The sequence below is a fragment of the Camellia sinensis genome, chromosome 4 (genome assembly GCF_055761805.1).
Source record: "Camellia sinensis isolate YWXY chromosome 4, ASM5576180v1, whole genome shotgun sequence".
NCBI lineage: Eukaryota > Viridiplantae > Streptophyta > Magnoliopsida > Ericales > Theaceae > Camellia > Camellia sinensis.
Window position 1 is genome coordinate 11,993,469 of NC_138964.1, and position 72,089 is coordinate 12,065,557.

The following is a 72,089-nucleotide window of genomic DNA, read 5'->3' on the forward strand; positions in this document are numbered from 1 at the left end:
AAATAAAAAATGTCAATTTTAAAAAAAAATGAATCTTGAATTATGAAATCAAACAAGCTGATTATTATTATTATTATTATTTATTTTGTCTTTAATAGACTTGCTTTCAAAATTTTTTTTTTTTTTTTAACTTTTCTAATCTATCTAGTTGAATAGAATTTAAAAATGTAAAATTTTTTGAAACGTTTTTTTCAAAAAATCACTAAGATGAAAAAAGTCAACAAAAAAACACTAAAAAAAATCAATCCCGCCGATAAACTCTTTAAAAGAAGTAGGTTGACTATTAGAACCAATTTCATTCTATTTTATTTCTTCCAACAGGTTAATTACTACATTAGCTTTTTAACAAAAAATTTTCAAACTGACTATATTTAGAGAGCTCGTTATGGGAATGTAATTATTTTTGAAAAGTACACATAATTTGTTATTTTCCCTTTTTTTGTTATTGATGTTAAAAATGATGCAAGTGAAATGGACTGAACCATTGAAATTGTTTATTTTATTTTTGAGATGTTGGGTTAATATGAAAAATGCATTTCGAAAATAACATAAAAAAATAAGGCCTTGTTTGGTATATACTAAAAAAGTCAAAATGACACTATCCTATTTAAGTCACATTATCTTATTTAAGTCGCATCACCTCTCTACCACATCACTTCAAACCCAACCCATACATAATCCATATTTTATAAAAAGTCAAAAAGTACACTTATTTAGAACATCCCAAACCACCCCTTCGCTAGAGCATATGCTTTAAATGTGGAGTTAGATTTGCCTTCATATTAGACACCACAAAGCAGATGGACCTAGCTAGGATGTGATTTTGATCTTGATATTGCACTATGCAAAGCACACACCATTAACCAAAGGAACAGTTACACGTTGGGATTTAAATTTAAACTACACATTCAATCCGTAAATAAATTCAATGAATCTTGAAAATTATTAATCATAAAAAATAATCAAGACATAACACATAAATTAACGAGCGACATAACACATAAATTAACGAGGTTCAGCAACGTACGGGCCTACGTTTTCGGGAGCCACACACTACTAAAAAATACTTTTACGATTGTTACAAACCGTCGCAAATAATAAAAAAACAGTCACAAAAAACCTTTTACGACGACCCATGTAATAGCAAATAGGAGTCGTGAATGTGGGGGTGACAAATACTTTTTGCGACCGCAAAACAGTAGTCGCAAACTATTTGTGACCGCCTAATCTACTTATGGCGACTAATGTTTTGCCATCGCAAAAAAATTTAAAAAAATGCCTATAATGTATTAGCTACCATCTTGTTACCGTCGCAAAAAACTTATAAAAAAAAATACCTACAATGTTTTAGCAACCTATATTCTCATATATATATATATATATTCAAATATTATATACAATAAATGTAAAGTGACATTTGCAAAAATTCTAATACTCATGTATTATTTTCCATCACTTTCCTGAACAAAATTATCTTTCTTCAAAAAAAAAAAAAAAAGTGTGCATACAAAATATAAACTTCTATACATGGAAAACAAATATCCATCAACCATCCTTAAAAGTATTTATACGAAATACTAATAGATACAAGTACTCAAATAAATAAACAAATAAATAAATCTCAGTTTAGCTCTCAATATCACCAACTCAATCATATCAACTACTCCCTCAAAACTATTTACAAAAATATACATCAATATATTAGTTGACTAACTTAGATGCCAAAACAAAAATGGATACAAAGAACACATTAATTGACTAACTTGGATGCCAAAAATTTTTTTTCCATAAGAATAGAAGATTAGTGGATATTAATTTTGATACTATATAGAAATTTCAAACTACTACACAAAGAATATAGGGATTTGTCTGGAATTGCAGCACAGGTTTTTATTAGCTCACTGTTGTTGAGTTCAAGGTCAAGCACAAACATTCCTTAAGAAAACAACATTCTAACTATAATAGACATTTGACGGACACTGAATTATACAAAAAAAGTAATTTTATTTTCACAATGATGGCACTTCAAAAACTCACATGATTTTGTAGACAAAAAAGATGTGAATCCATTGAACTTGCATAAAAGGAAATTACCAAGATTTCTGATCATTACCTGCAAAACCATGTTGGAGAAGAAAAAAAAATCATTTAATTATTTTATTATTTTAATCAAGCAGCTAAACTCATTTAGCATAACCTATCACTATAAGACAGGTGAATTGCACCAAATGACCTATTACCGCCAAGGACCCAACTCAACATTAAAGGCATTACAAGGTTGATAAAAAATCTCCATCCAACTCTTCCTGGATGTGGTACCCTAAACTTTGTCAAAAACTGTAAAACATAATACAAGCTGTTATGAAATGCATGCAGAACTCCACGGAAAACTCGAGTTTATTTTAATTAGACAACAAGATGTCTCCATCTAACCTACGCCTACCACCTTCATTGGTAAATTTGGAGCTTGTCCCCACCTCTGTAGAATCACCCTCGCATGTGCCTTCAACCTCTGACACTACCTTCATCATATCTGTTTCAGCCACCACAGAGAGATCCCTCAACCTATCATCCCCCTCCTTGCGATTGTCACTGCCTGTGTCTATACACTGATTCTTATCAACCCCCTCTGAAGGATAATTGTCACCAGTCTTCCTGTTCTTTGATTTGCAGTCACACTGCTCCTTCACAACATTTGACACGATGATTTGCTCTTTACATACCCTAACAAGGTAAGTTATACCTTTGCACTCTAGCTAGATGGTTTGATTAATGGACTCCATACAAGTTGTTGCTTGGGAGGAAGTTTACTTGGTGTAACTCTCAAGATAGGGCGAAATGGAGTAGACTGGACAGGTTTCTACTCAACCATGAGTGGGTTCAAAATTTTAATTTCAAACTTTGGGGTCTCCCTAGAATATTATCTGATCATAGCCCTATCATATTAATGGAGGATGATAGGGATTGGGGCCTAAGCCCTTTAAGTTCCTAAATGCTTGGTTACTCCACAAGAATTTCCTACCTTTTGTGAAGCAAAGTTGGTCTGGGTTTGTAGTGGAGGGTTGGGCAGGATATAAATGTCTCATGAAATTTCACTACAAGAAATAACACATTTGCCGACCAAAAAATTGGTCGCTAAAAGTCCATTTTTGGTCGGCAAAAGTTATCCGCGACCAATTTTTTTGGTCGCTACTTTGGTCGCCAATTGAGGGTCGGCAAAAGTAATTCGCGACCAAAATTTTGGTTGGTCGGGAAAAATTAGATTTGCCGACTAAATTTTTGGTCGCTAAATATATCATTACCGCGACGAATTCATTTAGTCGCTAAAACACTTTGGTCGCGAATTGTGATATTTTCCCGACCAAATATCTTAGTCGCCAATTGACACATTTTGCGACCAAAAAGTTTGGTCGCCAATTATCACATTCAACGACCAAAAAGTTTGGTCGCCAATTGTGACATTCCACGACCAAAAAATTTTGGTCGCCAATTGTGACATTCCGCGACCAAAAAATTTTGGTTGCCAATCGTGACATTCCACGACCAAAAAGTTTGGTCGCCAAAAGTAAAGGAATCGCCGACTAACAATTTAGTCGCCAAAAGGTAAGGAATTGCCGACCAATGATTTTAGTCGCAAAAGTGTAGAATTTGCCGACCAATTTTTTAGTCGCCAAATCTCTCTATTTTTTTTTCCAGAACATTCAATTTTTGTTTTTAAACATTCAATCCAATATCGAACAAAATTCATTCAACCCAACCACAATTAAAGAATTGCTAACAGTTTCAGTACCACAATTAAGAAACAAAATTCATTCAACACAGCCAAAGAATTTAACTAAGAAGAAAACTTGAGAATTTAACATGTATACAAGAGCAATAGTATGTACAATCTGTGATTTGGCAAAAACAATCACTAAAAATTCAATCTCAAACTACACTTTGCTCTCACCAAAAATTAAAAGAACAAAAAAATCAAAGAAAATAACAAGGTATGAGGCTATTACAATCTGCAACATACATTCCAAGGGGGCAACAGTCGAGCCAGACCAGCTTCCAACTTCCAACAGAGCAGACAGATCATTCCAATGGAGCAACACTGGAGCCAGATTACCTTCACAGACAGAACAGACTAGCTGCCTACCTCAGCGAGACTACCAATCTGCAAAGCCCAGCTTCCACCTTCCAAATATTGGTGACAGATTTACCTGCATCTCAGTCCTAATGCCAAGAATAGCCTAAACATATCTGAGCAATTATTACAACACAGCAGAAACCAAGACTGTATTTGAACATATCAGCAATCAGCAGCATAGCAACTCTGTTCAATAGGCAGCAAAGCAGACCTATGCAAACCATGGCTTCAGGGCACCAGATCAACCCAGAATCAACCTCCCTTTTCAGCTCAGATCAATCAGCATAGCAGATTTGCTCAACAGCCTCAGCATACCAACAGAGACCTCAGGGCACCAGTTCAGCCCAGAAACAGCCCAAAATCTGGTCTAATAATCACAAGAACTTCTACAATAAAGCATAATTTGCAAGACACCTATGCAATGTTCATAACTAGTTAATAGTCACATTTATGGAAAGTCCCCAACACATCATTTCATACATTACTTTAATAATCTTGCCAGCAACCCTTAGCAACGAAAAAATAAAAATCAAATAGCATAATAAAGCACATCACAAAAATACCTAGTATGGATCACAATTGTCCAAATCTGAGCCTATAAAACCAACAAATGACTAATTATCGGCATCCCTAAGGAAAATGTAGATTCCAAAAGAAATGACCACCAATTCAATTTTTAAATAACTCCATTACAGATCCAGGCAAGACAGAAGAGCCAAGACACTTCAAACAAGGAGCAATAATAGGCTCCACATCTCCCTTGCCACTGTACAGTGAAAAAGAAAATGATCCACCGCATCGCCACTTCCTTGCACAGACAAACACTAATGAGGGAGGAATTTTCATTTTTTAATGGTAAAAATCTTCACATGAACTACCAACCACCTAAAGTAACCTACCTTGAACGGGCTTCAGTGTTCATAACGTGTTTCCAAGGGAAATTCCCCAATTCCCTATCAACTTCTTAGTATCTTTTCTTTTCCTTCTTTTAACTTGTCAAAAAAAATCTTTCTCTCTCACCTTTTTGGGGGAGTTGTACAACATCGTAGACATATGGCAGATTATAGTAGAAGTATAGTTTTTGTTTTTGTTTGTTGTTTGTTGTTTTGTTTGGTTTTGTTTTGTATGCGCCATGTGTACTGGAGTGTGCCACCACTTTTGGGGGTATTTAATAAAATTATTTTACAAATAAAAAAAAAAAATTTGTTCCCACCATAAACACTATATAGACACAAGACATGGTTCCCACCACAACTGATCCTACTTGTCATTGATTACTCAAAAGAGGAACCCACTTATTGAGAGTCTCTGATCTTCAGTTTGCAATTCACATAGATAAAACTACAGAAAGTAAAATGCTTACATTGTTAGACCTTCAACTTAAAAAGCCAAGTCTGTAAGCATGTAACAATGACATGCAAAGAGGTCGACACACTGCCACTAAGTTTTTAGGTATTATTGCATTGATTACCATCAGAATTTACCAACACACACACCCAAAAAAAAACCAGTTATTTACACTGGCTTTCCTGGAAAGTAATGTCAACACAACTTTGAAAAGAGTTTAGAGACCCAAAAAAAAATACTAAAACTGCTCACTTTTTTCATTTTTTCCATGTTTTGTGGAATAAGTCCATGTTTTCTTCAGTACTTGCGCATTCTTATAAAGGTCAATGATGCTAAGCAGTGGGGACTTACTTATTGAGTGGGAACAACAAAATGTGAGTACAATTCCTGGTAATTGGTAAGATACTAGATGAAAATACTATCTAACAAAAAGAAAGGATCACAAAAAAGAATCAGTCATCCTTTAAAACCAAGAGAAAAGAAGCCTAAAAAATATTTGTTTACCTTGTCAAAAGTTCCACTGCAGTTGAACCATATCCAAGCTGAAATTTAAAAAAAAAAAAAAAAAAAAATCACAAAAGAAATAAAGTTCAGAAGTCTTGATGAAAAATCTTGGTTAACTAGTCAACTAATATGGATAATCTGCCCTTCAAGGCAGACCTGTAAATTTGATGGCAGAAAATATAGTTCAGGTACTATACAGATAATTACTTTGACTATTAACTAAGATACAAGTAGAATGCATTACACCTATGCTTGTATTCTAATTCCAGATAAATAGGTACACAACAGAGAAAAATTAAGTTCTAACAAATTAAGTTTTCCTTTCTTCTAAAGTTAGTTGAGTCTGGGATGAATAAGGGAGAGAGATTGAGACAGAGGAAGAGAAACATAAAGAAACAAAGATGCAGGCACATGTTCAAACAGTAGAATCACAGAATACCAATTTAATGCAAATAGGTAGCAAGTGTAGGTACCCCCGCTCATAGGAATGGCAATTTTCCCCACCCCTCCCCCATTCTACCCCACTCCAACTATTATTATATTTATTAAACATATTTATATGTATATAATATATATTATATAATTTTAAATTTTAAATATAATAAGACTAAAACACTAAAATATTACACTTACCATTCATTTTAATTTCTTTATTTCTTATTTTACATCTTTAACTCTCATCTCATCATTTATAAAACATTATCCATAATATACCGTATCATCTCTCATATATATTAATACCATGACTAGAAAGTTCATAGAAGGTGGTATGTTTGGATGCATACAAGTATAACCACCTTTGTGTATACATAAATTTGCAAAAAGCATGGACAAATGCCATGCTTTGATTGCAGGATGATTCATAATTGAATAGTGCTGTATAACCTCGTCAAAATTTAACACTCATTCATATGTCCACATTATTCTTTTGGATATTTAACATCTGTTGTCCATAATTCAAAATTAAGAAGAAAAAAATTGATAGAGAAAATATTCATTAAAATCGCCAAAAGGTGCAAAACTTCTGTTGTCCACAATTGATAATTAAGAAAGTAAAATTACATTACATCATCACAAAAAGCATTCTGTTGTATCCAGTAATAAAGATTCAGAAGTGTAAGACTTACAGGCATGCTAGAAATTCCATATTGAATCGAGGGTATCGATCCAGGGTGACCAATTGACAGCGGAGGCATTGCAGGTAAAGCTCCAAAAGGACTCACATTAGGTGCTGGCTGCAATGCCACACTGCTCTGAGTGGCAGACCTGAGATACATGTAATTTGACATAAAATCAGTGGAAAGAAGATAGAAGAATCTTTCTTTATGTCTCAAAGTATGGCATAGATGATAGAAGAATCTCTTGCATTCTTAGTTTTAAACATGGAAATTAGTACGTCTAGCACCAATGTAATCACTCCATTAACTTAACAAGGAAGTTGGTCAATCATATTTTTGGTGGTACATAAATAAGTCTGTTTTCTTTGCTTGATAATTTTACAATGAGGAAACTTCCAATTTATATGTAACCTTTTTAAGATTTTGCATTCGGTGATTATGGTGGCATCCAAGTTAGACAAACCACACTGATTATTCAAATGTTGTGTAAAACATGAAGAAGAGACCCATTTTTGATGATATATCCATGCATCACCAGTTAAGCACACAGTCACACTAGCCATAGACATGATGTGCTTATCAAATTTTAATTGCAGGTAAAATATACCTCTTTGTACTTATCAAATAGTTGTATCCTCAACACTCCATGATATCTACAAAGTTCAATATGAGGACACATAGGAATGTATAAGGTTTATTGAAACGGTAGCAATTAATAGAAACACAACCTTGATTGAGCTTTGTGCCCCCAAGGACAAATATTTTAATAAACTTCATTATCCAGGGACAAAGATATGAAAACTAGAATTATGTCTTCAATGCACATTATATCAGAGACCAGATAAACTCCAGACTAATTTCTAAAAACTGATGCACAGATAGAAATAATAGTGGAGAAACAACATCACTAAGATGTGAAGATCTAGCAAAAGGAAAAACTGAACGTCCTGATGAAAGCAAAAAAAAGTTATCCTCAGTAATGATTATACATACATACACACACACACACACATATATATATATTAATAGAAAGCGAAACCTGAAAAAAGGTGAAGTTCTACCTTGGACGAAATGTAGAATGTAGACAAATTTGGGCCGTAAGTGCGTAATTATTGACAAGGATTTATTTAATTAGTTTCCAGTACATGACACATAAAGAGGAACCAATCAACATGTAATACATATACACACAGAAATTTTTTCATGACTTACTAATATATTTACAACATCAGCAGTACTTTCTCTCTTCAATTTTTCCTCAATTGAGCTCTTAGATGAAAATGACAGAGTGAGATTGCTGGACTGCACCATTGGCAGCAGCTCATCCTGTCATCATAGTTTGTTCATTATCACGCGCATCTAAGTATCTGAATAATTTCATAGTGACTGATTAAGCAAAACATTATATTGAGAGAGAGAGAGAGAGAGAGAGAGAGAGAGAGAGAACTATTATATTGTACAAAACACGACAAAGAGGAGAAAAGTATAATTGCAATAAATCAACGGACTTATTACAGTGTAGAGCTAAATGGATGCAGTGTAGAGCTAAAACATGAATGCAGTTGATTCACAAAGTTTTACGGTAGCTAGCAAGTATTCAGTTATGGTGTATTGGCATAGAAATCAAGAAGCTCTAATCAGACAAATATCAGTGCAATCCTTATGTCTTCAGCTGTAACCTAGATTCAAACTTTTAAACTGTAGGAATATCTAGACTTCAGTTGATTCCGTATTCACAGTCCTAATCTAGAGAATCACTTTCTTGACAACCTTAAACCTCCCAACCTTTAGTATTTCTTAATTGTCGTCCATGAAAGTCTACACTGCGAAACCTTAAAAACTATAATGCAATTATATTCAGAGATGGTCAAATCTTTCTAGAGTTTTGACATTAATTTTTTATCATTTCCCCTGTAAAATTTTGAGCTCAAACTAAAATAAATATAATAAAGGGGATAGGAGGGGCGTGGGAGAGAAATGACATGTAAAGTAAGGAAATAGAGGAAGAGGAAGCCATTCTTAATGCATAACTAAGGGAAAGTGGAGTCACACATGATAATGAGACCCTCTTGCTTGGGTGGACAGGATCTCAGTGCATGTTAATCACAAAAAATCATGCATCAAGACATGAACTAGAAAAAATGTTCCCCATATCATTTGTAATGAGCTTAGATGTTTCCTTCTGCTCATCCAGCTTCCAATCTAAGTTTTCCAGCCTCTTTGTTAAATGCCTCTTTGTTGACTGCATAAATCAATATTAAACAAAAAAAAATCAAGAGTATTGCAAACACCATGATTAAAGAACTCCTACAAGAGAAAGCAGTAATTGCACATTGTCCAACTAATTATGCTACTTACGGCCAATGCTTCAGATACGTGTCTTATATTTTTAATTTACATTAATATATCCATAAAAGTAACTGGAAATTCAGCTCAGTTATTCTTATCCGAGAAAGATGTGAGAAAATCTTGCTAACTGTTTACTCAATTCCCCCATTGGTGAAATATCTAAAATCAAATTGCCTTCGGAAACAGAGTCCACATACCAGTATATAGAAGGTGAAAAAAAAATGTTGTCAACTTATCACAAACAAATATAAATTCTACTTGCAATTGGCAAATATATATATATATATATATATTTAAGAACAAAGATTTTTTTGCAATTTTTGAGAAACTCGTTATATGTATTTTCCCCTTCCTGAAAATCAGACTAAAATGCGACAACATATAAATCATAATGTAGATTTCAATCATATCTAGACACAACAAACAAAATGATACACGTCTACAACAAATACCATCTTCTTGGTGGTCTTTGTTATTGTTTGCTACTTAAAAACACATGCAGTCACAAAAACTCAAAAACAAAAGATGTTTAGGTTTGACTATCTGACAATTTTACATTAACAAAATTGAAGCAATATAAAACAAACTTAGTTGGACAAGCCATTTCAACAATGAAGGCTGGCAGAGATAAATGAAGCCATGTGCATAGGAAAACATACCTTTATCTCCAAACAGATAGTCCTCCCACCTCAATTCTTCATGGCTTTTGTCTTTGTTAATGGTCATGGCAGAAATGGACTCCAGTTTAGCAGCACTATTTCCATCATGTACTTCAGCAGTAGCAGTGTAAGCTGCTGCTCTACTTCCTCCATGTTGACTACAAAAAGCTGACTGTCCAAAGCCTGTAGTTCCAAATGTTGGTGTCGTGGACTGGGCTCCTGCAAAATAGATTGAGAAAATAATAATGACTCATATTGGTAGCAAAATAAATATGTAACCATATTAGACAGTAACCAGCAATAACTATTGTAAATACCCACCTAAGAAGGAATTCTGATCCCCAAAAGAAGACAGAGCAGTTCCAAAAAAGCTGCTGCTACCAGAAGCTGAAGTTGATTGCCCAAATGTTGGAGTGGTACCAAAACCAAATCCTGTGGTGCTTGATGTACCAAAGGTGGGGCTCCTTGAAGCTCCAAATGAAGAATCTTTTGATACACCAAAAACAGAGGCCTTTGATGGTTCCAATGTGTTTGGAGCGCCAGCACCAAATGCACCGCCACCCGTCCCAAATCTAAAAGCTGCAACACAATTATGTGAGCTGATAGGTGCACTGAAGGCTGGGGAGTGAGCAGAACCAGATGAATTTTGGGTTGATGCGCCAAAGGAAGTAGATGAACCAAATGGACTGCTTTGAAAAGTAGTTTGGTTTTGTGGCAACGAATTCCAAAATGAGTTAGATTGATTAGGATTCGATGCAAATCCTCCAAAAACAAGCTTCTGTCTAAATGCAGAAGATCCTACGAATATGACATAAAAGAAAAAGCTTTCAGTCTAAAGAAAATCAAGAGAAGGGCAGTCAGAAAAACAACATATTCCAATAAATAAGAATGGCACTGGAATTTTAACAAAATAAAAATAATACCATAACTTTTAAAGAGAATTGACATAATCACAAAAGCTCATAGGATAATACACTGAAGGGGGGGAAAAAACAATGGCAACGGCCAATGAGGCAATTGAAAACCAGGGATGTGTATTGGAACAAATGAGACAAGGAAGAAGAGAAAAACATCTCTTCGTCGTTTTTTTTATCATTTCTCTATCCTAAAATAGCCGTAAAGAAAAGAAGCAAAACAACCCCGCCAAGCTCATAAAGAAGAGAACATCTCTTTGTCATATTTTTTTAAATCACTTTTCTATTCTAATATAGCCACATGAAGGAAAAAAGCAAAGCAAACCACACACTGAATATCAGCTCATATCTTGTTTCTAGTCCCAAAAAAAGTAAAAAAATGCAGTACATCATCCAACCAAAAGAAGTGCTAGAAAGATCAAAGTCAGCATGCCGGCCATCAAGTTCCAATCTAGACAAGAATGTATGAATTTACTGATTGTTCAACTCTTCTTGACATTGTCTCAGCAAGTCTTCCAAGAATGGTATATTCAAAGCAAATAATATGGTAAAGTATTGCTATAACGAATTATCCTATCATCCTTTCATCACAACCAATTCAGTGAAAAAAATTTAAAACAACAACAAACAAAATTTAAAACAATTTAAAACAACAACAAACAAAATTGAAAAGATAAGGAATGAGAAACTTGAGACCTACCTGCACATCAAAATCTAACACCAGTATTACTGGTTCTCTGTTTAGACACTCTTCCTCTTCAACTTCACGGGCTGCTTCAAGTATTAGTTTTAAGGCCTTCTTGGACAGACTTTCAACTCCATCACTTGTATCAGCGTATGTTCCCCACCTCTGTTGATTACAATATCCCACTCCATCTATGAAACACCCTTTGTTCAGAATTAGCTGCAAAATGCTTTCTTCTCTTTCACATATATGCTTAGCACCTCCTATAATAACTTTAATCAGGCTCTCATGTGCGTCCACTTTACATTTAACTTTCAAATTATGCATGAGTTTCTTTTGTGACTCCTGGTGCTCACAACCAGACCACTCCCCCAAAAGCAAGAATTGTACAATTGGACCAAACCATGAGTCTTCCAAATCCCTGAGTGATGAAGGCATAAAATTGTGAAATTACCAGCTAATATATTATTTTGGAAAAAGAACCACACAACTAGTATTACATGACAGTAAAGAGGTTGTTATGATCTGGTTGCCTTCAAATTGCTGTCAATAAGACAATCTGTCACTAGCTACTGATTACCTTTGATAGATGTGACACATAGTGTACAATTTTGTGTAGATATTAAAATGGAGAACAGTAAAATAGCAGAAAAGATCAATCCAATATGCATCGTATTGAAGGAAAGACCAACCTCAAAAATTTGCCAAGGCCCTGATCAAGACTCTTTCTCTGCATCCACCACAATGACCTGTTCTTTTTTGTATCTTCTAAGGGTTGCATTGACGATGATAAGTAATTCTCCTCCAAAATCAATCTAAAGACTGGGGCTATGTAATCAACCACAGTAGAACCCCAAGGACAGTGCCAGCGTTTGACACAAATTTTATCTTCAAAAAGAATCCCAGAACCAGAATTTGTATCGTTGTCCGAAGCATCTGATCACATTATGCAATAAATTTTAGTGAATTGAACCTCCTAAACATGAATACAGGAGGAAGATTTACTACTTTTCCAAGTCAAAAATGGAAGAGAAGTTACCTTCTAAAATTGAATCCAAAACTTGGGCTTGTTGGTCTGCCCTCTCAGATTGCTTGCCCAAAAAAACTTTTAACATACCCACATTTCCATTATCAAAAAAACCGTTAGAGAAGTTATCAAACTTTTAACATACCCACATTTCCATTATCAAAAAAACATAGCAATTCACAAAAATAACAAAGTATTTGCGCTTCAATTGAGGCAAAATACAAAAAAGATAGAAAAACAAATTACAACAAAACCAAGCTCCACAACAATTCATGATTCGAAATAACCCCAAATACCCCATTTCCATACGGAAAAAATTAGCAATTTGATTTGGAAAATGCAAACGATTATGCCTAGTCAGTGACACACAATAAACACCAATGTCCGACACAAATATATGACATGATGATTACCGGAATGGACAGCTCGATTGAAGCGTCTCTGTCTGCAAGAGAGAGGAACATTGGTGGATCCAAAGAGAGAAGAGAAACCATTGTCGCCAAAGAAATCAGAAGAGCAAAGGCCTTTGGAACTGTAATACTCATCGCAGGGCTCGAAAGGCAAGTAAGAGGACATCAAACCCTGAATTCCCGATGAGATTAGGCGACCCTTGGGGATTTCAGAACAACCAGCTCTGCATTTAGATAAAACCCTCCTCTTCCGAGCCCATCTGCTAAATCGCTTCGACGAAGATTGATTCATCATCATCATCATGGGTTGTTGTTGTTGGTCTTTTTCACAAGTAACGGACATGCAAGCGGCGACGAGCCATGTACACACCACGGAAGAAGCCGCCATAGTTGCTACTACGCACAACAACACTCCGAGAACCCAAAAACCCAGTTCAGAACTACAATCAATCAAATCAATTTTTATATGAAAAACAAAAAACGAAATCAATATGAATTTGAGACCAAGAAAACCAAGAAAATTGTCTACACTATTGAGAAATGGGCATTTTGGAGATGGGTTTGTTTGAATCTGGAAGAGATGAACAGCAATCAAGAAGGGTATCGAAGTTGTGTCGTCGTCTTTTTGGATCTCTGTTTCGAAACCGTTCGAGACGCCAAGTTTTGGGCAAGCAATCTGAGAGGGCAGACCAACATAGACACAGAAGAGATTGGGGCTTCTTCTTCTTCTTCTTCTTTTTTTTTTTTTTTTTTTTTTTTTTTGGGTACAAAACGACGTCGTTTTTAAAATGGCGACCAAATTAATTTGTCGCAAAAAAATTCAATTCCCGCCTGGACAAACTTTCAAATTTGCCTCCCAAACTTTTGGCGACCAAAATACCAGATTAGTCGCAGAAAAGATACCTTCGCCGACAAACTTCTTTAGTCGCCAAATCTTAATCAACGGCGACTAAAATATTTGTTGCTAAAAATACTCATTTCGCGACTAATTTATTTTTGGTCGGCAAAATGTGACATTTTGCGACCAAATTTGTAGTTGGTCGCCAAAAGCATACCAATTTCTGCGACTAACTCATTTTTGGTAGCCAAAATGTGACCTTCTGCGACCAACTCATATTTGGTCGCCAAAAATATTGATCATTCGCGACTAATTAATATTTGGTCGGCAAATGTCATTTTTTTGCGACAAAAATTTTTTTGGTCGGCAAAAGTGGTCGGCAAATGTGTAAATTCTTGTAGTGTTTAAAGCCCTGAAACAAGCTTTAAAACAATGGAATGTGGAGGTCTTTGGGAAGGTGGAAAATCAGCTCCCAATTTATTGAGTCATATGCCTTTTCAAAATCCAATTTAAGTACCAAACCTCTCTTGTTGGATCTTTTCCACCCATCAACAATTTCATTAACTATAAGAATTCCATCCAGAATATTCCTACCACCCAAAAAAGCTGACTAGACCTCACTAACAATCCTGGGCATCACCTCCTTCATCCTATTGATATCTGGTTTGGAGGTTGAATCTATATTGCTGTACTAATGTTGAGTCTGTGTTGGTGGTTATGTCTGCATTGCTGCACTAATGAGTCTGTCTGGTGCTCTAGTTTGATGTGGATTTGTAGGTGGTTGTTCCATTTTTTTGTTTCCTTGGTTGGTTGCTCACCAACTCTGGGGGTGCTAGCAAATGATAGGATAGGCTTTTTGGTGCCAACATAGTTGGGATGATTTAGCTCATTGTGATGCTTTTGCACTTGCCTTTCTTTATTGATGTTTTTTGCTTTGTACTTTGTACTGTGCTCTACATCAATGAAGTTTCTTTTTTTTGCCAATAAAAAAAAAAAAAAACATGTGCTTATCACACTCCTACCGATAATGGGCCAAGGCCTATTCCCAAATATGCCTTGTAAGTTGAGGCCATGATCGTAGCCATTCATGCCTGTCCATGGATAACATCAACCCGTAGTCTTCTTGCATCCTCATAGCTGGGTAAATTTAAAAATTAAATAAATCAATAAATAAATAAATAAATAAGAAGAAGATAGTTATTCACCAAGATAGTATTTTGATCTATGAAGCTCCATGTCAGCCAAAGTAGTGACACAGACATTTGATATTGGTTAAAGTTATTACCATTTACAACCTTACAAAATGGAAAATTTGGAACACTCCTTGTACTGCATTAAAACTAGATATTTTACACAAGACATGTCATTCACATGGTCACACAACCTCTTATTGAAAGACTCATAAAATGGTGCAATCCCTCTCCTTACACCCATGAATGTGCTTCGGCATTTTAAGAGGAGTATACTTTTTTAAAATTTGATTTCATTTGTAAGGTTATTATTGAAGACACCCCATTTTTGACCGACCTTAAGACTCAGACGTCACCGATTGAGCGCTTGGTGATGTTGCATTATGTGCTCGTTCAGAAGTTTCAGAGTCACGGCCGTGAGCCCCGCATCCGGACTTCTGAACCTTCTTTTGTGCCTTGCCTCAGTTTGCGAACCAGACTCGGTTTTCTCTGTTTCTTTTCCTGAGGGGAGGGAGAGGCCCCGTAGACCATCTCTCAATGGCCGTGGGCTACATTTTGTGGCCGTAGGCCATTTTGCCCATTTCGGAGCCCGGTTTCCGATTTTTCGGGACCGTTGGCCGTGTGCCTCGGTTCGGGACCGCCTAACCATCTCCGTTTGCTCTAATTTTTGGCATACTTCTTATTTACTCCCTTTTGAGGGACACTGAGGTCTGAGAGACCCACTTCGTGGTCGAATGCCACTTTCGGTGTTTAATAGGCAGTTTTCGGGGCCTCGAACTGCGTGTTCTGGCCCCCGAGCATTCGTTTTGCATCGGTTTTTGTTCATTTTTAGCAGGTACCTCTGTTTCATCACCAGGAAGGCCGTAGAAGGGTGGGAGGCCAGCAATTGTTCCAGCAACCAGTTATATTCCTCCGGCGCCCTCTGACGCCCGTTTTTCTCACTTCCAAGCCAATGTTGAACAACCTTGGGCCATTTTCTTGAACTTTTAACCACATATTTGTGTTGTACACACATGGGAGGACACCAAAAGTTGGTGGCCGGCCAGTAATTCCACCTGACCCTTTTGACCCCTTCCTAAAAATGGCTTGTTGTCCCTCCTGTTTCACTGTTGCCAATTTTGAACCACAGGGTTGTGTTGAGGGCACCTGGGAGGACACCTATTTGGGGTGGCCGGCCAGAAAATCTTCTTGACCTTTTTGACCCTTGGCCGGCCGGCCATGGGAGGTGGCCGGCCGGCCACCTGCAGCTCCAAAACCTGGCCGGCCTCTCTCCTTGCAGTATGTACTTTACAGCTGTATAGCTGTTTTCCCCCAAAAATATCTGTATCCGGGGGACAGCTTTTGGGGGAAAACTTGGCTCCTTTTCCCCCACCTTTTCCCCTCCTTTTCTCCCTCTCCTTGGTCCATATAACTAGCCTCCAGCTCTGTTTTGAAGGGTTGAAAAAATTGCTTGGAACTCATACATACATATCTCCCTCCATCTCTCTCATTTTCTTAAAAATTCCTAAGTCCTACACCTCATTTCTTCATCACCATCAAGCACCACCACCACTACTCCATTTCCAGCAGTTTGGGGAGCTTTCCAGCAGCTAGGAGGCACCACTTCTCAAGCCAAGAAGCAACCAAAGACTTGTCTTCAAGGGTGAGTAGTATTTCTCCTTTTTTGAGCTTATTTTGGTATCATTTCTTAGCCATATATGCTTACTGTTTTGAGCTCCGACCAAAACTGAAAAGGTCATTTTTTTGAGCTCATTTTCTTATCTCATTAAGGGCTCAACACTGTTTGAGCCCCCCATATTGCACTTGCTTCAATATCCTCCTTGAATGCCATTTTCTTGCATGATATTTTTAGCCTATATGTGATCTGTTTTGGAGCATGATGTAAACTGTAGATAGGCTTATTTTGATCCCCTCTTCAACATTGAAGAAGGGCTCATCATTGTTTGGGACCTCCATGTGCCACTTGTCATTATACCCCTCTTTGGTCCCCATTTTTTGCATGATTTATTAACCTATTGTGCTTCTATTTTTGGGCAATTTTCAGAACTGGAAACAGTCTTATTTTATCCTCCTCTTCATGTTTCATTAAGGGTATTTCACTGTTTGAGGCATCCTTTATATACTTTGTGTTATATCTCTCTTTTTTGGCCATATTTTGCATGATATTTTTGGCTTGTATGCATACTGTTTTGGGTCCGGCCATCAACTGTAAAGTGCATTATTTTTGGACCCTCTTCAATGTTGTTGAAGGGCCCCTTTGTCTTTAAGGCTCGCAACCACCACTTGCTTCTTTGGCCATCTTTTGGCCCACTTTTTTTGCATAAGAGTTTAGCCATATCTGTGCTGGTTTTTGTGGTTTTCCATAAACTGTAAAAGATCATGTTTTGGGTCCCTCTTCAACTTTGTTGAAGGACCCTAATCTGTTTGGGGACAGACGCTGTGAGTTGCTTCTTTATCTCACATTTAGGGCCATTTCTTGCATGCTAGTTTTGCCCTGTTTCTGTTTGCTGTTTGGCCATGCTTTGAAGTGTAAAGATGCTTATTTTGGGGCTTCCTTGCTTCTATCTTTTCATTCCATGTACCAATTATGCATGCTTTGTATAGCTGTAAGCCATTTCATGTACCTAGTTTTGCATTTCGGGAGAAATTCCATGCGTCGAGTGTCATTTCGCCTTGTTTCGGGGCTGTTTTCCCCTTCATTTTGCTACTGATTTTTGCATGTTTGCATATCATATTCTATTTCTTTGCCATGTCTCATTAGAGTGGCATTTCGGTGCCGGAGGGTCGGTCCTCGGTTTGCGTGCACGCGTGCACGTATTTCGAGTTGTCTTGTTTTCATCTGATGGCCTCCTATGTGAGTGTGGCTGAGGCTCTCTCATGTTGGTATAAGCCCATTATTGCATTGCGTATGCCATTTCATCCAAAGCATTGTGTATGCTCGGTTGTATATTACCTCGTGCAGCGTGTATGCCATTCCATAACATTGTGTATGTTAGGATTGTATCTTAGTTGCATTTCATGCATGTCATGCATATTGCATCGTGTTCGGGATAGGAGTTAGCCCGGGCACGGGAAACGAGGTACGTTCTGTACTCCGAGTGACGGAATGTGTCTCAATTCCCCAGTCACCGACACTCCGGATCATCCATGATGGAGTTAGGTCTTGTTGTGTTTTCACATGCATTCATTCTATATTGAATTGTGCAATTCGACTCCTCGGCCATCATGCCTCGATATGTGTGATTGGTGGCACGAGGATCGAGGAATGCATATATTTGTAAAAATACATTGCTATGCCCCTTTCCTGCTCTCTGTTGCAGCAAATCAAGAATCAGCAACTTTTCGGGGCTTGGCACGCATTTCAAGAATCGGTGCAAACAGAGGCTAATCGGGGCATCGTCATGGATTTCCTCGTAAAGGCAACCCAGGCATGCATCATTCATCAGAAGCAAGGCAGTCCCTGGCTTGCACGCCAGTTTTACAGCTTTCTTAGTTAATTTGTGTAGACGCGCCCGCGGATGGGGGCCTTATGCTACTACAGTTCGGACTCGCGGTTTTTGTTGTCGCGGTTCTTAATCTTGAACCAAAGAGTCCAAATCTGGAAAATCGTTTTGAGAAACAGATTTTTGAAAAAGAAGTGCCAAACATGGACTGCTTTCCCAGATACAGAGTCGCCACCTAAATGTTTTTAAAATGGGGAAATTTAGGAAACCCTGACTCGGTGCCGAAGGCCACATGTCCGTCATCACCGGAGTTGTCTCGGCTCGGGAGCTTGGGTACGATCGGGGAAGGTCAGCTATGAGCACCCCCTTTCGCCCGGTCCGAAGACCGGCCTCTACTAACCATGATATCCGATTTTGAAAACGTTATGTGTTCTTATTCCAATTATTAGCCTAGAATTACTATGTTATGCGCGCAGCAAACAAGTATAGACTAGATTGCCTAATTTGGAAAGAAACATTGCATATCCGTTCGTTTTGAAAATGCTTTAAATTTTGCTACTCGCAAGTAGGCTAAAATACGGATTTCAATGAGTTTTTCCAACTCAAACAATCCAACCTCCACCCACAGACATTCAAACAGTTTAACACATAAGCATTTAGCCGCATGGCAAGCATACTGTCATGTTAACATTCACACACATGCGAGATGCTAAAGCATAAATACTTACATTGTACTCCGTGCCAAAACAGTAAACTAGTTAGCAAACATGCGTGTCCTAGTTCATGTTAAATTGCCTAATGCAACACATACAGGATGCAATTAGATAGGCTCGGCTAACCTAAGCATGGCATATGAAATGCGATCAACTATCACATATTCAATTTTTGAATTGAAGTACAAATGCAGTTAGCGTGATGTACCGAGCCTAATGCATGCAATACAAATGCATGGATGCACACATGCATAGCATAAGGTATGCTAAATTAAACGTGCCCTAATCTACCATCGTAAGCAGGTAAATAAAAGGGAAGAAAGACGTGAGGTTGGAAGACATACATACACTCACGCACACTTATTACAGATTTGCCCTCACTCGGAGGGACCAAATAAATATTACAAATTAATTAACTACGCAAGCTAATTAATAATTACAAATTGCTTAATTAATTAACAAATTAACTAAACTAAGGAAAAACAGTAAACCGCCTCGGGGCGAGGGCCAGATGCAACACATGCTCGGGACTGGCTCGGAATCGCACTGCCATGCATAGTTTGCCTCTGTTTTCCTTGCTCTGCTCCTCTGAAAACTGCCAAAGTCTCAGGGATGCCTCTCAGGACACTGGGGGATATCATCGGCTGAGCAGAATTACCACCGGCAGTGGTGTGTGGCCATCGGCACAAAATGGATCCACCGGCCATCGATTGACTGCCGGTCGGCACTAAATACTGCCGGCCGGCAATAAATTCCTGCAGAACCTGCAACTCACAGCAGCAGAGGGAAAAATCTTGCATGGCAACACAATTCAAGGCATATATGCACCAACCATGTCCCTTATCATGATAATGACTCAAAGGGGCATGTGCCTCGATTCTTGGACCACCAATCACGCATTTCCATGCATGATGGCCCAAAGAACCAAGTATGCAACTTTGATTTCAAATGCATGCAAACCAAATCAAACAAACAAGGCCCAATTCCTATCACCAATTCAAGGAACAAGGCATGCATGCAAGATGCAATGCAACCTAGGCACACAAGCTAAGGATGCAACATGGCATGGCAATAGACTTATGCAAGCATGCAAACAAACATGAAGCAATGCTAACCAATGCAAAGGTGGTCTAAAGCATGATTTTAGGCAGCTCCAATAAGGCCTAAAACAAGGGCCAAAGTGCTATAATGAGGGACCAAATACACATGCACACATACACATGTTGAAAGGCCAACACTTAGGCACAAATTGGACAACCCTCAAACACATTTGAAAGGAGGAATCATGGACTAATTAGCATGCAACATAAGCATTGAAATCATGCTAAAACATGGTGCCAAACCAAGCAATAAATCCAGCCAAGCATGCATCAAATGGCCTAAGTGCTCAAAACAAACCAATGGAGCATTGGACTACACTTAGCAAGACCAAACATGGCATGAACTCATTGACCAAAAACAGAGTTTTGGGACATTAATACAAGGCCTAAGGACCACTTAGATGGCATCTAAATGATTCAAAAACAAAGGCATGCATAAACACCAAAACATGGAGCATGAGATGACAACCTTACAAGGGATTAAAGGGACATCAAATGCGAGCTCTCAAGCATACAATAAGGTCTGAAATGGCATGGTGGATGGTCCCAAATCACCAAAACAATGCAAGGATAGCATGCTATACATTCACATACTTAAGGCCAACAAGCCGGAATGCAAAGGGGCTATATGATGCATGCCAAATTCGACTCAAACAACCTAGGACAGACCTAGGACATGGCAAAACATGCACAAAATCTTCACGAGACTAAGCCTAAAACATGCTCCAACAAAGGCTAACAACCTAAGGCACATTGAGGCAATAACATGGCATTACAAGGCAACTATGCTAAGCATGCATGGAGTACCAAAACCAACTTAAAATCATGTTATATTATGGATATATAAGCATGAAAAACAGCCTAAACATGCTCAACACACACTCAAGCATAGGCTCTCTTTAGAGACCGAAATATGCCCTTTTCAAGGACAATAAGGAGAGGGGGTGGCCGTCTCCTTCTTGGGACTTCAAGGCATCATCTTCACCACTGAAATCCCTCAAGATTTCAGTGGTGAAGAGACCCCAACACCAAAATCCCGGAGCTAGCACAAAAAGGCACAAAATGAGGCCTTTTAAGGCCTAAGGGTGTTCAAACTTACCCAAACCACAAAACACTCTTAATAAACAATCAAGAGGACTAAAAAACAGAACTTTTTTATGTTATACAATAAGCACAAAAACAGCTCTAAGATAGGTAGAAAATCAATGTAAAAATGGGGAAAAATGAGACTAGGTTCTCACCCTTGAAGACCCCTTCACAAATGGTGCTCCAATGGCCTCCTTTGGCTTGAATCCAACACCAAAACTTCAAAACCAGTCCTTTAGAACCTCAAGAGCTAAAGGAAGGTGAAACACTATGTGTTTGTGTGCACTAATAAGACACAAGTGCACTAAAACACACACAAGAGGGAAAAAGAGAGAGATAAGGTGTAACAAACCCTAACCCTAAAACTCAAACCCTAACAATGGCTGTCTAAGCTTTCAAAATATCCTAAAATGTCCCACCTCTCCAGCCAAGAGAGCCCTCTCTCTCTATATGGCACTTCTTGTCTTGTAAAGCTTACAAGACAAGCTTCATAAGAGGGAGATCCCTCCATAGGGAGCAAAAGCAAGATAGCTGTCTTAAAATATTTGCAAAAGCAGATGCACAGTAATCGGCCGGCCAAAAATGCCATCTTGGCCAAAAAGAGTGCCGGCCGGCACTAAAAAGTGCTGACCGACAACAAATAGTGCCGGCCGGCAATATACATTGCCGGTGGCAGCAAAAACCAGCCGGTGGCCTCTAGCCACTGCCGGTGATGGGTGGGGATGGTCCACAAGCCCTACCCTGCCCTTCCAAGGCAAAACACAAGTGTTTGGTGCAAAACCAGACACTAAACGGTCGAGTTCGGAGATCCTGAGGCAAGGCACGCGAGCCGAGGCCTCCGGGAACTCCAAACGAACACAAACATGGGTGATCACCGTGTGTTCAAATAGTGACGTCCAAGTCTTAAGGACGGTCAAAAATGGGGTGTCTACAGTTGCCCCTCTTTGACAGAACTCAAAAGTCATAACAATGACGGGAGTGAATGTCAAAGCCCAGAGACGACCCATTTTTGACGAGGCCGAAGACTTAGACAAACATGCAAGACAAACAAGATATGCGCTCGAAGGCAGGGGCAAAATGCAAGACAATGCAAAGAGCCGGACATAACTTATGATCATGCAAAGAAAGCTGTAACGAAGCATACATGCGACAATTTTAAGCTAGCATACACCAAACTACACTACAATGCAGAAAGGATGTAAGAGAATTATGTAATTCTCCATACGTCTCACTCGGGAGATACAATACCTGTGCGGCTCGTCTGGTTGCACCAACCTCAAATGAACCGTACATACAGTATCGTGCCTGAAAAGAAAACAAACTTAACAGGTACAATATTGTTAGCAACATGCATGACAATGCAAATGTGGATGCAAAACGAAATGCAATATATACAAAACAATGTATAAACAATGCAAATGAAGATGCAATGTAATTGAAATAATACAAACTACATGCAAAGCATTTGAATCATGATCCAATCATGAGCGATTCGAAACCACACCTATGTCAAATAGATTGATGGAGATAACAAGTCTGTCTACCACAGAACGGTCAACTGAACTGTGAGCATTGTAGACAGACGCAAGAACAAGTATTGGGTGGAATTGACAAAAGTGGGGAAGCGACCCGCTGGAAAAAGGACTACGATCCTAATGCCGGATGCAAAAATTACACTACAATGTAATATGTATGGATATGCTAGGAAGATGGCAATGGATATGGCACGCAGGCCAAACCAAATCTTGCCTAGGAAAGGTATGTACGCATACAGGTCATGTGTAACACAGAAAAGGTGCCGCAACCCTCAACCAACATATCAACGTGGAATCGGCGCGATACACATGCAGAACTGTGTTTTAACATGAAAAGTAAGGGCACATACCGGACCAAGCTCAACCTGGAAAGGCGCAAGCCATAGGCGGAAGGCGATGTAATGAATGCATGCAATCTACAATGCAATATCTACAAATATGCAATGGAATGGATATAGATACAATGGATATGGCACGCAAGCCAAACCAAATCTTGCCTAGGAAAGGCATGTACACGTACGAGCCATGTGTAACACAGAAAAGGTGCCGCAACCCTCAACCAACATATCAGCGTGGAATCGGCGCGATACACATGCAGAACTGTGTTTTAACATGAAAAGTAGGGACACATACCGAACCAAGCTCAACCTGGAAAGGCGCAAGCCATAGGCGGAAGGCGATGCAATGAATGCATGCAAACTACAATGCAAATGCATGACAATGCACTATGATTGTTTTGTTTTTTTTTTTTTTGAGATGCACATGATGCAGGTACAAATGAACCACGCATGCCTCATAAGATGCAAAAATGATATGAAAGAAGATTTTGACAATTGGACTTATACGCTACGCGAAGCCGGTTTGTGTTCAAAACAATGCAATGTACTAACAAGTACAAGCGAGGTGCGCAAGATAGCGCGATAGGATGCATGCAAGATGCAAGTGAGGTGCACAAAACAGTGCGATGCGCAAAACAGCGCGATTGAAATACAATGCACAAAACAGTGCGATGCGCGACACAGCGCGATTGAAATACAATGCACAAAACAGTGCGATGCGCGACACAGCGCGATTGAAATACAATGCACAAAACAGTGCGACAATTCGAATTGCACAAAACAGTGCGACGGTTTGAAATGCACAAAACAGTACGACGATTTGAAATGCACAAAACAGTGCGATGGTTCGAAATGCACAAAACAGTGCGCCGATTTGAAATGCACAAAACAGTGCGATGGTTCGAAATGCACGGGACAACTTTTGGACCTTGTAAAAGTCAAAAGGATACGAAAAGGATACACCTTGCATGGGTTGGAGTGCTACGCACGGCAGATGCAGTCCGAAGTCAGAACGGTGGCCGGTTGACCATCGGAGGTACACTTTCTTGCACTTTCTTGAGCTATGAAGACCAAACACTCCTCATATGGCCTAAACAAGGCTGTGGGAACATCACCGGCCGGGAGGGGAGGCCACCGGCTGTCCACCGGCTGAAGAATGATTCCATCGGCACAAAAAAGTGCCGGCCGGCACAAAACATTGCCGACCGGCAAACAGTTGCTGAATCGGGGCAGTTTCGACTTTTCACTTCGGGTGTTTTAAAATAGGGTTTCAAAACCCTATTCCTCACTTCTCCACCGCCGAAAACTCTAACCCTCTCTCTCTAGAGTGTTTTCTTCTTCCCGTTTCTCCGTTTCTTCGCGTTGTACGCCCGTTTCGTCGTCGGATTCGCGATTTCCTTCGCGTTTCGGACATTTTCAACCGATCACATTTTTGTTTCGGTGCCTCGTTTGGCGTTCCCGCCTTTTCGGGGTTTGTTCCCCTTGCTTCCCTCTTTATTTCCGTGCCTTTTCACATTCCGGCCTTTCCGGCCATTTCCGACCCTCTCGGGAGTCGACTTTTCGGTTGACTCTTCGTATTCCGGCCCGGTTTTCCTTCCTCCGGCCATTTTCTCATCATTTCTGATATGGCGGACGATATTCCACGTGGCGGGACTCCCCCGGACCACGATATGGATCCCGAGGTCGAGCTCCTACCACTGAGCGAGCGCCCGTTCGACCCGGCGACCTACCGACCGGCGATCCATGTTCTGCCCCCCGACGGCCTGCGTCAGTTTCGGAGCTTCGAGAGGCACGTGGCGCCTGAGCTACTACTGCGCGAGCCTACCTCCCACCTTTCATTCGGCACTTCCGAGGTAACTTTCTTTCTTCTGCTTTACTTTCCGCAATGTAGGATACAAAAACTGTCATAGTTAGCTGTACTCTTTAACTGCTTGAATCTGACATGCCGTAGACTGTAGTTGACTGTAAACATACATACAACTGATATCTGCTTGAGACTGACACATGCACACACACTGCACTAGCCCTGAATTACTCAAACACACTGCACTCACTGTATTCTACTGCATACACACTGGCACCCAGTATTTGTCTGAATCTGTTAGATTTGCACACAATGCTATATCTGTTCTGAAACACCCAAACACGCTGACACAGCACACGTATTTCACTGCAAGCACACCGGCACCCGGTATTTGCCTGAATTTGTCAAACTTGCACACATGCTTCATCTGCTTTTTCAGAACTGCATTTTGAATGTTGTCTTGCAATTGTTACTTTCGGTTTACAGGAGGGTTCCCATACCATCCGTGGGTATGGGAATACTGGTGCTCGGGAGTGGTACGGTGAGCTCCCTGATGCAGTCCGGCGCATCGTGGATCGAGCGAGTTTCGGCGCCTTCTGCCGAGGACTCTCTAGGCTCTCCACTTGTAGGCCTCTCCTTGCCGCTCTGGCGGAGAGATGGTGGAACACCACCGATTCTTTTCATTTTTCCACTGCAGGGGACATGACGATGACCCCTTACGATTTCTCGATGCTCACTGGCATCGGGGTAGGGGGGATCCGATCCCTTTTGACATCGACATGGATGAGTGGACCGCCGCTCAGGTCCATCTACTGGGGCAGGCGCCACCCCTAGCTCGCCCAGGTTTCGTTCGATACTCCTGGTTTGAGGTCCAGTTTCGAGTCCAGCCCGTGTTGGAGGAGGAGGCACAGATGACCCCGGAGGACGTAGAGAGGTATGCTCGCGGCTTCCTCATGTTCCTATTCGGGACTACCATCTTCGCCGACCGGGTGAACACCGTGCCTCTCTGTCTTCTCAGCGCACTGGTGGACGTCCGGGACATTTTGCACTATGACTGGGGCGGCGCCGCTCTGTCCACTCTCTACGGGTACATGAGCTCGGCTTCTCGCGGCAGCGGCCAGCTACTCGGAGGCTACTGGCGAGCTTGAGAGGTACACTTCTTCTCCGCTTTTTCATTTCTATCTCGTACTTTCTGTACTCTGTACACTACACACACTGTAGTCTGCTTCACACTTGCCGTATACTGTACACGCGGCACACACATACATTTTGCTTTACACTGACTGCACACTGCTCACACTGTACACTGCACATAATACACTGCACAACACACGGCTCTGCCATTTCTGCTTTATTCTGCATTCTGCTTCAACTGATAAATGCACTGGTATTTATCTTGCAGTTGTGGGTTTACGCCTACTTCCCTAGGCTCGCTCCTGTGCCAGTTGCGGAGACTCCTCTGGCCGTCCCGTTTTCGAGTCGCTTCGACGGGAGATGCACCCGGCGACCACGGGAGACATTCGGCTTCTTCCGCCGATACTTCAATACCATTACCCCTGCCGAGGTATGTTTTACTTACAGTTCATTTAAGCTTCGCTTTTTTTTTCACTGTATATTTTCAAAACAGTAGATAACAAACTGTCTGTCACTTTCAGATCACATGGCGGCTGTGGGCTCCCTTGCCGGCGGCGATGCGGGATCGCTTCATTGGTGCGGAGGAGACCTCACGTTTCTGGATCATGCTTGAGGGCCCGGTCTGTCGGGCTTGGTACCTGGGGGAGCGTTTCCTACGCCAGACCCTGGGGTTACCTGAGCAGATAGTCCCGGTTCACCCCCCCGCAGATATGAGGGAGACCGAGGGGCTCACTAGCGAGCAGATGGACGACTACACCATTGGCTGGGAGGAGGCCGGCTTCAGAGGTACCGGAGACTATCAGGAGTACGTGCGGACGTACCTGATGCGACCTTTGAGCGGCCGTCGAGCAGAGGGGGCCAGGCCTGTAGCATCGGCGGCTGAGGCCGGAGCGGGAGTTGGAGTAGGGGCTGCGAGGAGGGCCCGAGTCCGTGGTAGGGACGGAGTGCAGGGAGGACGGGGAGCTGGCTGGCCTGCCCTGCCCGCTGTACTGACTTTCCAGGGACAGGGTGGGTCGACCTATCAGATCCCCTTCGCCCCTCCACCGGCTGGTCACGAGTTCATCGATGTCCCCGACTTACCTCCGGTATGTATTACTGCATTTTGTACAGTTATTTCATTTCCAGTTTATTTGATATTCCACAGAATATTGATGCACCTGATACTTTTGCAGGCTTCTTCTGGGTACACCCGTCAGTCGTTGGCGATGAATGCCTCGATGATGGGGATGCTCCAGCGGACATTTGATCTCCTAGCCCTCTACAGCATACCGGTATGTCCTTTTGACACTGGCCTCAAACCATTCAGACACTGCTTTACATAATCTGACGCACGGCACAACACCTGATACACTGATCTCACAGTATCTGACACACTGCATACACTGCATTCTGCACTGTTAAACTGCCCACGGCATTCATACACTGTACTCACATTGCATTCTGCACTGATAAACTGCTCACGGCATTCACACACTGTACTCGACATTACATTCTGCACTGATAAACTGTCTATAGTATACTGATGCATTTCACTTTTGTGTACTTTTTCAGCTTCCTTTCCAGATTCCCATGGCAGGAGGTGCTCCAGCTGGGCCTCCTGTCCCTGCCCGGGGGAGAGATGAGGAGGGCCGGATATTTCCCCGTACCAGGGGAGGGCGTACTCATGTCGGGAGTAGCTCACGAGCTCCAGTCCCGGACGATGATGATGACGAGGAGTCAGAGGCGGAGGCCGAGGCAGAGTCCGAGTCATCGGAGGAGGAGTCCGGAGGCGGTTCTAGCTCGGGCTCTGACGACGACGCTGATGATGCTCCTAGACCCTCGTCCAGGAAGAGGACTAGGACGGACTGACGGCCCTTGGAGTTGCTTGACATGGATGCAGATTTTTGCTATTTTCTTCTTTGTACTTTTCCTTTTGTTGGTAGTTAGATTACCTTGTACTGCCGCAGGCAAATTTTTGTTTTCTTCGAAACTTGTACATTTGAAAAGATAATGAAATGAACAGATTTTTGCTTAAAAGTGTTACATTTACATATCCCATGCATTGCATCGCATTCCATTATGTTACGCCTCAATGTAAATGAAATTGATTGGTTATCTGAAAATTGAACACTTGCACTTGTAATAATCAGATAATTAAACAGCCAACAGCAAAATAACCCAAGCAACCCACTGCCTGATTCCGGATACACGGCCCTTACTCTGTTGGGGATTAATCTGCATACAGCCCATAACACAGCATTCGATTCATTCTGCACACAGCAAATTCTGAACAAACGGCCCAATCTAACAGGACGGACCTCAAAGATGGAACCGGTTGGAGTCGAAACACGTTCAAATGTAGAGAATGGCACAGCATTCCGAGTGTAAATGATTTTCGAAATCGAATGAGGGTTTTTCAAAACGGGATATCGAGCCTACAACTGAACACAGCGGGGAGGACTCAAATATAGGTACACGACCTAAACACAACGAGACACGCTCGGAAAAGACCTAAAACAAAGGTTGAGATATACAAAACAAAAGATACGACATACAGACGCGTTAGCAAAGATGGGGGACCTCGGACCACGAGGAGCCAGTTTCTCTAGGCATTGTTTCCCACCTTTTCTGATTTGTGATTCTCACATCACTCGGCTCTCGAGCTCGGATTTTTTTCTCAAAAACCCTTCTCCTCACTTTTCTCTTAACTTACACCTCTCTATTCTTCATTCTCTCATTTTTCATCCCTCCCCGAGGTGATTGATGGATAAATAGAACGGTGTGGGTTTATGCTCAACACCGCTAGCTCACGGCCATTTCTTCTGGTGGGCAGAGTGCTCTTCTGGCAAGTACGTCGATGACGGGGGAAAGACAGAACGCCTGGCTCAACTGTGCCCCTAGTTCATCATTTTAACCATTTTTTGTTTTTGCTTTCTACTAAAACAATTTTGATCAAAATGAGAGTCGGATTAACGTACTTGTTCGATTTTTGATTTGAAAAGCATGCAAGTCAGGCTGCAAGCACTGAAAATTTTCCTTTTGGGGTCCAAGACAATGGTCCAGTTTTGGAAAATGGGATAGTTTCCGAGAAAATAGTCAGCCTCAGTAAAAAAATTTCAAAAACTATTTTTCAAACAGCTGATGCTCAACGAGCATGGAGCTTACTCTTCGAGATGCGCAACCTCGGATCGGAGGCAATGGAAAATTGCCCCTGGTTTGAAGAGGGGTGGGAGGCAACGGAAAGTTGCCCCTAGTTTGAATGGCGGCTCACGGCGGCTCGCGGCAACGGAAAGTTGCCCCTTGTTTGGGTGGTGCCGCAGCAATCCGCAGACAGTCTTCATTGGCGGTGGTGGAACTCTCGGACACTGAGATGACGAAGACAGTCACAACACATATATGGACACAATCACCTTGAAGGGTGTTGGCCACTGGACTTTGGGGATGAAATCGAAACCATTGCATGGACTGAGACGCTATGAAAGCGTTGGGGGCTGGACTTCGTGATGAAGTTGCCTACGTATCCCAAACATGGGAATCAAGCCTTACGTAGTTCCGGTTAAGGTACTCTCGGGTATTTTAACCTTCACTTTTTTTTTAGGCTCTCACTTTTGCCAAGGCGCCCAATGCGGGTTTTCGACCTTGCGAGCTTCTTTTCATTTTCTATTTCTTTTTTTCTTTCTTTTTTCGCTCTTCCTTTTTTCTCTCTTCTTTTTTTTTTTCTTTTCAATTCTTTTCTTTTCTTCTTTTTTGTCTTTTTTGTATTTTTCTCTTGCTCTAACTTTTGCCTGGGTCGCCCTTCCGGGTTTTCGGCCCAGCGAGCCTCTCAAAGGGTAAAAGTGTAGCAAGTCCATGCCAAATGGTTTTTTGAATTGAAGCCCCTCTGTATCTAAGAGAACGGCTGTTGCAATGATTTATAGGAGAATCCATCCCGGTTACTCCACGAGCTTCTTCCGGCGAGATCTACTCCTTCTGATTCGGCTTTGATGCTTCTTGATCGAAGGCTACTTCAAAACTGGCCACACAGGCCTTTCATGGCGTTTGTTCGTTGAACTTTCTGAACGTTCTGAACGGGTTCAAAGTCGGAAAACAAATGGGTTGAATCTTGAGGCCAAGAGCGATCCTAGGCTGCGCGACCTCAAGAGGGATTCCACACAAGTCTTCGCAGGGCCGCGTAAAACATTTGTTTTTGAAAGTTTTTAAGAAAGCGACAAATCGCTCGCGCCGAAGATAGTGTGGAACCAATCTGGATCAGGCCAGGATCCTTCTCAGTACTCATGCCGACAAGCATGATTTCATTCATTAAGAGGCTTAGCACACCACTCTTTCTCTCAAAATGATCAAAATTTTGCAAAACCCGAGGAATTCCTTCATCTTCGTTTTCATCACCGCAGTGTTCAAAAGGTTTGTTTTTTGAAAAACTTAGGTTAATGCAATGAGTTTGGCGCGCAGGAGAGCAGGCGAGATGTACTGTCAGCCCAATCAAATTCTCTGGCCCTTATGCTGAAACAGACTCAAAACAAAAACAGATAATAACAAAATGGCGTTCGGGACAACAACCCCAGAATCACCTAGTATTATATACAAAGGGGACTGACTCGATACAACAAGACAGACCCTTAAGCAAAAAAGACTGACTCAAGACAAAGAGACAGACTCAAACAAAAGACTGACTCGATATCCAAGCCAGGATTTACAAAACTCGGTTTCACCGATGCTCAAAAATGCGTGCCAGACGCTACATCCAAAACACACCAAATGTCGCCCGCAGGCGGTTCACTTTACATACTCGCAGTATCTGAGCCCTCGAAATCCAACAACTGGGTGGTGACGGACTTGGCCGAGGTGGGTGGGAGGATAACCTTGTTATCGATCAAATCCTGCACTTCATGACGAAGGCGGGAACATCCATCGGTACTGTGACCGGACTGTTGGTGGTACGCACAGTACAAGGTAGCATCATGCGTGGGAGGGAGATTCTTCGGGAGTGGCCGAGGCTCCAAAGGCTTAAGATGCCCATTCTTCGCCAATATTAGCAATGCCCTAGACAAAGGCATGTGGAGGTCGTGAAAGACCCTGCGCCCTCGGGGCAGGTACTTTGAAGTTTGAGGATTCTTGCCAGATGCGCTAGCGAAAGGGTCGGCTGGCACTACCTTGGCTTTTTGACCCTTTCCCGGTGCAGGGTTGGGAACGACAGGAATTGTCTGGGCATGACGGGGCCCATCCCGATTTTCTACCTGGCTTGAACTGCCTTTGATTGGAGTGGGGAAAGCATCATCCACAGCTTTGGTCAGGATCGCAGATGTTTGTTGCTTGTTCATCCCTCTGACTTTCAGAGCCTCGACTGCCCACAGCAGTTGTTCAATAGGGTCGGCGTCTACCTTTGCCTTGTCTTTTCCTCTGGCCTCAGCCTGATCAAGGGTCTGGGTCGGTGTTGGCATGTCGCGGCTGTAGCTGGAAGCCACCTCTGGCTGGCTGAGCTCTATCACAATCCGCCCCAGTAGCGGGGGCTCCTGTGGTACGAAATTCCCGGCATACGGTGCTGCTGGCGGTGAAGCCGACATTCCATAGGCCAGATCGGCCACAGACCTCTGGAGGTCACCTATCATTCCCATCAATTCAAAGGTGGTGGGCTCACGAGCCTGATATAACTGGGGAGCCCAGACCGGGTGCACAACGGGTGACCTGGGTGGGTGTGACATACTGATGCTGGCCTCACCCTGCGGAGCGGTCCCCTGCTCCAATGCAGCCGTCATAACCACAACTTCTTCTGAATTTTGTGCCGCCATAAATCCTGCCTCGGCAAGGGGAGACACTGGCTATTCTGTATCAACTCTGCAACTCTCTGAACTGAAAGGAGAAAAACAGACAGCATTTCAGCCCAAACTGATCAAATACGGGTGTAGCCAAACAACTGTAGACGCGCCCGCGGAGGGGGGCCTTATGCTACTACAGTTCGGACTCGCGGTTTTTGTTGTCGCGGTTCTTAATCTTGAACCAAAGAGTCCAAATCTGGCAAATCGTTTTGAGAAACAGATTTTTGAAAAAGTAGTGCCAAACATGGACTGTTTTGCCAGATACAGAGTCGCCACCTAAATGTTTTTAAAATGGGGAAATTTAGGAAACCCTGACTCGGTGCCGAAGGCCACATGTCCGTCATCACCGGAGTTGTCTCGGCTCGGGAGCTTGGGTACGATCGGGGAAGGTCAGCTATGAGCACCCCCTTTCGCCCGGTCCGAAGACCGGCCTCTACTAACCATGATATCCGATTTTGAAAACGTTATGTGTTCTTATTCCAATTATTAGCCTAGAATTACTATGTTATGCGCGCAGCAAACAAGTATAGACTAGATTGCCTAATTTGGAAAGAAACATTGCATATCCGTTCGTTTTGAAAATGCTTTAAATTTTGCTACTCGCAAGTAGGCTAAAATACGGATTTCAATGAGTTTTTCCAACTCAAACAATCCAACCTCCACCCACAGACATTCAAACAGTTTAACACATAAGCATTTAGCCGCATGGCAAGCATACTGTCATGTTAACATTCACACACATGCGAGATGCTAAAGCATAAATACTTACATTGTACTCCGTGCCAAAACAGTAAACTAGTTAGCAAACATGCGTGTCCTAGTTCATGTTAAATTGCCTAATGCAACACATACAGGATGCAATTAGATAGGCTCGGCTAACCTAAGCATGGCATATGAAATGCGATCAACTATCACATATTCAATTTTTGAATTGAAGTACAAATGCAGTTAGCGTGATGTACCGAGCCTAATGCATGCAATACAAATGCATGGATGCACACATGCATAGCATAAGGTATGCTAAATTAAACGTGCCCTAATCTACCATCGTAAGCAGGTAAATAAAAGGGAAGAAAGACGTGAGGTTGGAAGACATACATACACTCACGCACACTTATTACAGATTTGCCCTCACTCGGAGGGACCAAATAAATATTACAAATTAATTAACTACGCAAGCTAATTAATAATTACAAATTGCTTAATTAATTAACAAATTAACTAAACTAAGGAAAAACAGTAAACCGCCTCGGGGCGAGGGCCAGATGCAACACATGCTCGGGACTGGCTCGGAATCGCACTGCCACGCATAGTTTGCCTCTGTTTTCCCTGCTCTGCTCCTTTGAAAACTGCCAAAGTCTCAGGGATGCCTCTCAGGACACTGGGGGATATCATCGGCTGAGCAGAATTACCACCGGCAGTGGTGTGTGGCCATCGGCACAAAATGGATCCACCGGCCATCGATTGACTGCCGGTCGGCACTAAATACTGCCGGCCGGCAATAAATTCCTGCAGAACCTGCAACTCACAGCAGCAGAGGGAAAAATCTTGCATGGCAACACAATTCAAGGCATATATGCACCAACCATGTCCCTTATCATGATAATGACTCAAAGGGGCATGTGCCTCGATTCTCGGACCACCAATCACGCATTTCCATGCATGATGGCCCAAAGAACCAAGTATGCAACTTTGATTTCAAATGCATGCAAACCAAATCAAACAAACAAGGCCCAATTCCTATCACCAATTCAAGGAACAAGGCATGCATGCAAGATGCAATGCAACCTAGGCACACAAGCTAAGGATGCAACATGGCATGGCAACAAACTTATGCAAGCATGCAAACAAACATGAAGCAATGCTAACCAATGCAAAGGTGGTCTAATGCATGATTTTAGGCAGCTCCAATAAGGCCTAAAACAAGGGCCAAAGTGCTATAATGAGGGACCAAATACACATGCACACATACACATGTTGAAAGGCCAACACTTAGGCACAAATTGGACAACCCTCAAACACATTTGAAAGGAGGAATCATGGACTAATTAGCATGCAACATAAGCATTGAAATCATGCTAAAACATGGTGCCAAACCAAGCAATAAATCAAGCCAAGCATGCATCAAATGGCCTAAGTGCTCAAAACAAACCAATGGAGCATTGGACTACACTTAGCAAGACCAAACATGGCATGAACTCATTGACCAAAAACAGAGTTTTGGGACATTAATACAAGGCCTAAGGACTACTTAGATGGCATCTAAATGATTCAAAAACAAAGGCATGCATAAACACCAAAACATGGAGCATGAGATGACAACCTTACAAGGGATTAAAGGGACATCAAATGCGAGCTCTCAAGCATACAATAAGGTCTGAAATGGCATGGTGGATGGTCCCAAATCACCAAAACAATGCAAGGATAGCATGCTATACATTCACATACTTAAGGCCAACAAGCCGGAATGCAAAGGGGCTATATGATGCATGCCAAATTCGACTCAAACAACCTAGGACAGACCTAGGACATGGCAAAACATGCACAAAATCTTCACGAGACTAAGCCTAAAACATGCTCCAACAAAGGCTAACAACCTAAGGCACATTGAGGCAATAACATGGCATTACAAGGCAACTATGCTAAGCATGCATGGAGTACCAAAACCAACTTAAAATCATGTTATATTATGGATATATAAGCATGAAAAACAGCCTAAACATGCTCAACACACACTCAAGCATAGGCTCTCTTTAGAGACCGAAATATGCCCTTTTCAAGGACAATAAGGAGAGGGGGTGGCCGTCTCCTTCTTGGGACTTCAAGGCATCATCTTCACCACTGAAATCCCTCAAGATTTCAGTGGTGAAGAGACCCCAACACCAAAATCCCGGAGCTAGCACAAAAGGGCACAAAATGAGGCCTTTTAAGGCCAAAGGGTGTTCAAACTTACCCAAACCACAAAACACTCTTAATAAACAATCAAGAGGACTAAAAAAAAGAACTTTTTTATGTTATACAATAAGCACAAAAACAGCTCTAAGATAGGTAGAAAATCAATGCAAAAATGGGGGAAAATGAGACTAGGTTCTCACCCTTGAAGACCCCTTCACAAATGGTGCTCCAATGGCCTCCTTTGGTTTGAATCCAACACCAAAACTTCAAAACCAGTCCTTTAGAACCTCAAGATCTAAAGGAAGGTGAAACACTATGTGTTTGTGTGCAATAATAAGACACAAGTGCACTAAAACACACACGAAAAAGGGAGAGATAAGGTGTAACAAACCCTAACCCTAGAACTCAAACCCTAACAATGGCTATCTAAGCTTTCAAAATATCCTAAAATGTCCCACCTCTCCAGCCAAGAGAGCCCTCTCTCTCTATATGGCACTTCTTGTCTTGTAAAGCTTACAAGACAAGCTTCATAAGAGGGAGATCCCTCCATACACGTGTATGGAGGGGAGCAAAAGCAAGACAGCTGTCTTAAAATATCTGCAAAAGCAGATGCACAGTAATCGGCTGGCCAAAAATGCCATCTTGGCCAAAAAGAGTGCCGGCCGGCACTAAAAAGTGCTGACCGGCAACAAATAGTGCCGGCCGGCAATATACATTGCCTGTGGCAGCAAAAACCAGCCGGTGGCCTCTAGCCACTGCCGGTGATGGGTGGGGATGGTCCACAAGCCCTACCCTGCCCTTCCAAGGCAAAACACGAGTGTTTGGTGCAAAATCAGACACTAAACGGTCGAGTTCGGAGATCCTGAGGCAAGGCACGCGAGCCGAGGCCTCCGGGAACTCCAAACGAACACAAACATGGGTGATCACCGTGTGTTCAAACGGTGATGTCCAAGTCTTAAGGACGGTCAAAAATGGGGTGTCTACAATTTGTTAATTAATTAGGAATTTGTACATTATTTGGACTGTACTATTCTTTCATTTGGGACTGTAATATTCTTTTATTCGGGACTGTATATTTATTCGGACCCTCTGCGCGAGGGCACAACTGTAATAAGTGTGCGTGCGTGTGTTGTATGTCTTCCAACCCCACGTCTTTCTCCCTTTTATTTATCCGCTTATGATGGTTAGATTAGGGCATATTTCAATTAGCATACAGTATGATAGCATGTTTGCATTCATTCATCTGTTTTGCATGCACCGGGCTCGGCGCATCATACTAACTGCATTGTACTTTCAATTCCAAATTGAATACATGTTAGTTGGCGTATTCCGTATTCCATATGCCATGTTTAGAATAGCCGAGCCTACTATAGTTTGCATTTTTGCATGTGTTGCATTAGGCATTTCTGTATACTTAGGATCATGCATGATTTCTAATGTAGTCTCTGTTTTGGCTTGGAGTACTCGGTGAGTTTTATGCTTTAGCGTCCTTGCATGTGTGTAAGTGACTGCCATGATAGCATGCTTACCATGAGGCTATATGCTTATGTGATATAACTGCCTGAATGCCTGTGGGTGAAGGTTGGGTTGTTTGGATTGGAACAAATCATTGAGTGTGAGTTTTAAGCCCACTAGATAGTGGCAAAACCATCTTTTCTAAGCCCACCCGAGGGTGGCAAAATCTGCATTTTAAGCCTGCTTGCGAGTAGTAAACCACCTTTCAAAAACAAACATGAAATGTTCTGTTTCAATTCAGGCGACCCGGTCTATACTTGTATGCTGTGCGCATCACATAGTAACCTAGGCTAATAACCGGAATAAGAATGCATAATGTTTTCAAAAATAGATATCATGGTTAGTAGAGGCCGATCTTTGATCGGGCGAGCGGGGGTGCTCACGAAGTGACCTTCCCCAATCGTACCCAAGTTCCCGAGCCGAGGCAACTTTGGTGATGACGGACACGTGGCCTTAGGCAATGAGTCAGGGTTTCCTAAATTTCCCAAAATAAAATATTTAGGTGGCGACTCTGTATCTGGCAAAGCAGTCCATGTTTGGCACTTCTTTCAAAAATCTGTTTTCTCAAAACGATTTGCCGGATTTGGACTCTTTGGTTCAGATTTAGAACCGTGACAAATTTGAGAGTCCTGAGCTGTAGTGACCCCAAATGAACGGAACGGGAGCTCACCTTCCCGGGAGCGTTCGGGGAAGTCTACAGTTTCTGGCGACTCTGCTGGGGATTTAGAGAACTTGTCTCGAACTCATGATATCTGTTTTTGACTACACTTGTGTGTTTCTTTGCATTGCATTTGCATTGGTGCGCCTAGGACACCGTGTTTGCCATCTGTTATTCCTGAATGGTTTGCCGGAGGCTTGTCTTGTCAAGGCATGACCATAAGGCTGACCGGTTGTGGGCTCTGCCAGTATGGGAACACAAACCCCGGTTTTACCGAGGCACCCTTTTTGACCATTCGACCTAGTGTATATTCGGATCCATAGTGACCATTCCAAACTAGGACAGGTTGCTTACCCGTTTATAGGTTGTTTGAAACCGCTGCGTGCGTAGTGAAACCCTAGCTCCTGATAAAATAGGATAGGGAAACCCTACCCCAACATAGGGGTGTTTTGGCTCTCACTTATCTGTTATGTGCTTTAGAGTGCGTCTCTATAGGAATGCATGTATCAGTGTATGAGTTTGGGCATCAGGCCTGCGGGCGTCAGTTCAGTATTGCGGGTATCAGGCCTGCGGGCACCAGTCAGTATTTGAATCAGTTATCTGCGGGTATCAGAGATTCAGTTTGGGGACAGTGATACAGGGATAATAATCAGTGTTTGAGGACAGTATGTATTCAGTTTATCGACTGTGTGTTGTTATGACCGACTGTGTGTCATGCATTTACTTTATGCTGTTATGCTGTCCGTTTATCTGTTTATTTATTTCCTTATTGCTTTATTTATCTTTTTACTAGGGCAGTTCTAGCACAATTGCTTCAAACCCAGCAGATACCCCCCAAGCACTTTGGACACGAGGTTGTCGACTCAATCGATCTGAGGATCTAATTGACGGACAGCCAGTGTTCCATTCTCTACCCCCCGTCGTCAGGAGAAGGCAGAGAAAATGCAGTGTATCTGAACAAAGGTCGCCAGAACAGTGGTTTCCCCCATCAGCGGACAGTCGGATTGAGATCCCCATTGTTGCTATAGAGATAGATCTGCCAGTAGTTCAGATAGATCAAAACAGTATGGCGACACCAACAGGAGTTGATGAGATGATACGCCAAATGCAAGAGACCATGCGGGCCATGCAGCAGGATGCCACTCGCCGAGATGAGTTCGCCAAGCAGCAGGCCGAGATCATGGCCCAACAGGCTGAGCTAATTACCAAACTGCAACAGCAGAATGCGGCATCTGCTTCACATCAAGTCCCTCCTCCGGCAGGGGCTCCATTACCTGAGCAAACACCTACTGTTCAGAACGCTCCGCCAAACACCCAGAATACCCTGCCGAATATCCAGAACCTGCAAGAGGACACGAACCTCCCAACGGGGCCAACTCCGCCCCCGCTTCTGCCACAACTGTCCAAGACCCATACACCCAATCACCCGGACTCTCCCTTTGAGTTTGAGATTGATCATACAGCTCTGAAATTGAGCAAGCTTGAGAAGCTCTTCAAGAAATCGCAAGGGGTGAAAGCTATTCCGGACATCGAGGACGGATATACCGATGTAGCCGTGACATTGCCCGATAGGTTCAAAATGCCGCAAATTGACCGCTTTGACGGGTCCGGCGACCCCATGGTCCATCTTCAGCTTTTCTCAGACATCCTGCGGCCAATGGGCCTAACTAGACCCCAGAAGCTTTCACTATTTGGCCGGACCCTGTCGGGTGTAGCCGCCATCTGGTATGCAAAATTGGAGGATGATGTTAAACGGAGCTGGGATTAAATGGCTGAGGCCTTTGTCGCACAATATTCGTACAACACTCAGATTGAGATTACAACTCGTGATCTCGAGACGACAAGGCAGGAGCCCAAGGAAACCTTTTCTGATTTTGTAACCCGGTGGAGGGCAAAGGCGTCGATGATGACTCTGAGGCCCACCGATAAAGATCAAATCCGGATGATTGTGCGCAATCTCCAACCAAAGTTGATGCAGAGAATGATTGTACTCCCCTTCCCCACCTTCTCAGATTTACACAAGATGGGGGTGCAAATTGAGGATGCCATGAAACAAGGTCTGATTGACCAAGACCGGGAACAACCCCGGAGAACGTTCAACCGTAACAACAATGCAGGCCCGAGTGGCGCTGCAACTGCAAGAGCTTCAGAGGTGAGCATGGTCACCACCATTCCCCCTCCCCTTCCAAGGCCCATGGCGGCCACACCTTTCTCTGGCGCGTCCGGAAGCAACACACAAACCACCAGATTCCAACCTCGAGGCCAAAGAACCTTCACACCCTTATACATGCCCCTGTCCAAAGCTCTGGGGGTATTGATCAGGAAAAAGCATTTGAAACCCCTGGAGCCGAAGCCACTATCGAATCCACTCCCTCCCTCTCATGACCCAGCAAAATACTGCGCATATCACCAACAACACGGTCACGACACCGACCGTTGTTACAGATTGCGTCACGAGATCCAGGATCTTATTGACAAGCAGGTGATTGCGCCTCCCGACAAACCCAGTGTCACGACCAATCCTCTTCCACCACATAACCAAGCTCCCCCTCCCAATAGAATCAACTTTATCCAAACTGGGGTCGCATCTTACGATCCTAGTATCTATATCACCCCATCCCACCTACCCAAGCCGGAGGTGTTCCTCCCCGACTGCACTGACTTCTTGTGCATGTTGGACATCTCCACAACCCAACTAGAGCCGATGGTGGTGACCGTCGAAGATGGGGCAGGGCAGACTTCAGGAGAGAATGGGATTGTTGAATCTGGGATTGAACAGAGTCTTGCTGGGGGAGGCTATGATCCAAGCGAATACATCTTGTCAACAAGCCAGATTGGGCTGGGTATAGAATTGCCAGATGAGGAAGAGCTGTGTGTCATCCAGGGGGATGGATTCAGGCAAGGGGGAGATGATCTGACAGCTATAGAGGAGGACTTTGCCAACCTGCAATTTTTCGATGACCAGGAACCGGGGGATGCGGCAATCAACTGGTTCGACTATGAGGAATCGGCAGAGGCCACTGGGTGGCTCGATGATCAACCAGATGTAGTGGGGGAATCCCGACCAGAACAGGGCCCGGCAGGGGCAAGAGTATCAGCCGTGGCCGGAATGGCCGGAAGTCAGGTTACATCGCCGGAGAGCGCCGGTGCTAAGAATTCCGCTCGAGACATGGGCATTATGGATACGGGAATTGTTGAACAACCAGCTGTACTGATGCAGCTGGAACGAGAAAGGTTTGAGGATGCCGAGAGAATTAGAAAAGCTAAGGGCCCTGAGGGGACTGAGAGTGCCGTGTGCACGAAGATAGAGAATGCTGCGAGCATGTGGACGGAGAGTACTGCGAGTGCAATTGAACCGGAGCCAGACAGGTGTCTATTAGCTGCCGACGGAATGTGGTGGGAAGACGACGACTTATGTCTTGCCCACACAGACGAAGACTGGGGAAGTAATCAACCGAATGACACTTGGTACCTCGATGAGGTGAATCACATGACGAGAAGAGGGCGGTACTTCAAGCCCCCGCACCTAGACCAACCCGAGGCATCCGGGAAGGATAGAGAAGCGGAGAAGCAAAAAGAGAAACAGATTGAAGAGGAAGCTGTGCTGAGACAGCTAAAGAAGATACAAGCAGACATCTCCATCTGGGGACTGCTTATGGCATCGCGAGTACATAGGCAAGCTGTCCTATCTGCTATGGACAAGTCCAAACTCTCCATCGATACTACACCAGAGCAGCTGGTTGGGCTGGTTTTCCCTGGAGGAGGTTCCCCGGCATTGACCTTTTCAGACAAGGAACTACCGCCTGAGGGCATAAATCACAACAAACCCCTCTACATTTCCGTGGAATGTAGGGACAAGTGGATACCGGTGGTACTTGTGGATACCGGGTCCGCCATTAATGTCTGCCCAACCAGAACAGCATATGCAATCGGGTTGAAGCCTGCGGACTTTATGCCAACTACACAGGTAATCAGAGCCTACGACAACACTAGCAGGGAAGTGATGGGGACTGTCAAGATCCAGACCAAGGTTGGTCCAGGACAACACAACATTGAATTCCATGTCTTGGACGTTCCCGCAACCTTTAACCTACTCTTGGGGCGACCGTGGTTGCACCAGGTCAAGGCAGTCTCTTCCACTTTGCATCAAATGCTGAAGTACCCTCACAGGAAAGGGGTAGCAATTATTTTTGGGAATTCATCAATCCATCCACCACCGGAAGTGTCCACGCCAGTATTAGAAACCGAGCACGGCATTGAGGATGTGTTCTTATCCGGGTTCACTTTGGCTGAGGCTCGAGTGGTACAGAATATTATGGCTGTGAATGAGGGGATGTACGTCAGTGCTCAATCCGTCTACCTCATGAACAAGCTACAACACATCCCCGGAATGGGATTGGGAAGGAGAGGCCGGAAGGGCGTCTCAGCGTTGGTCGAAGTGCCACACAACCCTCACATCTTTGGACTGGGTTATCTGCCCACCAAAGAGGACTGGGTGAGGAAGGGAAAGGAAATAGCCGGAAGAGCCAGAGCTAAGCAGGTTGGGAAGCCTTTCGAACTGATGCATAGGCCCATCTGGGGTACCCTGAATGGACGTTTCATCCGGGAGGGGGAAGATTTTCCATTTTGCGGCTTCCCAGAACCATGGCTGAACGCGGAGAAGAAGCGCGTGCCTGGTTTCGAGATTTTCTTCGACTTGCAATTACCCGGGGATGACGTTGCCGAAGAGCAGACAGACCCATCAGCTGAGGTTGAACAGAGCAAGAAAGTGCAGTCTGAAGATGTTGAACCTGAAATGAGGGTAGCGCTGGCAAGTCTGCTCTCAGATCCTTCGATCGACCAAATGTGCTTGGGGGATAACTCCTCGGTTTCCATGATTGGGAACGAAACGGCTGCGGGCCTTCCAGCGACTATTTTGGATGCATCTATCGCACCCTCTCTCACTTGGCAATACGAAGATGGATTCTTGTCCAGCAGTACCGGGTCAGGTAGTGAGCCGGAATCTGATTCCACCGAGTCCTGTGAGTCGGAATCAGGTTCCAGCTCGACTGAGTCTGAGTCTGGTAATCCTGGGGCTGATAACTCGGATACCACAGTTATGTCCAGGTCGTCTTTCTCTTTTTCATTTGAGTCTAATGTAACCGGGATTTCGGACGATTTGGATGAGCTTAATGAGAATCAAGTGACTGTGGTTTCTGAGTACTTCTCTGTGCCCTTAATTTATTGCATAAACTCTGACTTTCAAAACTTTGATAAAAACAACGAGGAAAAAATTCCTCCGGTTTTGCAACGTTTAATTGAGCAGGAGCAGGAGAAGTTTGTCAAACCCTTAACTGATGAAATCATTACCGTGAACATTGGTACTGAGGAGGACCCGCGGCTGGTCCAGATCGGGTCCACGCTGTCTTTGGAGGAACGCGAGCGCTTAGTCGCTTTACTAAAAGATTTCAAAGATGTTTTCGCGTGGTCCTACGAAGACATGCCTGGGATCGATCCTGAGATTGTACAGCACCGGATCCCCCTTGACCCCGAAGCCCGACCTATCAAGCAAAAACTCAGAAGGATCCGCCCCGACTGGGCTCTCAAGATTAAGAAAGAGGTCACCAAGCAGATCGACGCAGGCTTCCTACAGGTATCCGAATACCTAACTTGGTTGGCCAACATCGTTCCAGTGCCGAAGAAGGATGGCAGGATCCGAGTATGCGTGGATTTCAAGGATTTGAACAGAGCTAGTCCGAAGGACGACTTTCCCTTACCGCATATAGATGAGTTGGTGGATTTTACGGCAGGGCATGCTTTGCTCTCATTCATGGATGGCTTCTCAGGATACAATCAGATAGTAATGGCACCAGAAGACAGAGAAAAGACTGCATTCACCACCCCGTGGGGGACATACTGCTACAGAGTAATGCCATTTGGGTTGAAGAATGCCGGAGCTACTTATCAACGGGCCGCGACCACAATACTGCACAACATGATCCACAAAGAGGTTGAGGTGTACGTGGACGACATGATTGTCAAGTCCAAGGAAAGAGAGGGCCACTACACCGCCTTGCAAAAGTTCTTTCAAAGGATCAGAGAATTTCGGTTGCGGCTAAATCCTCAGAAATGTACTTTCAGTGTCACAGCAGGGAAAATGCTGGGGTTTCTGATTACACAGAGGGGCATCGAGGTCGACCCTTCAAAGATTAAGGCCATCTTAGAAATGCCACCACCAAGGACTGAAAAGGAGGTGCGAGGCTTTCTGGGTAAAGTGCAATTCATAAAACGGTTTATCTCGAAATTAACCTTGACTTGTGAACCACTTTTTGGTCTCCTGAAGAAAGGCAAGAAGTTCCAATGGGACGGCCGATGCCAAGCTGCTTTTGAACAGATCAAAGAATACTTGCAGAATCCGCCCGTGTCGTCGCCGCCAGAGCCGGGGAAACCGTTGATATTGTACCTCTCAGTGACTGAGACCACTATGGGCTGCATGCTCGCACAAGAATCAGGAGATAAGGTGGAGAGGGAAATCTACTATCTGAGCAAGAAAATGCCAGATTATGAGACCCGCTACACTCCGCTTGAGAAGGCTTGCTTAACTTTGGTATGGGCTACCAGGAAGCTGCGGCACTACCTGTTAGCTCACTCCGTAATTTTGGTTTCACGACTCGATCCCATCAAATATCTTTTCGAGAAACCGGCACTTACGGGTAGGCTAGCTCGTTGGCTGCTGTTGCTCTCCGAATTCTATCTGAAATACGTAACACGCAAGTCAATCAAAGGAAGAGCAGTGGCAGAGTTCTTGGTCGACCATCCAATGGAAGGAGGTGAAGCAGTTGAGTACTTATTCCCAGATGAAGCCATTTTGCACATCGACGACGAATATTAGACGATGTACTTTGACGGAGCGTCAAATCAGTACGGGTATGGGATAGGAGTGTTGCTGATAGCACCCGACAATTCCCGTATCCCTCTAGCCTTCAAACTCCGATTCAAAGTCTTGAACAACGAAGCAGAGTATGAGGCGTGCATTGCCGGTCTAGAAGCAGCCCTGGAATTAGGGGCAAGACGGTTGGATGTCATCGGGGATTCAAACCTGGTTGTATCTCAAGCAAACGGAGACTGGAAAGTCAAGGAAGAAAAGATGATGATGTACCACCAGACCTTGGATTTGCTAATCCCTCGGTTTGAGAAGCTAAACTTCGTCCATCTTCCAAGAGAGAATAACAGGTTCGCAGATTCTTTAGCAACTCTATCTTCCATGATAGACATCCCGTTTGGAATCCGAATGCGTCCAGTCGTCATCGACCAAAAATTTGCGCCAGCCTATGAGTCGATCACCGTCATAGATGAGGTTCAGGACGAAAACCCCTGGTATTATGACATTTGGAATTTCTTGGAAAATGAAGTATACCCGCCAGGGGTAAATGCCAAGGATAAAAGGGCAATCAGAAGAATGGCCGTTCAGTTCATCATCTGTGGGGGTAAGCTGTATAAGAGAGGGCATCTGGGAATGCACAAGCTGTGTATAGAAGTCGAAGAATCAAAGCGCCTAATGGAGGCCATCCATGGAGGGGAATGCGGTGCACACATGAACGGGGTAATGCTGGCACGGAAGATCCTCAGACAGGGTTACTACTGGTCCACCATGGAGGAGGATTGTATTAGTTTTGTTCGACGATGCCACAAGTGTCAGATTCATGCAAACCGCATGAACATCCCGCCGTCGAAGCTGTACAACATGACTTTGCCATGGCCATTTTCAGTCTGGGGAATCGATGTGATCGGGGCTGTCACCCCGAAGGGGTCGAATGGGCATGAGTTCATCCTGGTCGCGATAGATTATTTCACGAAGTGGGTCGAGGCCCAATCATATGCGGTGTTGAAGGCGTCACACGTTGCAAAGTTTATCAGAAACAACATCATTTGTCGCTATGGGGTCCCAAGCGAGATAATTTCAGATAATGGTTCCCACTTCAAGAAGGAAGTGATTGACTTGTTAGAAAAATACAACGTGGCTTTTCATAAGTCATCTACATACCGGCCGTAGACCAACGGAGCGGTCGAGGCCGTCAACAAGAATATCAAACACATACTGCAGAAGATGGTGGAAACCTACCGGGATTGGCCAAATAAGCTGCCATTTGCTCTGTGGGGCTACAGGACTTCAATCAGAACTTCTACCGGGGCGACTCTGTATTCATTGGTTTATGGAATGGAGGCCGTTCTACCTATTGAGATTGAGGTTCCATCATTGCGCGTATTGGCTGAGTGTCAAATAGCCGAAGCAGATTGGCAGCAGAGCAGATTTGAGGAACTCATGCTCTTTGATGAAAGAAGACTGAAAGCACTGTATCATGTTCAAGGCTATCAACGCAGGATTGCCCGGGCTTTTAACAAGAAAGTTAAGTCCAGGAATCTAAAGGAAGGAGATTTGGTGCTCAAGGACAACCAAGCTCCCATCCACGACCCAAGGGGCAAGTTCAAACCCAATTGGACTGGTCCCTACATCATCAAAGCTATCTGGTCAGGTGGAGCTGTGGTTCTGATGGATCTAGATGGCTTGGAGTTCTCACAACCGATCAATATGGATAAGTTGAAGAATAATTACCCTTGAGAGGCTCGCTAGGCCGAAAACCCGAAAGGGCGACCTAGGCAAAAGTTAGAGCACAAAAAATTAGAAAATATAAAAACTGAGCTCGCAAGGTTGAAAACCCGAAAGGGCGACGTTGACAAAAGTTAGAGCGTAAAAGGAGAGTGAAAATATCCGAGCAAACCTAAGCCTGAACTACGTAAGGCTTGATTCCCATCTTTGGGATACGTAGGCAGCTTCACCTTGAAGTTCAGCCATAAACTTTTCCCCGATCAACTTTGTCCATTTTGACCATCTCAGTCATCTTTATCCATCAGCATTTATCGCGATCTCCGGTATAGTGCTATTCAGACTAGGGGCAACTTTCCGTTGCTACGACGGTGCAGCGTTATTCGGACTAAGGGCAACTTTCCGTTGCCATGCAGTGCCGCGATACTCTTCAAACTAGGGGCAACTTTCCAGTTGCAGGGATCTGGGGTTGTGCATCTCAGTGACAGATCTTAGGCGTGTCCGGTTCTGATCCATATCGAAAATGGTTTTGAAAAGTTTTAGTAAAAGTTGACTTTGTTCAAATTAATCTCTTTACAACTAAGACCATTTTGGACCAAAGCGGAAAATTTTCAGTACCACAACCTTCAATTTCATTGATTTCAAAACAGAGTTCTCCTGCTCTTGCATACAATCGAAGCTGCTTTTTATTACATTCATAAAGAAAACTTGAAAGTACTAATAAAGCAATAAATCTGGGGCATAGTCGAGTCAAGTATCCCTGCACCCCCTCCTAGAGCTGGTCGAAGCCTTTGACGCCAAGCTAGGCCCAACCTGTGCCTTCTCGTTGAGCCAATCCAAGCACTCGTCAGACAAAGTGCAATTGAAAGTGGGAGCAGGAGCCAAGAGTTCTCTAGTCCTCCATGCTGTGGCATATCACGCAAGTTGTGCACCTCGGACCGGGAAAGCAGCCGGGTACTCCATCCCCTCTGGTGGGCAAATCTGATCATGACCGAACTGGCGCAGGAACCGGAACGGGAAGTAGAATACACAGTGGGTGAGACCAACCAACTGGATCCCGATCAGCCGGGACATGCTATAGCTCATTGCCGGGAGATTAAGCCAAGGACAACGCCAAGCAATGCGATCTGCAGACAAATTGCACATCCAGTCAAACCACCACCTTTCATCAAGGGCATTGACTATGTGCTGTCGAAAGAAATAGCCTCTAGCTGAGTAGGCCAGGCAAGAGTCCACGACCTGTAATTTGTCCATTAACCATACCTGGGGAGGGATGAAAAATGAGAGAATAAAGAACAGAGAGATGTGCGATGAGAGAAAAGTAAGACAAGGGTTTTGTGAGAAAAATCGAGCCTGAGGGCCGAGTGATGTGAGCAAATACACATGTAAGATTGGGTGGGAAACATTACCTGCAGCAGCAGTGGACTCCCGGCAAATCTAGTCGTCTCCCGGCGATGAAGAGCATCCAAGCCCATCAGCGTCTCGGCCAGGGTCATGGCGATGCAACTCTTCCCTTCCCTCAAGCCTTGGGTAACTTCGACCAGGCGAATGCTAGCTCTGCCGAAGCTCGAGGAAAGCAGAAAGTGAGACAACAAGCATAAGCAAAGAGCGTGTTGCCGGAAACCTTGCCAATAATGGTTGTTGCGGTCACCAGCGTCAGAAAAGCGATGGATTAGACCGAGGATATCCAGTTCCCCATTACAGATCAAAGATCGAGCATCGTGAGCGGTGAGTCCGCACATCCGCCCCAAGGCCTGGGCGTGACCAAAGCGAAACTGGGGCAAGATCTCTTCTTGGCTTTCAGATTCCATCAAAACTTGAAAATCTTCAAGAGTCGGACATACCTCTTGCCCGCCAAAGCTGAAGACATGCGTCACCGGGTTCCAAAACCTTGCCGCGGCATGGAGGAAAAGAAGGTGCAACGGAGTGCGACTCAGCGTGAACAGTGCATTCAAGCCGAAACCCCGGAAGTTCAGCTTTTCAGAGCCATCTAAAGAAGCGATCCAAGCCGTGAGGTTTTCAACAAGAAATGCTTCCATTCCTGATGCAAAACTAAGGTGAATTGAATGAATCATGGAGCTGGGGCTTTTAAAGAGGAAGAAACACTATTCAGGAGGACACGTGTCAAAAATTGGGCGGCTGCAGGAATAAGTGGCCGGCCGGCCACCTTTTCTGGCAGGCCGGCCATTTGCTTTTTACAAAACTGGCCGGCCACCTCCCCCTCTCAATAAAACTGGCCGGCCGGCTCCCAAAGGTGGCCGGCCATGCTCCAATGCATCTCATTGGTCCTGTTTTACCCTCCGAGGGAAAGTTTCGAGCATTTCCGTGCAACGGGAGAGTCAAAAGCCTTCATTTCTCCCTGTTTTGGATGCGTTCCGTTGCCCAAATCGTCCTGAATACACTTTGTGTTGTTGATTTTGTTTATCGAGTTGTTGTTTTGATTATCGAGTTGTCGTTTTGCTTATCGAGTTGTTTGTCGAGCTGTCGTCTTTCGTGTTTTTGAGTTATTGCTCTCTGTTTAAGCAATCCTTTGTTTAAATCTTGTTTATTTGCGTTGTCAACGCTATTGTATTTTGCTTATTGAGTTGTAAACTTGCTAAGATTTTGTTATATCTTGGAAAGTTAGGTTGTTGCGTCGGTTCATTACCTGACTGGACAAATGCATAATACACGCTTCCATTCAATCTCATTTTGGTGCAAAATGATGCGATATGATGCTAAGTGTTTAAAATACAATACTTTTTTCAAAAGCTGTTTCATCCCATCATGCTTCGCTTGTTACAACATTTTACAGACTAAGGCACAAGTTTTACAGAAAATAAATTGCCTGATAATGTACAAATGTGCTACAACTACTAGCAAAAAGATAAATAAAACAGGAAACAGCTGTGTCTGTGCTCTCAGGAGCGGGAATAAGAGGCCCTCCTTGTCCTCTTCTGCGGGACAACCTCTGCATCACTATCATCATCCGGGTCGGAGCTGTCGTCCTCAGGATCCCCCTCAGCCTCGTCTCCACTCCCGGAACCAAGACCAGAGTCCCCCTCCTCAGCAGATGTCTCTGACTGACAGTCTGTAACCTCCTCCTCCTCCTCATCGGGCTCCGCCTCTATGACATGTGCCCTGCGTCTGCGAGAGGACCCTCCTCGAGCTCCTCGGAAAGGCCGGGATGGCCCAGCTCCCTGAAAAGGCCTGGATGGCCCAGCTCCCTGAAAGGGCCCAGATGGCCTAGCTCCCCAAGGAGGCCCAGGTGGCCTGGCCTGCGGCTGAGCGTACACCGGGGGCATCTGAAAATAAAAAGTTCAATTCAAATACATCAGTCCAAATATGTACATCAGATGCAGATACAAGCAAAAACTACATGAAATGAGTGCATGGAAACACAGTGTACAAGTGGGGTGTGTGTCAGATGTGCTCTACACAAGTAGCCTATCAATGCAGTAGAAATCAGCATGTCATCAGAAGTATGATAAATGCCAGAAAACTGAAGGGTACCTGGAAGCCCATGATAGACAACTGTGCCTCCCTCCACAGGACCATCCCCTCAAGCGAGGCCACCAATCTGACCACCTCCTTCACGTACTCTCGGGGTGGCTGCAAATACGAGCTCATAATCATCAGTGAATAAAGGAATGTCTGAATGTTTGAATGATAGATGAAAAACAATGGGGCATACCAGTGGTAAGTCAGGATCAATGGCGTATCGATCACCGGGCATCGGAGGCTCTAACGGGATCGGAGTCGGAGAAGTAGTCCCATACTGCCACCCCATCAGCTCAATCGGCATATCCGGCCACCCAGGATGAAGATAAGTCGGAGGAATCGGGGGAACCGATCTACCCCCACCTCTAGATGTACCAGCCCTGCTGGTGGAAGGGGCGTCTGCAGCCCGAGCCCGGGCCTGGCTCGAAGATGGCGTACCAGCAGACCTCGTCATCGGGGTGCGAACTCCCGTCAATGGAGGCATCAAATATGTATGACGGTAAGTGGCGTAGTCCCCCTCCTCGAGATGTAGTAAAGCATCACTACCCAGCATAGCACCGACTACATCCTGGGAAGAGAGCCTATCAGCAGTCCACATACTGACTGGGGGTACTGCGGGAGGGTCCTGAGAATCGTACCCCCATACCTGACGCAAAAAGCGCTCCCCCAGAAACCATGCTCTACCAACCGGTCCTTTGAGCAGGACCCTATACTGAGAGGTGCCCGATCCTCCGCCATACTAAAATCGGAGACCATCACCCAAGGGCGCCCAGGGCTGCCATGTAATCTGCGGATAACAAGTGCATAAACCAATCAGAAATCGGGAATATGCGGGGCCAATCAAAGATGAAAATAGAAGGGACCGAGAGTTTTGAAATACCTCCGACGGTCGCACAGTGTTGAAATACTGCCGTAGATAAAAGAGAGTCTCTCGGGGTCTCGGCCGGTGCGGGCCCTCGAATACCAGTGAATACGGGGTCATGAGAGGCCCTGCCACCTCCAATTCTGGGGCTAACGTCGGGAAATATACGTAGACCCATAACTGAGAAAAGCAGTGCAGAATGTAAATACAAAGTGCTGAGGGCAAAATACAGACTGTAAAGTGCGCTGTGTGTGCAATGTACAAGTAATAAGGAGTATAAATGTAAATCAAGAGGACAGAAAATACCTCCCAGGCTCTCCAATAACCGCCAAGTAAATCTCCCTGCCCGCGGGAGGTCGCACTCATGTAGCAGTAAAGGGTAGCCAGGCCGGCGCCACCCCAGTCGTATCGACTGACCTGTGATAGGTCAACCAAAGCGCTCAACAGATACAGCCCAACCGTGTTCCCTCTATCGGCAAATAGAGTAGTCCCGAAGAGGTACATAAGAAAACTGCGGGCATACTTCTCTGTCTCCTCAGGAGTCCCGGGCTCCATCTCCGCCCGCCGGAAGTGAGAAGAAAACCAAGTATATCGAACTCTCCCGGAAGCTCTGTCGACAGGCGGGCGGGCCCCCAGCAGATGTATCCAAGCGGCCTCCCATTCGCCCATGTCCTCGTCATAAGGAATGGACCAACCTCCTATGTCCAGGCCGGTCAACACAGCAAAATCCAGAGGGGTCATAGTCATGTCCCCAGTGGCAGAGAAATGAAAGGAATTGGTGGTGTCCCACCATCTCTCCACCAAAGCTGCCATCAGTGTCCTCCTGGCAGGACAACGTGATAACCCAATGCAGAAGGCCCCGAACCCCACCAGGTCTACTAAATCCTGGACAGCCTCCGGAAACTCAACATACCAATCCCTCGCAGCGGTGGAGCCATATCCCCGTACACTACGAGAACCAACCTGCATTCAGAATGAATACATGTGTCAGTATAAAAATGAATGAGCTGTGTGCCAATGAAATGAATGAGCTGTGTGCCAATGAAATGAATGAGCTGTGTGCCAATGAAATGAATGAGCTGTGTGTTCAAAGTGTGATGAATGAGCTGTGTGCCAATGAAATGAATGAGCTGTGTGCCAATGAAATGAATAAGCTGTGTGTTCAAAGTGTGATGAATGAGCTGTGTGCCAATGAAATGAATGAGTTGTGTGTTCAAAGTGTGATGTATAAGCTGCGTGCAAATGAAATGAATGAGCTGTGTGTTCAAAGTGTGATGTATAAGCTACGTGCAAATGAAAACTGTGGGCTGCGTGTTCAGATTTCAGAAAATTAAAGTTTGGGCTGCGTCTTCAACTTTCAATCAATGTGGGCTGCGTGTTCACAATCAAATTTGGGCTGCGTGTTCAAATTTCAGAAAATTAAAGTTTGGGCTGTGTGTTCAACTTTCAATCAAATTGTGGGCTGCGTGTTCACAATCAAATTTGGACTGCGTGTTCAGATTTCAGAAAATTAAAGTTTGGGCTGCGTGTTCAACTTTCAATCAAACTGTGGGCTGCGTGTTCACAATAAAATTTAAGCTGCGTGTTCAGATTTCAGAAAATTAAAGTTTGGGCAGCGTGTTCAACTTTCAATCAAACTGTGGGCTGCGTGTTCACAATCAAATCTGGACTGCGTGTTCAGATTTCAGAAAATTAAAGTTTGGGCTGCGTGTTCAACTTTCAATCAATGTGGGCTGCGTGTTCACAATCAAATTTGAGTTGCGTGTTCAGATTTCAAAAAATTAAAGTTTGGGCTGCATGTTCAACTTTCAATCAAACTGTGGGCTGCGTGTTCACAATCAAATCTGGGCTGCGTGTTCAGATTTTAGAAAATTAAAGTTTGGGTTGCGTGTTCAATTTTCAATCAAACTGTGGGCTGCGTGTTCACAATCAAATTTGAGTTGCGTGTTCAGATTTCAGAAAATTAAAGTTTGGGCTGCGTGTTCAACTTTCAATCAAATGTGGGATGCGTGTTCACAATCAAATTTGGGCTGCGTGTTCAGATTTCAGAAAATTAAAGTTTGGGCTGCGTGTTCAACTTTCAATCAAATGTGGGCTGCGTGTTCACAATCAAATCTGGGCTGCGTGTTCAGAAAATCAGAGTTTGGGCTGCGTGTTCTACTCTTAATCAATGTGGGCTACGTGTTCACAATCAAATCTGGGCTGCGTGTTCAGAAAATCGGAGTTTGGGCTGTGTGTTCTACTCTCAATCAGTGTAGGCTGCGTGTTCACAATCAAATTTAGGCTGCGTGTTCAGATTTCAGCAAATTAAAGTTTGGGCTGCGTGTTCAACTTTTAATCAAATGTGGGCTGCGTGTTCACCTTTAATTTGGACTGCGTGTTCAGAAAATCAGAGTTTGGGCTGTGTGTTCTACTCTCAATTAGTGTGGGTTGTGCGTTCACCTTCAACTTGGGCTGCGTGTTCAGAAAATCAGAGTTTGAGCTGCGTGTTCTACTCTCAATCAGTGTGGGCTGTGTGTTCACCTTCAACTTGGACTGTGTGTTCAGAAAATCAGAGTTCGGGCTGCGTGTCCTACTCTTAGTCAGTGTGTGCTGTGTGTTCACCTTCAAATTCGGGCTGTGTGTTCGACAAATCAGTGTTTGAGTCGTGTGTCCACTTCTTAACTAATGTGTGCCGTGCGTTCGCAATAAATTAATGAGCCGAGTGTTCAGAAATTCAAGTGTTTAAGCTACATGTTCAGGATGCAAACAAAGTACTATGTCATAAGCTAAACTGTGTGTTCAAGCATGGCAAAGGCACGAAATGCACGAAAAATGCAGAAAATGAAGTAAATACCTCTCGTGCCTCATAGGAGAGGTGATGCTCTGGCTCTCGCAGAAGTAGATCCCCAGGTGCTCGCTCATCAAAATCAGTAAAGTGACGAAAAACGGCCCGGGGAAGAATATGTGCTGGCGGAGAATACCTCCCGGGAATAAAGGGTCGGACCCTCGGGGGCAAGGTCATGACATCAAAATCATCCCCGGCACCCGGAAAACCTCCACCATGGGGAAATTGACCCGCCATTTCCAAAAAAATCTGCAAAATGAGCAAAAATGAGCAAAAATGAGCCAAAATTGGAAAAAGTCAACAGAAGTCAACTCTCGGGAAATGAAAAAGTCAACAAAAGTCAACTCCCGAGAAAATCTTCCAAATATTGAGACAAACTCACCTCAAGTGGCGAAAATGAGAAAAGAAGCCCCGAAACCAAAATTTAATCAGTTCAAAGTGCTTGAAACTGAATGTTTTCGTGAAAACAACTTGCGTGGGGTGTTGGAAAACGCGTATGGAGCTCAGATCTGAGGGAGAAAATTGTGTAGGAGGCAAGAGGAGAAGATTTCGTGGCTGAATTTATAGGCTCAAAGTGTTTGGGTGAGAGAGCATAAAGAAAAGAAGGTGAAAAGGCCAAATTATCCTCGGATTTGGGCAGGTGGCCGGCCGGCCACCTTTTCTGGCTGGCCGGCCATTATCTTTTTGGAAAACTAGCCGGCCACCTCCCCCTCTCCATAAAACTAGCCGGCCATGTTCCCCACATGTTCACCTAGCTCCCTGCAAATTTTGAGGAAGATTGGAGTTCCCGGGACCTGAAAAAGTTCAAGAAAAGTGCACTTTCTGTTGCGAAATTGATCCGCCGGAACTTCAAGTTCTGACATGTGTCTCATCATTATTCATCAAAATCAAAGTGTATCCTTCTTGAATGTGTTGTAGCCTTTCCAGGAAGTGGATCGGAGGCCGTGATCGAGTCGCCTTCGCCGAAACGCGCGTTTCCTTGCTCGTTATTTCGTAACAAACGGGCACCTTGATTTATGCTCGTTTTGCACTATCATGCACATAACTTGCATTCTCATGAGCATACTTGCATTATTATGCACATTTCTTGATATTACCATACCTCTGTGCTTGAGCATGCGTTGTCACGCCCGTTCCTTTCTCACATCGCGATGCATTCACTCACCGGCACTGCGTGTGTCAAACTTTCAGAATCACATTGAATATATGTTGTTAGCATATTGTGCTTGTAGAATTTCTCTCTTTTGCAGGCACGATATTGTATGTATGGTTCATTTGAGGCTGGTGCGACCAGACGAATCGCGCAGGTATCGTATCTTCTCCGTGTGAGACGTGGTGAGGATTGAATAATTCTCCGCATTCTTAACTGCATGAAATGTAGTTGTTGCTTTGCATTCTTGCTTTAAACTGTTGCATCTATTTGCGAATACTTGTTTCATTACAGCTTGCTGCATTTGCATGATCATTGAGTTACTTCCGACTCTGTGCATATCGCTTTGCATTTTGCCCCCTTTGCCTGCGGGCATGCCTGCGGGCACATCTCTGTTTATCTTGCACGTTTGTCTAAGTCTTCGGCCTTGTCAAAAATGGGTCGTCTCTGGGCTTTGACATTCACTCCCGTCACTTGTGACTTCCGAGTTCTGTCAAAGAGGGGCAACTGTAGACACCCCATTTTTGACCGACCTTAAGACTCAGATGTCACCGATTGAGCGCTAGATGATGTTGCATTATGTGCTCGTTCAGAAGTTTCAGAGTCACGGCCGTGAGCCCCGCCTCCGGACTTCCGAACCTTCTTTTGTGCCTTGCCTCGGTTTGCGAACCAGACTCGGTTTTCTTTGTTTCTTTTCCTGAGGGGAGGGAGAGGCCCCGTAGACCATCTCTCAATGGCCGTGGGCTACATTTTGTGGCCGTAGGCCATTTTGCCCATTTCGGAGCCCGGTTTCCGGTTTTTCGGGACCGTTGGCCGTGTGCCTCGGTTCGGGACCGCCTAACCATCTCCGTTTGCTCTGATTTTGGCATACTTCTTATTTACTCCCTTTTGAGGGACACTGAGGTCTGAGAGACCCACTTCGTGGTCGAATGCCACTTTCGGTGTTTAACAGGCAGTTTTCAGGGCCTCGAACTGCGTGTTCTGGCGCCCGAGCATTCGTTTTGCATCGGTTTTCGTTCATTTTTGGCAGGTACCTCTGTTTCATCACCAGGAAGGCCGTAGAAGGGTGGGAGGCCAGCAACTGTTCCAGCAACCAGTTATATTCCTCCGGCGCCCTCCGACGCCTGTTTTTCTCACTTCCAAGCCAATGTTGAACAACCTTGGGCCATTTTCTTGAACTTTTAACCACATATTTGTGTTGTACACACATGGGAGGACACCAAAAGTTGGTGGCCGGCCAGTAATTCCACCTGACCCTTTTGACCCCTTCCTAAAAATGGCTTGTTGTCCCTCCTGTTTCACTGTTGCCAGTTTTGAACCACAGGGTTGTGTTGAGGGCACCTGGGAGGACACCTATTTGGGGTGGCCGGCCAGAAAATCTTCTTGACCTTTTTGACCCTTGGCCGGCCGGCCACCTGCTGCTCCAAAACCTGGCCGGCCTCTCTCCTTGCAGTATGTACTTTACAGCTGTATAGCTGTTTTCCCCCAAAAATATCTGTATCCGGGGGACAGCTTTAGGGGGAAAACTTGGCTCCTTTTCCCCCACCTTTTCCCCTCCTTTTCTCCCTCTCCTTGGTCCATATAACTAGCCTCCAGCTCTGTTTTGAAGGGTTGAAAAAATTGCTTGGAACTCATACATACATATCTCCCTCCATCTCTCTCATTTTCTTAAAAATTCCTAAGTCCTACACCTCATTTCTTCATCACCATCAAGCACCACCACCACTACTCCATTTCCAGCAGTTTGGGGAGCTTTCCAGCAGCTAGGAGGCACCACTTCTCAAGCCAAGAAGCAACCAAAGACTTGTCTTCAAGGGTGAGTAGTATTTCTCCTTTTTTGAGCTTATTTTGGTATCATTTCTTAGCCATATATGCTTACTGTTTTGAGCTCCGACCAAAAATGAAAAGGTCATTTTTTTGAGCTCATTTTCTTATCTCATTAAGGGCTCAACACTGTTTGAGCCCCCCATATTTCACTTGCTTCAATATCCTCCATGAATGCCATTTTCTTGCATGATATTTTTAGCCTATATGTGATCTGTTTTGGAGCATGATGTAAACTGTAGATAGACTTATTTTGATCCCCTCTTCAACATTGAAGAAGGGCTCATCACTGTTTGGGACCTCCATGTGCCACTTGTCATTATACCCCTCTTTGGTCCCCATTTTTTGCATGATTTATTAACCTATTGTGCTTCTATTTTTGGGTGATTTTCAGAACTGAAAACAGTCTTATTTTAGCCTCCTCTTCATGTTTCATTAAGGGTATTTCACTGTTTGAGGCATCCTTTATATACTTTGTGTTATATCTCTCTTTTTTGGCTATATTTTGCATGATATTTTTGGCTTGTATGCATACTGTTTTGGGTCCGGCCATCAACTGTAAAGTGCATTATTTTTGGCCCCTCTTCAATGTAGTTGAAGGGCCCCTTTGTGTTTAAGGCCAGCAACCACCACTTGCTTCTTTGGCCATCTTTTGGCCCATTTTTTTTGCATGAGAGTTTAGCCATATCTGTGCTGGTTTTTGTGGTTTTCCATAAACTGTAAAAGATCATGTTTTGGGTCCCTCTTCAACTTTGTTGAAGGACCCTAATCTGTTTGGGAACAGCAGCTGTGAGTTGCTTCTTTATCTCACATTTAGGGCCATTTCTTGCATGCTAGTTTTGCCCTGTTTCTGTTTGCTATTTGGCCATGCTTTAAACTGTAAAGATGCTTATTTTTGGGCTTCCTTGCTTCTGTATTTTCATTCCATGTACCAATTATGCATGCTTTGTATAGCTGTAAGCCATTTCATGTACCTAGTTTTGCATTTCGGGAGAAATTCCATGCGTCGAGTGTCATTTCGCCTTGTTTCGGGGCTGTTTTCCCCTTCATTTTGCTACTGATTTTTGCATGTTTGCATATCATATTCTATGTCTTTGCCATGTCTCATTAGAGTGGCATTTCGGTGCCCGAGGGTCGATCCTCGGTTTGCGTGCACGCGTGCACGCATTTCGAGTTGTCTTGTTTTCATCTGATGGCCTCCTATGTGAGTGTGGCTGAGGCTCTCTCATGTTGGTATAAGCCCATTATTGCATTACGTATGCCATTTCATCCATAGCATTGTGTATGCTCGGTTGTATATTACCTCGTGCAGCGTATATGCCATTCCATAACATTGTCTATGTTAGGATTGTATCTTAGTTGCATTTCATGCATGTCATGCATATTGCATCGTGTTCGGGATAGGAGTTAGCCCGGGCACGGGAAACGAGGTACGTTCCGTACTCCGAGTGACGGAATGTGTCTCAATTCCCCAGTCACCGACACTCCGGATCATCCATGATGGAGTTAGGTCTTGTTGTGTTTTCACGTGCATTCATTCTATATTGAATTGTGCAATTCGACTCCTCGGCCATCATGCCTCGATATGTGTGATTGGTGGCACGAGGATCGAGGCATGCATATATTTGTGAAAATACATTGCTATGCCCCTTTCCTGCTCTCTGTTGCAGCAAATCAAGAATCAGTAACTTTTCGGGGCTTGGCACGCATTTCAAGAATTGGTGCAAACAGAGGCTAATCGGGGCATCGTCATGGATTTCCTCGTAAAGGCAACCCAGGCATGCATCATTCATCAGAAGCAAGGCAGTCCCTGGCTTGCACGCCAGTTTTACAGCTTTCTTAGTTAATTTGTTAGTTAATTAGGAATTTGTACATTATTTGGACTGTACTATTCTTTCATTTGGGACTGTAATATTCTTTTATTCGGGACTGTATATTTATTCGGACCCTCTACGCGAGGGCACAACTGTAATAAGTGTGCGTGCGTGTGTTATATGTCTTCCAACCCCACGTCTTTCTCCCTTTTATTTATCCGCTTATGATGGTTAGATTAGGGCATATTTCAATTAGCATACAATATGATAGCATGTTTGCATTCATTCATCTATTTTGCATGCACCGGGCTCGGCGCATCATACTAACTGCATTGTACTTTCAATTCCAAATTGAATACATGTTAGTTGGCGTATTCCGTATTCCATATGCCATGTTTAGAATAGCCGAGCCTGCTATAGTTTGCATTTTTGCATGTGTTGCATTAGGCATTTCTGTATACTTAGGATCATGCATGATTTCTAATGTAGTCTCTGTTTTGGCTTGGAGTACTCGGTGAGTTTTATGCTTTAGCATCCTTGCATGTGTGTAAGTGACTGCCATGATAGCATGCTTACCATGAGGCTATATGCTTATGTGATATAACTGCCTGAATGCCTGTGGGTGAAGGTTGGGTTGTTTGGATTGGAACAAATCATTGAGTGTGAGTTTTAAGCCCACTAGATAGTGGCAAAACCATCTTTTCTAAGCCCACCCGAGGGTGGCAAAATCTGCATTTTAAGCCTACTTGCGAGTAGCAAACCACCTTTCAAAAACAAACATGAAATGTTCTGTTTCAATTCAGGCGACCCGGTCTATACTTGTATGTTGTGCGCATCACATAGTAACCTAGGCTAATAACCGGAATAAGAATGCATAATGTTTTCAAAAATAGATATCATGGTTAGTAGAGGCCGATCTTTGATCGGGCGAGCGGGGGTGCTCACGAAGTGACCTTCCCCAATCGTACCCAAGTTCCCGAGCCGAGGCAACTTTGGTGATGACGGACACGTGGCCTTAGGCAACGAGTCAGGGTTTCCTAAATTTCCCAAAATAAAATATTTAGGTGGCGACTCTGTATCTGGCAAAGCAGTCCATGTTTGGCACTTCTTTCAAAAATCTGTTTTCTCAAAACGATTTGCCGGATTTGGACTCTTTGGTTCAGATTTAGAACCGTGACAAATTTGAGAGTCCTGAGTTGTAGTGACCCCAAATGAACAGAACGGGAGCTCACCCTCCCGGGAGCGTTTGGGGATGTCTACAATTATATTCTGGGGTGAATGCTCATATAAATCACATTTTACTTGGATTTTTTGACAAGGGAAAATTGCAATTACCTCATCAGAGAAGAGACAACATCTATAGGACTTCCTGACTCAATGCTTCGCTCCCAAGCCTTATCAAGCTCCGTTGCCAGCTGATAGCTATCCTAAAATTTTGAATGAAATATTTCAGCAAAGATTGTAATGTTATAGAAATTGTAATGTTTATTTGCTTCTTAGAAGGATGAATTTTGTACAAAACAATAAAATAATTCATGCGAGAAACCATATAAAAATGAGATAAGTCTAGACATTTACCACCAGAGTAATATAAGAATAATACAAGTCTTGGGGGTATATATATTTCTGACTTAGTAAGCAGAAAATTAAGTACTTGTGACATCATAGAATTCTCAATGAGGCAAAGATCTAGCAAACATAATGTAGATCAAACAATAACTATAATTTAGGCAAACAATATATAGCAAAGCAATTTGTACCTTAATGGCCATGCATTCACCTTGACCCAAATTGGGTGTCATTGTATGGACAGAGTTCCCAACCAAGGTTACACAACCCTTTCCCCAGTTAAAAGTTGGTGCACGGTCATATATGTCCCGTCAAATAATTGCATCTTTATCAGTGGCAAGCAACAAATCTATCACATTATCACACCAACCCTTAAATATCTTCAACAACCTTTGCTTTTTACCTAACACAAGCATAGAATATTTAAATATGATATAGAACATCCTCATCATCATCAATATCTTTGTCCTGACTATTTAAGAGTGCTTACACAAAAACTTTCCAAATGCCAATTATTCTAAATGGCCAATCCTTTGTTAAAAGTGCATGTTTAGAATCCAGAAATAAATACAATAGATAACGAAAATATCAACGGTGGAATATCTACCAGTGGAACCATCTACACCATCGGGTGGTCCATTGTGAAATGCATACCACTGCATCTTTCCTACACCAACATCTGAAGACACGACTCGGTTCCTTCAAAAAGAGAAATTTTAAATATGAGCCTCTTCCTTCAAGACGTAAGGTACAGAATAAAGAAGTCTATGAAGATACAAATAAATAAATCTATATAACAAGGCAAGAGCCATTTTGAAAATGTCTTAAAATGTATGTGAGATATATTTGGTTTTAAGGGCCAAGATGAATCCTGAGTTTAGATCAACGGCCAAGATGAATAGAGATACATTTCCCACCCGTTTGAGTTCATCTCTCCCTCTCTCCCACGTCCCCAAACACGTTCTCTTCAGCTCCCTCTCTCACATGTTCTCTGTCACAGTGTCTCTCATCACCACAGCCATTGAAGACCCTTCGAACCCTTCGATACCTACCCTCCCTCTTCGCTACGCTACTCCTCCTTCCCTTACAACCCTTCTCTTCGACCTGACCGAGGCTGTCACCGATCGAGCCTCCCTCCATCCAACGATCGAGTCGAGTCTCTCTCTCCGACGACCGAGTCTCTCGCCTGACTCGCTTCTCGCCGCTCAGTCCCGCCGGACTCTATTCTGTCGACGATCTGTCTTCTCTCGACTCTCTCTCTCCGACCAGCCCGATTCTGTCTCCAACCCGAACCAGCGACTCCACCCTACAGGTATATAACTAGGGTTGAAATCTCTCCGACCCGAACAAACTTTGAAATCTGTTGTTGTAGAATTAGGGTTTTTTTTAGGATTTTTTTTTTAGGGATTTTGTAAGGGAAAAAAAAATAAATTGAAATGTGTTGTTGTAGAGTTTAAAATTTGTTCGACACTCTGGTCGCTAGCAGAGACACAACTCTCCCAACTAAAATCCCGGAAACGTGATGAATTGTTTAGCAATTACGGGTAATTTGTTTCAGTATATTATCATAGACATTTCAACCATTCAAAGTTTGTTTTTTTTTTTTTTTTGGTGAATCAGTGGTCATTTCCGCTGATTTCCCATTAATGACAGAAAAAAATGGGATGGATTATTCTAAACAGTTGTATCTTCTTACAGGAATACTTACCAGATGGACGATTCATTGTTAGTGCTGATCGGGATTTTAAAATTCGTGTAACTCATTTTCCTCCCCATTGAAATAAATAATTATTTAGTCAATTCCATTTTATTTCTTTATCCAATAATGTTAATCTTTTGACAGGTTACTGTGTTTCCCAAGAAGCCTTTGGATGGAGCTCATGAGATACAGAGTTTTTGCCTTGGGCATACCAAGTGAGTGATTTGTTTTGTTATCACATGTTTATATTACATCAGTGGTAGGAGAAAACGAAGTTGACAGCAGACAGGAATGGGGGTTTTGGCTTAAGTCTCTCAGAATTTTGCTGCTTGAGCTAAAAATAAAGATTTTTTTTTTTGGAAAAGTTATTAACATAGTGACATTGAGAATCTGATTGTAGCATCTATTTGACATAATGGTATCTAACATAATGTTCCACATTAACTTAATACATTTTGTTATAACAGACGAATGTTTTTTTGCTGATGTTGTTTTGTTCATAATAGTATGAATTTATTATTAGTTGGATCTTTATCTGCCCGGGCCAAGCAACTTCAGCCCCATGAGTTCAATTCAGGTTTTTAATATTTTGTATTTGTAAACTTGAATGTGGAGTTCTGGATTTGTAAACTTCTTTCAACAGAAAATGTAATTGAGTTATGTTGTTTGTGCATGTAGGGACTTTCACTCTTTCCAATTTGGGCATGTTTGGAGTGGATAGGTTTGATGTTATTCTTCCTCTACTCACAAATTTGGAGTGGATAGGTTTGATGCTAGGCCTTTCATGTCCAGGAAGTTCTCTACTCACAAATATATTTAGCTGTTTGATTTAAACATTAATCATGTCCAGGGGGCTATAATGGCTGCTAGAGCATCAAAGCCTACTGCTATAATAGGTGAGGTGAATATAAATTGATTGTGAATTGGCCAGACCCAAGTTTTACATTCATTCTTAGATTCAGTAAATGCTTATATACATAGAATTCATCATGGTTCAGTAGTTGTCTGCAACATCTCTGTTTCTGAAGTTTGATTTTCTTCACTCTTCTGCTGCTGTTTGCTATATAGAAGTAGGAAACCCCTTTCTCTACTTGAAATATATTTTTCTATATTTTTCTGTGTAACCCAGATGAAATATATATAGATATATATATGCATTTATGTGATGTTTGTTGTTTGAACCTATTCAGAACGAAGTAATATTATGAACATATTTATAATGTGTGTCCGAGCTTGGTTTTGGCTATAGATGATGTTGCTAGATTTGTTTCTTCAAGTTTTATTTTATTTTTTCTAAAAAAACAAACAGTGGAATTTTTGTTTATGTAATAGTAATCTTGATTGTAAAATATTTCATCAAGCTTCTTTGATCTGGCATAAACCCTTTTTCACTTTGATTTTCCTTTATACCATTCTACATATAGTTTGTTCCTAATCTTTAAAAAAATGCTCCATTTCAAATTTGTCATTGATTTATAGAACTTATGAATCGCTTTTACTAGACATTCAAAACTGGTTATGAACATTTTAATAGGGTTCTTTTCTTTGGCACATGGACTCTCTGTTTTTTTGCTCATTGATGCTTGATCTATATAAAATATCATCCAAGTACATTTGGTGCCAATCTGTTGGAAATTCATAGCTTTCTTATAAATTAACAATTAATGATTGTTTTATGGAGTAGTTGTTTATACAGGGTTATTATATTAAAAATTATAGCCCTCTAATTGTTTGTTCTAAAGCCTGAATAAAGGTAACTTGGTACAAAAGATGTATTGATGTCTTTGGTTCATCAACACATCTTGATGGTCTCTGAATAATGAATTTTCTGGATTCAAACATTAGGATTCAAATTGTTTACAAGCTCTGTCAAATCATATGGTTTGGACCATGAATTGGAAAACACATGTCCATGTTCCACATATTTTTCTAGCAGATGTGTTTGATAATTGAGGAATACTAGATAATTATAGGATTTGTGTGTATTAGATAATTAAATGTGTTATATATAGATATATATTGGTTTCTAGGTGTGGATTTGGGATGAGTGTTAGTGTTTCAGATCATATTTTCATGAATTGAATGATTTATATTATAGGATTCGTTGAGTACATCATTTGCATAAAAAAATCAAGTTAATGGAATAAATATAGACTCATGATCAAACTCCACTTTTTAAAAAAATTATCAAAATCATATTAACTATTTATTTTTTTAAAACATAAACATAATCTATATAATAAGGCAAGAGGCTTTTTGAAAATATAGAAAATTTATGAGAGATACATTTGATATTAACGGCTGAGATGCATCTTAAGTTTATGTCGATAGTTCAGATTGGTTGAGATGAATGATGATTGCTGTCTAAAGAAACCCACTCTGTTCCCCCCACCTGCCCTCTCTCTATCTCTCTCACTCTCACTCTGTTCTTTAACAGAAGCAAAGAAACCCACCCGACGCTCCTCCGCGTCTCAATCCCCCCCACATTCCCTCTCTATCTCTATCTCTTTCTCTCTCTCTCTCACTGTCACTCTCTCTCTTTCACTCTCTGTTCTTCTTCTTGAACAGAAGTCCACCCTCTCTATCACAACCGACGCTCCTCCTCCTTCTCCTTCGTCACGTCCCTCTTCATCAACCGTTCGATTTCAATTCTCTTCATCGACACCTACCCTCTTCGCTACCGACGCTCCTCCTCCTCCTCCTCCTCCTCCTCCTCCTTGGTCACGCTCCTCTTCATCGCAAGGTAAGATTCCCTTACAACCCTTTTCGATTTCAATATTGTTTTGTGGCTTTGATTTTTGATTTTGATTTTTGTTTTTCTAAACCTTAAATTGATTTGTTAATTAGGTACTTTCTGGATATCATTTTTAGGTGTTTGGATTGCTCTAAAACAATTCTCCGAAAAACACCATTTCGGTTACAGAGCTCTCTTTATATACCGCTTCGCATTGATCTGTGAGTGTTTTTGTGTTTTCTTTTTTGATAGTTACTTCAATTCCATTGTAAGTTTCGATTAGTTTGTAATTGTGTGTATGTATAGTTGATGTGTTTCAAATTATGTTGATTTGTTTGTACCCAATTGTGTTGATTTGTGTTTCAAATTAGTTTGTAATTGTGTCGATTTGTTTGTACCCAATTAGTTTGTAATTGTGTTTGTTTCGCATTGACATGTTGATTTGTTTTCTTTTTATTGGGTTTTGAGTTTTAAGACTTAATAGTAGTAGTTTTGTTGGTGGGTTGGTGTCATTGGATTTGTTTGATGGAAACTTAGGAGTGTTTCTACGTTTGGAGCTAATTTGGTGAGCTGGGTCTGAATTTGGAGGTGAATTCAGGATTGGGAAGAGGAATTATATACATTTCGGTGTGTTGTTTGTTGGTGGTATTGAGGTCTATAATGGTTATAATAAATCTGTTTGTTTATCATCATTATCATCAAGGTTTGATTGTTTATCTGGGTTTATGAGGTAATTAAATTTGAGGTTTTCAATCTATGTAAACTATTGAGGCAATTGGATTTGTGTTTTTATCAATCAACCAACACTTTTATGAAATAAAAGTTCTTACCAGTATTTATCATGTGAACCTCAACAAAGTCTCTAGAGTTTCTTAGTTTGTTAATGCTTTGTTTGCCTGCTAAGAAAACTTATGGAAAGAAACACAATAATAAAAGTAAATTTACTTTTTTTTTCCCCCTGGTTTTAGTACGCTAACAAATTATATGAATTTCCATATCCCCATCCTCCTCTATGACCTTTTGGATTCTTGACTTTTTGTTGGAAAATAGAAGAAAATGCGCAGAAAATGCTAAACAAATTAAGCCATTTTCAAGCATATTCCCTCATTCATTGCACAAAGGCAGTGACAGCCTGTCGAGGTGGGAACAAGCATAGTGGTGTGGCTAGACTCCTTTAGTGCAGATCATGTTTTCTTTCTTTATATATATGATATGATTTTTTCCAAGTGGGAATATTATTAAACTAACAATAAGGCTTATATAGTGGCATGCAGAGAATCATCGAATTTAACAAAAAAATATTTAAAGTTAAGGAGATATTTAACAAAAATATTTAAAATAAACAAAAATATTTAAAATATTTTTTCCAAGTGGGAATATTATGATTTGTGTGTATGTAATATGTGTCACTAGGCTACGTTTATATCATGTATTTGGATAAGAATTTAAAATGAAAAGGAGAAAATGTGTGTAAAAAGTAAAATGAATACTATATCTTATTTACATCTCACCCACTTATCTTGGTGCTAATGAAGTCTCAAAAAGCCTCCATCTTTTTGCTACTAATGTGTCTCTTTGGCATTCATGAATTCAGATTTGGCAAGAGCATTGGCTGCTCCGGATACAGACCATCCAAAAGGAACACCAGGCTATAAGAATTATGGGTTGAGTGTTCTTCAGCAACATGTGGCCTTTTTTGACATGGACGGCAATGGAATCATTTACCCTTGGGAGACATATACTGGTAATTTCCATGCATTTACTTTGTCATGCTATCATTTGCTTCCTACTGGACCATAACTTCACCTTCACGAAAATAAAGTAATAAGGAAAGAAAGACAGAAAATTTGATTTGATTGTTTTTGTGCGTTTTGTCAAGATGAAACTGTTGGTCAAGGGCTATGGCCTTCACTATTCAAGTTTCCCAAGTTTTGTCTTTGGCCATGCCAATATGGTGGCTGGTTGAATCACTCTGCTGCCCAGAAAAATGCCGGGTCACGAGTTGTCTCACACTACGTTTGAATGGGGTGGTTTGGTGAGAAATGATGCAAAAGTGAACTCTTTTCTCATTTTCAATTTATCAATTGTTTATCAATTGAGTGAGAAATGGTGAGAAAGAGAATTTGTTTACTAAGGCTGTGTTTGGAGATTTGGAAATCAAAAAGGGAAAAGATTAGTGAAATGTGAGAAAAATCAATATAATAAGGGGGAAAGGTTTTTGAAAATGTGATAAGGGGGGAAGGTTTTTGAAAATGAAAATGTAAAATTCAGTTTCAGTAAATTGGGCCTCTTCGGATTGCATTTTTCAGTTGCATCTCTGACAGACCCAATTTACAACATATCATTTTTTGTTTATAACATATCATTCGAATCTGTCAGTTTCAGTTGCATTTTTTGTTTATAACATGCATTTTTCTTCATCTCTCTGTTGATCTGATACTGTGAGTATTTTTCCCCATTCTCTCTCTATTCTTCTCCTTCATTTCATGAATACATACATTTCTAGGGTTGTTTATAACATACATTTTTTGGTGCATTTGGGTTTGATATTTTTTTCCCCTTCTCTCTCTGTTCTTTTTCATTTCATTAATACATACATTCATGAATACATTGATATATTTTTAGTTTCATCGTCTGGGTTTAAAATTGGGTTCATTGGGGCTTACAATCTGTGTAATTTGGGGCTTACAATCTGTTTTTATTTTGGATGAAACTAGCTCCAATGTTTAATATCTGTAGTTATATTTGTTTCTCGTGTATCTTCTGTAAATTGGGTTCATTATTAGTTTTATTGTTGTTGAAACTATGATATGGGTAAAGGTAGAGATTAAGGGATATGTGGATGGTTTTTGTTTCCTTCTCCACTGAGAAGGTGGGAAAGTAGCCAGTAGGCCCAGTATTTGCTCTTGATTTTCCCTCCGCTGTTAGTAATCTTCTGCATTTTTTCCTTCTTTTTCCCTGACAATACACACACCCATATCCCCTATAAACCATGGACCTCTTTAGAATATTGTATAGAAAGCAATAACACCCAAGCTTCTTACATTTTACAGCCGTTTTCTTCCACAATAATTTATTATTAAAAGCTTTGGCTGCACCATTCTTCTTCTTTTCATTCTCAACAATGACATGTTGATTTCTATGTAATTATTAGATGCAGGAATTCCCTTTTATTTCGATCAATTGCCACTTGCTTGACAAAATCTCTCAGCAGCAGGTGTTTTTTCCTTTATCATATTGCAATTACAACCAAGAACATTAGCGAGGGCTTCCACAAGATTTATTCCCATTGAAACGTCCCTAGCTTGATCACCATACCACAATTAACTGTGCTCAAAATTTGCAGAAAGTTTGATGCAGAACATAGCCTTTAATTAGAAATTTTAGGCTGTCCCACAATTGGGTTTGCTACACTATGGTTTCAACTTTTAGGGTTTAAGGTTGAGAAGCTGAATTAGGGTCAGATAAAGGTTTAACAATTAAATTAGTTGAGATTTAGGGCTGTTTTGAGTCTGGAAATTTAAAGTTAAGCTCGTAGGATTTTCTAAGCTGAGGAAAAAATGAAGGAAATAAGGGCTGTGTTCGTAGGATTATTAAGTATTAACTGGGTATTAAGTTTTAGGTTGAAAAGTTAAGGCATTGAGGGTTAGATTTGAGCTGCAAGGATGGCTGGTACTGGCTGTTAGAAATACACAGAGCTGGTGGAAATAAAAAAAAAATATAGAGAATAAAAGGAGAAAGAAGTAGAAGAATGAAAGATATGTCTTAGAAACTCACAAAAGCCTTCTAGAAATCTCACCTAAAAAACACCGATAGAATCTCACCATTAAAAGAAAGCAAGATCTGTAGAAACTTTCTTCATAGAATTTGCAAAATTATCGCTACAATCTACCCACCCAATACATTAGTGCAAGACTACTGCTACTACTACTACTAGACAGAGGATTTCCTAAAATCCCACTAGGTAGGAAAGGATATCCAAAACCAATTATGACTCAAACAGATTCCAAATGAGAGAATGACTTGAGAATCCTCCCCAACAAACACCTACCTAATCAGGATCCTAAAATAATAAAAGTTCCAAGTTACCCACTGAAAATAAAAAACAAATTATCCATTATCTCAAAAATTATCAAAACACCCCCGATGAAATATCTTTTTCCTTTTCTGCCTTCTAGCATACACTTCTAGGGGCTGACCCCCATCAAAGGCCTTCGTCAAAAGTAATTTTAAATTGTGTACAAGCATGCATTAAGAAACAATAGGACTTTGTTGCCAAATCCCTATCATACATAAAATTTTACACTAAGGCTCAAAGACAAACTTCTACCCTGAGTTTATATGAAAGTATAAATAAATTTCATTCAAAGTATAAATAAATTTCATTCAAAGTTCTATCAATTTATCTACTGAAATTTTTTCTGCTAATATGTATCAATAAATTTCATTCAAAGTTCTATCAACTGGTTTGTATCTCTATCTGATTGATTGGGGTAAATAATTTCTTTTCATTTTATATTGTTGGGTTTGAATTTTCCAGAATTCTCTCTAAAATTATCAAATTTACATTTGTCTTTCACACACACGTATGAGCGAGTCTTGCATTCACAATAGCTGGAATTTTTTGTAACACTAATTAACACCCTTTCTAACACTGTCAATCTGTCATCATAAGCATTACTTGAACAATATTACATACTGGAGACCTAACAATGAAATACAATATTACATGTGTGTGTGTGTGTGTGTATTGGAGAATAAAACTGAAAGCACGGTGTAAATTCATCCATTTTTCATCCACTAATCATTGGTTACAATCCTAATTCTCAGACTAAATTTTGTTCAAAGTCATATAGTTGTGGATACAGTGGGATAATCTTTTCTTTCTCTCTCTGCTTCGAATCCCGATTGCAGCTCTCCGGTACCTCTTTCCCTCTCTCTCTCTCTCTCTCTCTCTCTCTCTCTCTCTCTCTATGCTTCATGTTTAAATTGTTGATTCATGGTCTGGTTTATCATAATTTTTGTTTCTGGTTCATTTCTGTTTATCATCATTTCTGGTTTATCATTTCTATTTCTATTTCTGGTTTGTGCTTCATAATTTCTGTTTAAATTGTTTAAGTTCATTTTTGTTGGCTATTTTAAAAAAGAGAGGAAAAAAAATAAAGGGGTTCTTACCATATACTCCCTAGATTTTGGTTTATAAAGCTTGGTTCCTTTGTTTTGTTTATTTATATTTATTCATTTGCCAAATTATTTAACTATGATTTCATTTCGCTTACAAGATTTGATTATTGTTGGCATTGGAAGGAATATATTTGTTCAGGCTGAAGTGAGTAATGCCTTTTATTGTCTTCTTATTCTTTGTGATTCTTCTAATTCTCAGACTAAATTTTGTTTAAAGTCATATAGTTGTGGATACTGTGGGATAATTAACCGTTCATTTTGTCAGTGCCACATTGCACTGTGATGGTTACATGTCCATAAAAAAATAGTATTGATTCAATTTCTAAAAAGAAAAAAACTCTGCAAAAATTTGTTATGCTTATGATATTTTAAATTATTTAGTTTGTTTTTATGACAGAAATTGTTAGAAGCTAATCCCAAAAACTGGTTGGCTATGTGGATCATTTTCCATATGGCTTCATTCAAAGTTTTGTCAACTAGTTTCTTTTCATTTTATATTGTTGGGTTTGAGTTTTCCAGAATTCTCTCTAACGAATTGTTAACAGGTTATTTCTGCTCTCCAGTCTCGGCTTGCAAGGTAAGATGCTCGCTCCCCTTCTCTTTATGTTCCCTTTCCCTCTCTGTATTTCTGCCTACCCATTTTCTGTTCATTCCCACCCTCTCGCTGCTCAATCTTTTTGAGTTTTCCAGAATTCTTTTAGGGTTGTTTGCCTATGCCATTTTTACAAAACTGACTACATAAAACAATTTTGGAAACACATCAATCTGTTACAAAAGATAGAGTTTTAGATAGATTACTCTACTTATATTTTCCGACTTTAGTTCTGTCTTATGATAAGGTTTGGCCTCAGGTAATGTTTAATAAAGTTGAAAATACAATATTAAGTATTGAAAATTGAATGTGAAATTTATTGAATTAAAAAGTTGTTTGATCAAAATTTAAGTACTAAACTAAAAATAAATTGTTTGATATGTATAAGATAAAATTTGAAATTTATTATTTTCAAATCGTTATGTATTTTTAATCGTTGTGTATGGTTCGTCGCCATTAATCTCTTTGTCGGGCTGTTCTGTGTTGCCCTCCTCTCTGTAACTTGAGGCAATTGAATAGCAAACTGATACATTTAAATTTGATACCGAGTTTGTAAAAGTAGATCAGGGAACCCTCTTCGATCCCATTTTGGTTTGGTTTTCTCCTCCCTTTTTGATCTTATTGATGATTGAGATTTTATCCTTTTGATTGCCTAATGACTTGGTGATTAGGGTTTATTGATTTTGATTGTATTGTGGTTTTGAAACTTATTTGTTAATTTATGTAAAGCGTGAATTTGTGGTTGAGAAAACAATATTGTTCATTAGTGATTTCTAATAGCGGTTAGGTTCTACAATTTTTTTTCACAGAAATGGGATATTGTTTTTTATTTATTTATTATTATTTTATTTGGGTAACAAGAAGAATTATGTTAAAATTGGGGAATTATTGATTGTGTTGATAATTGATGTTATTTAGACTCTTCCCATTGTTATTTTAATGTCCTAAAATGCTTAACAAAGCCAATATAGTTAGGTTTGTGTGAATGCATTTAACAGAGGGACAACGTTAAAACTTCTTAATAAAGTCGAGTTACTTATGTGTTTATGGGATATTTATGTGTTTCTTTGATTTGGAAAACAAGAAGAATTATATTAAAATTGGGAAATCTAGGGAGTATATGGTAATTTATAATCTGCAAGGTATCTGAAAAATTATTGAGAGGAGTTAGAATTCCATAGAGAAACTGATGGATTCGCAATAATTGTTATTTATATCACTTGGGAGAACAGGAAAGTAGGTACTTGCAATTTGTACATGTTGAAATGATTTGGCAATTCTAGACATAAAGGGGAATTTTTTATGATATTTGCTAATATTTTGTGAGTTGATGAAAAACGCGTGAAAAAATTGCGTCTTACTGTTTTGTGAAAGTGTTGGAATATAAGTGTGAGAATATAGATAACATGTTGGTTGAGAGATTGATTACCTCCTTACGCATTTCCTTGGACCTGGTATTTGTTACCATGTGATATTACTACCCGTCATCACTGCCATTACGATTGCCTAAAGCTTAGATGGAACACATACTTGACTTCTATGTTTTAGGAGAATCAAGGCAAGTGTGTAGTGGGGTTTTAAATGGAATGGAACCACAAGAAGGTATTGGGTTATATATGTAAATGACATTGCAATTCGAACCAATCTTTTTACAACTGACCTATGTTATAAACAAGTCTTCAGGAACACGTAGATTAATTATTTGCTAGATGAACATTATTAGCTAAAAATACTAAAAAATCAGCTTTGAACCAACTTTTCAAAACAACCCATAATTATTAAGATTGGTTAGAATAAGTGTACATTAAGATTAAGGTATTTTCGGGTGCAAAGTTAGCACCAGTGTTTGATTTTGGATTTTTGAATGGATTAATTATTTTTTTGCTGCTCAACCACTCTTTAGCAGAGCGCGTCCTAAACACGCTGATTTAGCTTCGCATCCAGGTAATCGTCTCTTTACTTATAGGCTTTTATTTTCTTTTTCCCTCTTCTTCTTCTTCTTCTTTTATTTCTCTTTTTTTTTTATATTTTATATTAATTATAAGTATATGTTAAAGTTTGGTAGGTTTATATGCCACTAAACTGGGTTCCATTTTTTTAAAAAAAAAATTGGTGGGTTTGGATCCGGATCAACATTCTTTTTTTGTTTATTTATTTTTAAATTGAATGTCTAAATCTAGGGAATCACTATCCTCAATTGGGATAGTAATCCCATTATTTAATATGTTATCATACACTTAAGCCACACCAAATGACAAAAATATCCACCAATCCCATTTTCACAGAAATCACAGAAGTATATGTTAATATGTTATCATACACTTGGGACACACAGAAGTTTGGTTGCAATATCAATTAAGTGAATTGAATAGTATAGCATATTGCTCCATGCACCAGTTCATTTTTACACTACCATAGCCCCATGAATAGAGCTTCAAGCCCATGACCCTTGCTCTGGGTCTCTGCCAACTGTTATTATACCCAATGTGTTAGTGTTCCCCTTCAATTACTATGCATTTGTCTACACCATTAACATTTATTGTATACAGTTTTAATTTATTTATTTATTTTATTATTATTATTA

General features: G+C 41.9%; 1 pseudogene; it reads right to left on the bottom strand.

Annotated features, from left to right (window-relative positions):
• Positions 1 to 2,090: 2,090 nt before the first annotated feature.
• On the bottom strand, positions 2,091 to 60,318 carry LOC145823585 (zeaxanthin epoxidase, chloroplastic-like; annotated as a pseudogene).
• Positions 60,319 to 72,089: the final 11,771 nt, after the last annotated feature.